Genomic DNA, 72,089 nt, shown 5'->3' on the forward strand with positions numbered 1-72,089 from the left:
AGCAACAAAGTCATCTTCTTTCAACTAACCCAAAAGAAGATAGCCACAGAAACATAATTCCACCTCTAAAAAAATAATAACAGGAAGAAATAAACACTATTCCTTAATAACTGTTAACACCAATGAGCTAAATTCTCCAATAAAAAGACAGATAAACAGACAGGATATATAAACAGGACCCAACATTTTGATATATACATGAATTTCACTTCAGTGACAAAGACAGACACTACCTCAGAGTAAAAGGCTGAACATCTCATGATCTGAACATCTATGTTCCAAATGCAAGGGCACCCACATTGATAAAGAAACTCTATTAAGCTCAAAGCACACATTGTACCACACACAATAATAGTGGGAGACTTCAGCACCCCACTCTCATCAATGGACAGATCATGGAAACAGAAACTGAACAGAGACACAGTGAAACTAATAGAAGTTATGAACCAAATAGACTTAACAGACATTATAATATTATATTGAAATATTCCCATGCATTCTATCAGATCACCACAGACTAAGGCTGGATTTCAATAACAACAAAAAGCTCACATACACATGGGAGCTAAAGAATGTTCTACTCAGTGCTAACTTGATCAAGACAGAAAAAAAAATGAAAAAAGAAATTAAAGACTTTAATTTTATTAAAGAATTCAATAAAAATGAAGGCACATAATTTATTAAATGTTATGGAATACAATAAAAGCAGTGCTAAGAGGAAAACTCATAGAACTGAGTGTCCCCCAAAAGAAACTAGAGAGAACATACATTCGCAGCTTGACAGCACACCTGAAAGCTCTAGGACAAAAAGAAGTAAACATATGCAAAAGGAGTAGATGGCAGGAAATAATCAAATTCATGATTGAAATCAACCAAGTAGAAACAAAAAGAACTATACAAAGAATCAATGAAACCAGGAACTGTTTTTTTGAGAAAATCAAAAAGGTAGATAAACCTTTAGCCAGACTAACCAGAGGGCACAGAAACAGTATTTAAATTAACAAGCTCAGAAATGAAAAGGGAGACATAACAACAGAAACTGAGGAAATTTAAATAAAAAATTAGATCCTATTACAAAAGCCTATACTTGACAAAACTGGAAAATCTGGATGAAATAAAAAATTTTCTAGACAGATACCAGGTACCAAAGTTAAATCCAGTTCAGATAAACCATCTAAACAGTCTCAGGACCCCTGAAAAAAATAGAAGCAGTCATTAAAAGTCTCCTAACCTAAAAAAGCCCAGGACCAGATGGGTTTAGTGCAGAATTCTATCAGACCTCAAAGAAGACCTAATTTCAATACTCTTCAAACTATTCCACAAAATAAAAATAGAAGAAACACTTCCCAATTCATTCTTTCAAGCCGCAATTACGCTTGTATCTAAACCACACAAAGACCCAACAAAGATAGAGAACTTCAGACCAATTTTCCTTATGAATATTGATGCAAAAGTACTCAGTAAAATTCTCTCAAACCGAATCCATGAACACATCAAAATTATTTTCCATCATGATAAAGTATGATTCATTTCAGGGATGCAGGGATGATTCAACATATGAAAATATATCAATATAATCTACCACATAAACAAACTCAAAGAAAAAAACTGCATGATGATCTCATTAGATCATGAGAAAGAATTTGACATAATTCAACACACCTTCATGATAAAAGTCTTGGAAAGATCAGGAATTTAAATCAAATACCTAAACACAGGAAAAAGCAGTACACAGCAAACCATTAGTTAACATCGAACTAAATGGAAAGAAACTTGAAGCAATCCCACTAAAATTAGGAACTAGGCAAGGTTGTCTGTCCATTCTCTATCTATTCAATATAATACTGGAAGTTCTAACGATAACAATTAGACAACAAAAGAAGGTAAAAGAGATACAAATTGGAACAGAAGTCAAAATATTACTGCTTACTGGTGCTCTGATAGTATACTTAAGAAACTCCAAAATTTTCACCAGAGAACTCTTAAACCTGATAAACAACTTCAGCAAAGTGGCTGGATATAAAATTAACTCAAACAAACCAGTAGCTTCCCTCTACTCAAAGGACTAATGGGTTGAGAAAGAAATTAAAGAAGTGACACTCTTCACAATAGTCAAAAATAATATAAAATATCTTGGTGTGACTCTAACCAAGCAAGCGAAAGATCTATAAAATAAGAACTTCAAGTGTCTGAAGAAAAAAAAATTGAAGAATATCTAAGAAGATAGAAAGATCTCCCATGCTCATGGATTGGAAGTGTCAACATAGTAAAAATGGCCATCTTACCAAAAGCAATCTACAAATTCAGTGCAATCCCCATCAACATTCAAACTCAATTTTTCATAAAATTAGAAAGAGCAATTTGCAAATTCATTTGGAATAACAAAAACCCAAGATAGCAAAAAATATTCTCAACAATAAAAGAATATCTGGGGGAATGGTGATTCCTGACCTCAAGCTGTACTACGGAGCTATAGTGATAAAATCTGATAAACATGTATATCAGTGGAATAGCATTGAAAAACCAGAAATGAAGCAATTAACTATACTCACTTGATTTTTGACAAAGAATCTAAAACCATCCAGTGGAAAAAAAAAGATATTTTCCACAAATGGTGCTGGTTCATTTGTTGGTCAGCATGTAGAAGAATACAAATTGATCCACTCTAATCTTTCTGTACAAAGCTCAAGTCCAAGTGGATTTATGACCTCTACAGAAAACCAGATTGACTGAATCTAATAGAAGAGAAAGTGGGGGAAAGACTCAAATACATGGGCACAGGGGGAAATTTCCAATGGTATATGTTCTAAGATCAACAATCGACAAATGGGACCTCATAAAATTGCAAAGCTTTTGTAAGGCAAAGGACAGAGTCAATAGGACAAAATGGCAACCAACAGATTGGGAAAAGATTTTACCAATTTTACATTTTATAGAGGGCTGTTTTAGTCAGTGTTTCTATTCCCGCACAAAATATGACCAAAAAGCAATTTGGGGAGGAAAGGGTTTATTCAGAGTATACCGTCCAAATTGCTGTTCATCACCAACAGAAGTCAGGACTAGAACTCAAGCAGGTCAGGAAGCAGGAGCTGATGCAGAGGCCATGGAAGGATGTCACTTACTGGCTTGCATCCCCTGGCTTGCTCAGCCTGCTTTCTTATAGAACCCAGATCTACCAGCCCAGGGATGGCACCACCCACAATGGGCTGGGCCCTCCCTTCTTGATCACTAGTTGAGAAAATGCCTTACAGCTGGATCTCATGGTGGCATTTTCTCAACTGAGGCTCCTTTCTCTGACACAAAACCAGCCAGTATAAGGACTAATATTCAGTATATATAAAGAACTCAAGAAATTAGTCTCCAGAGAATCACATAATCCTATTTAAAACTGGGGGACAGAGCTAAACAGAGAATTCTCAACTGAGGAAAGTTGAATGTCTGAGAAGCATCTAAAGAAATGTTCAACATCCTTAGTCATCAGGGAAATGGAAATTAAACAACCCTGAGATTCCACCTCACACCAGTCAGAATAATTAAGAACAAAAACTGCGGTGACAGCAGATGCTGGCAAGGATGTGGAGAAAGAGGAACACTCCAGCATCACTGGAGGGATTGCAAGCTGGTATAACACCTCTGGAGACAACTCATGGACCACATTAAGTTTAATAGGGAGAAAGACCAAGGGGTGAGTGCTTCATTCCTGTTAGAAGGGGGGACAAAATAATCAAGGGAAATAGAGGATTGGAGGGACTTGTGATGAATAGAGAAAGGAGGGGAAAAAGAGGGGTAGAATCAGGTATGGTAGGAGATGGAGGAGATGTGCAAGAGGGTCTGGAAATTGAACAGAGGTGTATAGCAATGGGGGATGGGAAACTGTGGATAGTAACCAGAAAGTCCCTGATGCCAGGAGAGCCTTTGAGGACCGCATGGGATGACGTTAGCTGAAATACCCAACAAAGTAAAGGGTGAACCTGTTAAGACCTTATCTAGAGGTTAGGCATGCCCCCCAATACCCCCATCCCCACCGCCAGTTGAGAAATCGGACCATCCACCCAAACTTTTAACCCAGAATTGCTCCTGTCTAAAGGAAATACAGGGACAAAGAATGGAGCAGAGACTGAAGGAAAGTCCATCCAAAGACTGCCCCACCCAGGGATCCATCCCACATGCAGACACCAGACTCAGACACTATTGCTGATGCCAAGAAGTACGTGCTAATACTTATCTGATACAGCTCTCCTGAGAGGCTCTGTCAGATCCTGACCAATATAGATGCAGATGCTTGCAGCCAACCATTGGATTGATTACAGGGACCCCAATAGAGAATTTAAGACTGAAGGAGCTGAAGAGGCCTTATCTAGCATCTGGTATGGGAGGCCCTTGGTCCTTTGAAGGCTTGATGCCCCAGTGTAGAGGAATGCTAGGTCAGTGAGGTGGAAATGGGTGGGTGGGTTAAGGAGCACCCTCATAGAAGCAGGGTAGAGGATGGGATAGGGGGTTTGCAGAGGGGAAACCGGGAAAGGGGATAACATTTGAAATGTAAATAAATAAAATATCCAATATTTTTAAGAAATGTATCTACTTCTAGTTTGGTAAAGATTTTAAGCCTAACCCTAACTCCACATGACCCCTCAGGAAGAACCCTGAAGGGCTCTGACAATGGAGGTAGACCCAGATTTCTCATTCTGTACCTTTTTCTTTCTTCTCTTCCCAATGCTCAACTTCAGGCCCTTTCAATTTACTTTGATGATGATGCTTCTCCCCTACCTTAGAAACAGAATGGAGATCATGTGGTAGAGAAAATCATCATATTTTATTAATTCTTGTGAACATTTTTTAGAGAACAGCATTGTTATCAATATTGAAACAAAAATGATTCATGATGATCATATTTTTAAGTGATAGTTTCTCAAATGTGTTTCTCTTTGAGCCATTTGATTTCATCTATTGATATTAAAAGTATACTAGTTTTGAAGAATTCTCTCACCCGTTGGGAGTGATCTAATATAAACAAATGGAATGCATTTTTAGATGAACTAAAAATAGATACAGTTGCAATCATTTAATTCACTTTTTAAAAATTTATATATAGCAAAATACTGGTGCTCTTTTAGAACTTGCAGCTTTGTCAAAATTCAGATAGCTATTCCAATATATTCTTAAGATCTTAAAAAACCACTTTTGTAAAGCTTTATCTTCCAGTATTTTTCAAATATTTTTTAAAAAGCATTCATTTGGGGGCAGAAGAAATGGCTCAGCAGTTAAGAGCACTGGCTGCTCTTCCAAATGACTTGAGTTCATTTTCCAGCACCCATCTGGCAGCTTGCCACTGTCTATAACATCTTCACATAGATGCATATGCAGCCAAAGCACCATGCACATAAAATAAAAAGTTTTTTAAAAGATTCAAAAAGAAATAAAGAAAGAGAGAGAGAAATGGGATGTTTTTTTTTAAAAATCATTTATTTAAAATTACCATCTTCAGACCATTTTATGATACAAAGCTTGATTTGTACATATTGATTGCTTCTTGCCACCTTACATGGTAGATTTTCTTGATAAATGCGAACAAAAATGATTATAGCACAGTACAAGTAGTGCTTACCAGTCATGTGGAAACTCAGGCCATTAATGATGCAAGAGAGACAAGGGGTTCAAAATTCAAGACTGGGCTCAGCTGCACAGCATGTTTGTGAGCAGCCTGGAGTACATGACACCCTGTCTCAAGTCCCCACTGCCCTGAACAAAATCAATTTAAGAAAGAATCAGTAGCTTTCCATTCTTAATGTGCATTAAAAGCTGAATGGGCACACTGGGCAGAAATAAGTTATAAAAACAGAATTTTTATGGCTTTGCTGATTGTCTCCAACCTCACTCTCACCCTGGGTCTGCAGCCTGTCAGGCAAGCACTCCAGTGGGAACCCCTAGCCCTGTATGGTTTTCTTTAGGACTTCTCTAGACTTAAGCTCTGTCTATACTCAAGATGCATTAATAATGGCGTGTGGATTTCTGTCTTGGCTGTGTCCATCTTGCAACTAATAGTCCAAATGTTTGGTAGGTCAAGGTCATGCTCAGAACCCGAGAGCATGCCACCAGCAAACTTCTTTGTTGTCCTGCTAAAGGCTAAACAAGTCAGACTCCCTACGGTAGGCTCAGATTCACAGGTTAGACCCTGCTTTAATATGTTATCTTTGGAATAAAGTTTAGTGATCAACAATCTAGAAGACATTTATCTAAAGATATTAGTCAAGTATTTGCAAAGGACTATTTAGATAAATTTAAATCTTTTTTCTTCATCGGAGCTTAGTTGGGTTAACACTACACAAAAGTTAAACATAGTGTGGTCTGCTCAACTTAGTCTGAAGATAGCAAGACCCCATTTATTTCTACATCTGGAGGGGATTAACCAGCTCAAGATGTTGAACGAGAAACAAAAACAGAAAGTAAAAACAAAACAAAACAAAGAAACAAAAAAACCCCAAAACCCTCTATTGAAGAAATTTCCATGTTCAATATTCATCATGAAATGGGTATTCAGGATGATCACTCCACCTGCCAAGACAACCGCGAAAGAAGGAGACAGTTTACTTTGTTATCAGCATCCTTATTTCTTGTTTCTAGTCCTTTTCCTTCATTCCCCCTTGTACTTCCTTCTCCTTTTCCCTTAAGTCAGGACCTTTCCATGATGATGCACATAGTAGGTAGGCATGGAAAAGTTGACTGTGGCTACATCATTCCATTCACAAAAAAAACTAGATGAGAAACTTCCTGCCTGTGCTTGCATTTGAAGTGTTACTGTTTGAAATAATGATGATGATGTATCTTGTACTGTTGTAATAATGACCATGTTGATGATGATGACCCTAATTTTTAAATATCAAAGGTGAGAGTATCTACAACAGTTTGTAGTGTGTGTATGTCTATCATGGAACATAGCCAACACAACTCTCTGCAGGTACTACAAAAATATAAAACAAACATGGCTCTCCAATGGCAGAGAAAATAACCTCAGAGAAGAGGCATAGCTTATTACCCTTCAAAGACACATTTTTTTCTTTAAATTAATGGGGTTTAATCTTCATATCACTTTGTTGATTTTCTACTTTTTTTAATGAGTCATTTCCCCCTAATATTGTTAAAATTGGTATTAGCATTTCAAATGTAAATCACAAAATATTTTAGTAAAAAAATCAATAAAATGATTCAGTCCACATTATTTCTTCATTTAATGATATTTTTCAGTAGAAATAACATATCTTCAAGAGCTATTGATTAACTATAGTTTAGTTTCCAGTAAGACATTATGTGTGCTTGTATTTTCTCATGTGTTCTGAGGCTGGGTGGTCTGTTTCAATGTCAAGCAGTGTTCTCCCTGGAAAACTCACATTTAGGAGTTGCTTTATTACAGTAATTCAGAAAATCAATACTAGTGCATCCAAAATACTTTCTGACTCATGAAAAGTAGTGAGATTAATTATATTCCAACTCTAAACAATTATCTTAATGGGTGCTGCCTAACTCATTGCTTAAAGAGAAGACCAAATAAAGTTACTGCCAACATGATTTGAGAAATCAAAAAAATAACAGGAAATGATGAAGAAAAATGTGTGCGCATACATATTTGGCTGTCTCCGTATAAGCCATACTAGTTTTAATTTAGAAGACCTGCAGTGTTTTGGGTGAACTAGACAACATTTATGCATGGTGTGGTAACGTCTCATAGAAAAGAGAGCTGATATACAGAGCTTGAAACTCTGAATCATTTTGTTTCAAGATTTTGTCATTATTTGTATGTATATAGGTGTTTTGCCTTCATGTATCTCTGTACCACATGCATGCCTAGTACCTGGTGAAGCCAGAAAAGGGTGTCAGAGTCCTGAGGGCTGAAGGTGCAGATGATTATTAGACACCACGTAGATGCTAAGAATTGAACTCAGGACCTCTGGAAGAGCAACCAATGCTCTTAGCCACTGAGACATCTCTCCAGCTCTATTTATTTATGTATTTATTTCTGAAAGAAGTGTCTTCAATATGTATTTCTGACTGGCTTGGAACTCACTGGGTAGAACAAGCTGGCCTTGAACTTACAGAGATCTACCTGCTTCTGCCTACTGAAGTCTGGAATTTAAGGTGTGTACCACCATGCTCAGTTTATTTATTTAGTTTTGTTTTGTGGTATTCTGTGTGTGTGAACATTTGCAGTAATTCCCTTGGAACTGGAGTTATTGGTGATTGTGATCACCAATAGAGGTGTTGGGAACTGAACCCAAGTCTTCTAAAGAGCATCAAGCACTCTTAACCACAAAGCTATCTTCTCAGCCCCAAAGCTCTGAACCTTACATGCAAGAAAGTATTTGACTTAAACTCTAGGTTCTTGGTTTACAACCTAGTCGTCTTTCTACTACTACACAAGCAGGCCTCTCTCAGAAGTTTTCAAAAAGGAATGAGCTCCAACTTGGGTATTACTTTGATTTTTACTTAGACATAAACAGTGTTATTTCAGAATTTGTGTTGTTGCTCTTGCAGGTATATCATGAAGGGTTAAGTCTTCTTGACTCCATGTCATGCCTTTACCTAAGTGGCAGATTCACTGGAACCTGTCTAATATTCAGAACATCCTGCTCTTTCCTCATCCTTGTGTTTCTATGGGCACCAGTGAGGGTGCACAGGGGTCTTATTGTTAACATATGACAAGCTCTGCCTGACTAGTGATCCTAGGACACTTACATGAGCAGCTCCACAAAGCGGACATTTTTATTCAAGGCTTCAATGTCCTTCATTTCTTCTTCAGTGAGAGAGAAATCAAAAATCTAAGTAGTGGAGATAAAAGACAGAACATTTGTGAGGATGAATCAAAGTGGAGGCAGTAAGGGAGAGCCTCAACTGAGGCTCTTCGTAAAAGAACTAACATCTCTGTGAGTGTCTGAGAGAACCAAGCTCCTGTATGTGTGCATGTGTTGTGCATCGAAGCGGAGGTTGGGGGACAGCTAGATCTTCTGCTCTGACCTGTGCCTCAAACGCAGTCTTGCTTGGAATAACTCAGACATACTAAAGGGTACACATTTAAGACATCTACTGCTCCACATGTGAAAAATTCTTGTGTGTATGTGTGTGTGTGTATAAGTGTGTGTGTATGTGTGTTGTATATGTTTGTCCTAGAAAGAAACACTGCTGGGAGGTGCAGTCTTGTTGAAGTAGGTATGACTTAGTGGGTGTGGGCTTTAATACCCTTGTCCTAGCTGCCTTCAGATGAAGATTTAGAACTCTCAGCAATTCCTGTACCATGCCTGCCTGGATGCTGCCAGGCTTCATACCATGATGATACTGGATTGAATCTCTGAACCTGTAAGCCAGCCCCAGTTAAATGTTGTCCTTTATAAGAATTGCCTTGGTCATGATGTCTGTTCACAGCAGTAAAACCTTAAGACAATATAAAACATTGGATTTTTAACATTCTAGACTATTACCTTATACAATGAAAAAAAAAGTATTCCCTAGCCTTTAAATCTTCTTATTTTTTCATTTGAATTTCCCTGATAGCTGAGAATGTTGAGCGTTTCTTTGTTTCTTGGCCATTTGGATTCCTCTGTTGATAATTGTCTGTTAAGCTTTGTACTTGTTTTTGTTGTTGTAGGTTTGTCTTAAGTTGGGTCATTTAGTTTGTTGATGTCTAGTTTCTTGAGTTCTTTATATATTTTGGATATTAGCCTTCTGTCAGATGTGGAGTTGATGAAGATGTTTGGCCATATTGGAATTTCATTTCACAGCTGTCTGAATGTCTAACATTAAAAAATGCAAGTGGAGCTCATGCTAGCAAGGCTGAGGACCAAAGGGAACACAATTCCAGTGCTGGTGGGAGGGCAAACTTGTACAGCCACTTTGGAAACATGGCAGTTTCTCAGAAAATTGGAAATTGATCTACCTCAAGACCCAGCTATCTTACTCCTGGACATAAACCCAAAGGCTGTTGTTGCATCCTATCTTAAGGATGCTTGTTTAACTATCTTCATAATAGTTATATATATAAAACACTCAGAAACTAGAAACAACTTAGATGTCTCTCAAATGAAGAATGGACAAAGAAAATGTACATTTACACAATGGAGTATTATTCTGCTGCTCCGAAACAAAAATTTGCAGGCAAATGGATGGTGTAGATTGTCCTAAAGCTGTTTGTATTTTAATGTTAATTCCACTTTCCCAAGAAGGGCTGGCTAGTCACTCCAACTGAATCTTCCCATTTTAATTAGTAAAATAAAGGAAAGACAGTGGCTGGGCAGGGCGAGGGAGATGGAGAGAGGGAGGTCTAAGAGGTCAAAGGAGAGGGGTCAGAGGTTGGAGAGATGAAGGAGGTGAGAGGACAGAGGGGGAAGGTCATCACAACATGGAGCTTCCCAAGGACCAGCTAGACACAGGTGGGATTTATTGGTGTTAAAAAGCTATGACCATTACTGGTTTCACAGGTCTAATATCTCATATAGAAGGGCAGTTCATATCTTTGTCTATTTGATGCAATCTTGTTGTGTAGATGATTTGTGGATTGAGAGTTGAATATATAAACCTGTATGAAAAGCTATCAGGCTGTAGAGTTGTGTTTGTGGGATTTTGGGGTACAGAAACACCCCAGGACAGAGGCAGAGAATAGGCGGTAGAAAACTGCCAGGGAAGGGAGTTGCACGGACAAGTTGGGCCGTGATGGTGGCTCAGACTGGACGCCAGAGGAGCACATGACTTCAAACTCAAACTGGGCTTGAGGAGTGAGACCTCAGGGCTGGTAAAGAGATAAACCCGTTCTATTTTTTTAATATTTACTGCAACAGATGGAACTAGAAAAAAAAATCATTGAGTGAAGTGACCCTGTCCCAGAAAGACAAACTTAGGTACTCACCTGTAAGTGGATATTACCTGTAAAGTAAACCATGACCATGCTAGTTCACAGACCCAGACAGGCTAAGTAACAAAGAGGATTTAAAGGTGGAGGGACACAAGAATCTCCCTGGGAAGGAGAAACAGAATAGATTTCTGGGAATTGACTAAGGAAAAGTGGGGTTAAGAATGAGAGGGATCAGAAGTGGGAAGGGAGAAAATACTGGGAGAAATGACTGTAATTGGGAGGCATTCCAGGGGTGAGGGGGATCTAGCACAATGAAAATTCTATGGGATCTATGGAGCCTGAACCAGACATCTCCTGTAAGCAGGCATCTCCTGTAAGCAGGCATCTCCTGTAAGCAGACATCTCCTGTAACCAGACATCTCCTGTAAGCAGACATCTCCTGTAACCAGACATCTCCTGTAAGCAGGCATCTCCTGTAAGCAGGCAAGACCTCACATTGAGAGATGGGGACATCAACCCAGCCACAAAAATCTTTGACCTACAGATTTTCCTGCCTGCAGAGTGTTCTGGGACTGGACCCTAAAAAAATTGCCCTCAAAAAGACCAGAGAGACTTCATCCCTGCAACTGATGGGAGCAGCTGCAGAGTCCCACAGCCAAATAGGTGGAGCTTCCTGAATCCTAAGGACAAAGGAGAGGGAGGATCCGAGGAACCAGAGGGATCAGGGGTGCACCAGGAGAACACAGGTCACACAGAATCAGCTGACTGGAACTCATGAGAACTTGAGGAGATCAGGGAGCCTGTATGAGTCTGACCTAGATCCTCTGCATGTGTTACGGGTGAAGAGCTTGGTGTTCTTATGGAAATCCTAACAGTGGGAGTGGGGCTGTCCCTTTCTCTTTTCCCTACTTATGGGGCCTTTTTCTCTCCCACGGGCTGCCTTGTCCAGCTTTGATGAGATGGTGTGTGCCTGGTCTTGTTGTTGCTTGTCAACAGTGTGTGGTTGATGTCACTGGGAGGCCTGCTCTTCTCTGAAGGGAGAACGGTTTGATGTGAGGGAGGTGGGAGGTATGGGGACAGGGGTTGCCTGAGAGGGAAGGCAAACTGGTCTTTACTCACAATCATCCTGTGTCAATCTCCTGGCATTACTGGTATGCACCACTATTTCATCTTCTTTCCTTATTTAAAACATCTTTCTGGGGCTTGTTACATTATTTTCTCTCCGTGTTTCTCTCATTTTCTTATTTCTTTAGTGTGTGTATGTGTATATGTTGGTATTCACAGGGAGGTCAGAGAATAGCTTGCAGAAATTGGTTCTCTCTTTCTGGCATGTGACTTCTCAGGATGGGACATTTGTTTGTTTTTGTTCTGAGGCAGGGTTTCTCTGTGTAACCCTGACTGTTCTGGAACTCACCTGGATGTCCTGGAACTTACCCTGTAGACCAGGTTGACTTCAGACACAGATATGCCTGTCTCTGCCTCCTGAGTACAGAGATCAAAAGTGTGGGCTACCATGTGTACCTCCTCTGCATTCCTTTAAGCAAGGAAAGTTGGCAACAAGTACTTGTAGTCGCTGGACCATCTTGCTATCCTGTTCTTATTTTTTCTTACCATTTATACTTTATGTTCTCATTTTATAATCAGTCTGTGTTAGCATTGAATGTCTCTATTTTTACTTAAAATCTCTACAGTTTATCTGTTTATGATTTATGGTTGTGTAAGCAGTCTGTAAATCTATGCTCTTTGTAAACTGGCACTACTATAGGACAATAGACACATCTGGAATGAAACGTGGGCGGTTCCTCTTTACTCACTTCCTGCTTTGTTCTCTTTACAGATACTAAACATGCTAGGAAGAAGTCCAGTGACCAGTTGTGGTATAACCATGTTCTTTTCCTTAAGTATTAGTGGGCCTCATGATCTGTTCTATGAAGATATAAAGGCAACCTTATTTTTTATTCATTTGCCTTTCATAGGATATATTAAATACACTTGCTTAATTGCTCCTCCATAGGTCATTTCTAACTGTTCTTTTTGACGAATTCTATTCTTTGGTTATTTATTATCTAGATATTGAAGTTTGAGTCCCAACACCCATGTGCTGGCTTAAGCCCCACCTTAACTCCAATTCTAAGAGATCTGACATCCTCTTTTGGCATCTGCAGGCATCTGGCATGCACACAGTGTACTTATGAGCATGCGGGCCAAACACTGACACATATAAAATAGACTAAAGCATCTAAAAGTTAAAAGAAATTTAATTATATAAACCCAGTGCCTAACAAACTAATGGTTCAAAAAGAATCTTTTCATGAATTTACTTTTTGTGCACTAGGCTAGTCTCTGCTTGGTGGCTCTACCGTGGATCCTAGTGAGAAACTGCAGCAGACCTTGTGAGATCAGATTTCATGAAATCAATAAAGAGAGGAGATTTGAAGGATTATTCTAATTATAGATACAATATTTCCCAAATAAGGACATGTCCAAGTTTAAAAGTTTACATTAGTAGGTATATCAATGTATCAATATACCTATAAATCTATAAATATCTTTCTCTATATCTAATTTGAAGAAAAGAACAGCCAAAATTAAAGTAACTTTTCAGATGAAAATTATTTTTTCTAGGATCATTCTACAAAAGACTATGAAGTACAGGCTTCTGTGCTAAAGCTTTCATGTACATAAGAGTCTTTTAAAAAACCAGCACTGATTCTGTTTCTTCTAGGAGTCGGTATGCATAAGTAACTGGAACCTAAATTTGCTGTGAATCAAATAAGTCCACTTATTTTTATAAATTTCGGTTTTTAACTTAAGACGAACTTCTAAATTCTCCCCTTTGGTGTTGTTTCTAATCATTGTTTTTCTGTAGTCTTTTTTTTTTTAATTTCATGGCACAAATTTTCTTACATGAGTGGAGATTTCATATTATAAAATTAAATTAACTGGCAGGTAAGCATGCCTGTAACCTCAGAACTTAGAAGGTGGAGAGAGAAGTTTCAAGAGTTCAAAGCCATCCTTGACTGCAGAGAAGGTTTGAGGCCAGTGTGGATTGCATCTGATTCCCTCAGAAACCGACACCAACCACCCAAGCTCTTGTTTTTCTTCTCTAAACCTTCATATCATCTAGTTTCCTGTCAGAGCAAATGTTCCAAGAGAGAGAACATGTCAACTGGACTAAATGTGGCTGGAAGCTGTGACCCCGCACTGACTGAGAATGAAGTCCCAGATCTGCTCACGCAGAAGTCCCTGGTAACCCCGAGGAAAGCTGCCCACATAGACCACCACGGTGAGAGTTCTGTTTTACTGGGTCTAAAAAACAGGAGAAGTGAACTGAGAGATTTCCTTTTTAAGAGGTTGCCTGTAAACAGAAGAGAGCGGTGGAAATGGCTAGAGAAAGTCTACGAAGGCTATAAGTCTACAAGTATGTCTGGATATGTCTGTTGGTGGGAATTTCACAGGCAGAGGAGTGTTGGACCTGTAGGACACAGAAGGGGTGTACATGAGATTGATGCTGTGCTAGATGAAGGTCATCACAATGTTCAAGATCATTCTCCCAAGGTGTCAGAGCAGATAGCACCGTCTTTCCGCACGTCTGAAGGTAGCTCTCTTACCTGAAAGTTTTCTTTGATCCTCTCAGGGGTAAAGCTTTTAGGAATGACAACCACTCCTCGCTGGATGTTGAAGCGTAACCCAATTTGAGCTTGTGTCTTATTGTACTTTTTTCCCAATGAAGTTAGGAGTTCATCCTTTAACAAGGGTGGACAAGATACGTTCACCCTTCAGGGTGGAGGTGGGGGGGGGGGAGAAAAGAAAATGCATGTCGTCATTAGATGAAAGACAAGAATCTGTCAGTAACCTGCTGGTTTTCTCATTCTCTGGTGACTGCCTGAACAATTAAGTCACCTCTAGACAATTTCTCTGAGCAAGACCAAGAGATGCAGGTGGGTGGGGCTGATAAAGAGGACACGTAATAGACATGTGTGTGTATGCACATGTACACACACACACACACACACACACACACACACACACACACACACACACAAGCTCTTTCTCTCTTCACATGTAGGGAGAATAATCATAGAGAGCTTGATCTGAAGTAGACATATAGGGAGGAAAAGGCAAAGAGATGAGAATAAAAGAACATAGCTCAACTCTTGCAATCATATCAGGGTAGACAATTTCCTATGGCTTCTTGGTTTCATCAGAAGCATTGCCACTGTGTACCAAATTCCACAACTTAAAAACTCCCAGAACGTGACTGCAGAAACTCTGTCCTGTAATACCTCAACGTCTACTGATTGTTTCTTACCTATCAGACAGCCATAGGAAATGCCATACATTGGGTGTAATCCACAAGTAAATCCCCAGTAAGGAAGGTATCATTCATTTTCCTCTGTTTACAGGGATCTTGACACGAACAGGCCATTTCTCGAGGATCCCACAGACAAAGAGAATCTCCCCCTTAGCTAATTCACACTGGCTTTGCACCCTATCCGCATAGAAAGAGACATTTCTCAGGGAGAATACAGCTTACTTACCAGGTTGGGTTGCGACAGGTCCCTAAGGGGCTATATGCGACAATGACAATGTCATGCTGCTGGCAGAATTTCAAGAGTTTTGTCTGGGTGAAATATGGGTGGCACTCCACCTGTGTGGTTACATTAGAGAAGAGAACAAAGCTGAGGCCTATCATCACAGTGTCACATAGCTTTGAAAGCGATATTCAGGTGCTGTAGAAAGGACACAGTGGGTACAATCACCTGCCACCAGGTCTTGTGACCTGAGTTCTAATCCCTGGGATACACATAGTAGAAAGATAGAACCAACTTCCAGAAGGTGCCCTCTGACCTACACACACACACACACACACACACACACACACACACACACGTAAAAACATAATGAAAAAAACTCAAAACCACAGATATAAATAGCTATCCAGAAAGGCTGAACAACAGGCATTCATTGATTCATGGACACTATGTGAATGTGAGTGTGAGTATGAATGTGAGTGTGACTGTAAGTGTGAGTGTGAATGTGAGTGTGACTGTGAGTATGAGTGTGAATGTGAGTGTGACTGTAAGTGTGAGTGTGAATGTGAATGAATTCAATCTTTTGCTTGGAAAAGCATTGTTAAAACACATGAAACAAAAGTTTGGGAGGTTGTTTTCTTTTTTTAAATAGGATTTGAGTTTTATTTTATGTGTGTTTTGCCTGCATGTATGTGTGGGTACCACATGTCTGCAGCAGTGCCTGCGGAGGCCAGGAAACAATGTTAAGCCCCCTAGGATTGGAGTTGCAAATGATTGTAAGCTTCTGTGTGGGTGCTGGGATCCGAATCTGAGTCCTCTGCAAGTCTGATATGAAATGTGTTACATGTAACAGAGCATCGTATTTAAATCAGCGTCTTAGTCAGGGTTTCTATTCCTACACAAAACAACATGACCAAGAAGCAAGTTGGGGAGGAAAGGGTTTATTCAGCTTACACTTCCACATTGCTGTTCATCACCAGAGGAAGTCAGGACTGGAACTCAAGCAGGTCAGGAAGCAGGAGCTGATGCAGAGGCCATGGAGGGATGTCACTTACTGGCTTGCATCCCCTGGCTTGCTCAGCCTGCTTTCTTCTAGAACCCAGGTCTACCAGTCCAGGGATGGCATCACACACAATGGGCTGGGCCCTCCCCCTTGATCACTACTTGAGAAAATGTCTTACAGCTGGATCTCATGGAGGCATTTCCTCAACTGAGGCTCCTTTCTCTGTGATAACTCCAGCTTGTGTCAAGTTGACACAAATCCAGCCAGTACAATCAGGCATTCTCTTACAGTGAGACAAACATTTTTCCTAAGTTTTCATACTCCTGGGAGCATTTTCCTGTGAATTCCTATGTGTTTATTTGGCTTATTTTCTGTTAATTCTTAGGGTCTCCTCCCACCAAGTATTTTGATTCATCTGTATTAGTTCTTTTAATTCATAAATATATGGTTTCTATTATATTAAAAAAAAAACCCATCACTTCCTTTTTTTGCTTGTTCTTTGGTTTTTTTCTCAGTTCTTGAGCCTTAACCCGGACCGTGTGCATGCTACATGAGCATGTCACCATCGGCTGCAGCCCAGTCCCCATTTCAGTACTTTTACATTGATCCACGTTTTCTTTATGACTTTTGTATGGTTTCCTTTTGTGTACATTACTCCAGCAAGCTGAGTTCTTCCATTGTATTTACAAATGATTTCTGCCTTTACCCTTGGCACGTGCTATGCAATAAAGTTCTTCTTGTTTCTGGAGAGTCAGCCATTTCCTTCAGGCTACTGAAAGATTCATGCTTTCCCACTGGTTTGTGTGGTTTCATGTTAGAGAGGTTTTAATTATACCTTTGCCAGCCTCTAAGTATTTTTTTCCTTAATTAATTTGTATCTTGGGTCACATACCACCTTTATATATTATTTATTTTTTGAGATAGCGTATTGGTATTGCGGGTCTCAAACTCCCAGCCTGAAGGAATATAACTTTCTTAATTTCCTGGGCCTTGCATTATTTTAAATCCTCTTTATTATGTCTTGATTTGGCAACTCTCATTTCCTTCCCATTACTTTCCTTCTTCAAAAACAAAACAAAACAAAACGTCTCTGGAGCTGGAGAGATGGCTCAGCAGTAAAGAGCACTGACTGTTCTTCCAGAGGTCCTGAGTTCAATTCCCAGCAACCACATGGTGGCTCACAACCATTTGTAATGCGATCTGATGCCCTCTTCTGGTGTTTTTGAAGAAAGTGACATTGTATTTACCTACATTAAATGAATATTTTTTTTAAACCTTGGTTACATTTGCCTGGATTTGAGCTTTTGAGATGGCTTAATTTGTTTTGTTTCTTTGATACAAACTCTAGCTCTGTAGCCCAGGCTGGCCTCAGGGCTCACCTTTCTCTGCTTCTCCAGATGGGCCCACCATTCCTGACTGGGTTTTTTCTGTTTTTGTTTGTTTGTTTTGAAACAGGGTCTCACTTGGTAGCATCAAGGCAGGGAGGCCTTGAACTATGACATAGCTGGACTGGCCTCTGACTTGCTCCATGACCTTGTATTGGGCCCCCTTTCTTAAGTTATATGAATGAAAGTAGTTAGAAGAGCTGTCTAGGGTCTTAGACTATGATTTCCATGGAGTACAAGGAAGACTTCGTGTAGCAAAGTCCAGGAGCCTTGTTATCATTTGAAAGTTCTACTGGCTGGAATTTCATGAAGCCATTGTTTGAAATAGCTGAGAAGTACTCCATTGTGTAAATGCACCACCTCTGTTAAGGGACATTGGGGACTCTAGCTTCTGGCTATTATAAATAAACATAGTGGATCATGTGTCCTTGTTATATATTGGAGCATCTTTGGGTATATGTCCAGAAATGTTACAGCTCGTTCATTCATGAGATTCAAAGGCAAATGGATGGAACTAGAAAATATCATTCCCAGTGAGGTAACCGAATCTCCCTCTCTCCCTTTCTCCCTTCTTCTCTCTCTCTCTCTCTCTCTCTCTCTCTCTCTCTCTCTCTCTCTTTCTCTCTCTCTCTCTCTCTCTCTCACACACACACACACACACAAACAAACAAACAAAAAACCCACCTCACACTGATAAATGAATATGAGGCAAAAAGCTCGGAATATCCACAATACAACTCACAGGTCATATGAAGCTCAAGAAGGAAGACCAAAGTGTGAATGCTTTAGTTCTACTTAGAAGGAGGAACAAAATTATCATAAGAGGTAGAGGAAGGGAGGGACTTGGGAGGGAAAGAGGGGGGTAGAGAAAAGGGGGACAGGACCAGGTGTGAGAGAAGATGGGGGAGATATACAGAGGGTCAGGAAATTGAACGTGTAGCAGTGGGGGATGGGGAACTGGTGGTAGCCGCCAGAAAGTCCCAGATGCCAGGAAAGCAAGAGGATTATAGAACCCAATAGGGATGACATTAGATGAAATACCCAACAAAGGGGAGAGAGAACCTATAGAGACCTTATACAGAGGTTAGACAAGGCCCCCAGTTGAGAGATGCGGCCACCCACCTATTTCAAAAATATTAACCCAGAATTGCTTCTATCTAAAGGAAATACAGGGTCAAAGAGTAGAGCAGAGACTAAAGGAAAGGCCATCCAGAGACTGCCCCACATGGGGATCCATCCAAACCCAGACACTATTGCTGATGCCGAGAAGTGCTTGCTAACAGGAGCCTGATACAGCTGTCTACCGAGAGGCTCTGTCAGAACCTGACCAATACAGATGTGGATGCTGGAAGACAACCACCAGACTAATCACAGGGACCCAAATAAAAGATTTAGGGGAAGGACTGAAGAAGCTAAAGGGATTTTCAGTCCCACAGGAAGAACAACATCAACCCACCAGAACCCCCAGAGCTCCCAGGGACTAAACCACCAACTAAAGAATACACATGGGGGGGATCCATGGCTCCAGTTGCATATGTAGCAGAGGATGGCCTTATCTGGCATCAATGAGAGAGGAGACCCTTGATCCTGTGAAGGTTTGATGCCCCAAGGGAAAAAAATGCTAGGACAGGGAGTCAGGAGTGGGTGAGTGGTGGAGCACCCTCACAGAAGCAAGGGGTGATGGGGTAGAGGTTTTCAGAGGGGAAACGGGGAAGGGGGATAACATTTGAAATGCAAATAAATAAAATAACAGGTAAGTTAAAAAAAATGTTCTATTGGATGCCTCTCCCTACTCAGCGAAAGCCACTCTGACTTACCTGGTTGACGACTGGCTTGTGCTTGAGTCCTGGCTTGTTCAAGATGAGCTCCAGCTGCCTGCGGTTAAAATTAGACACCCCAAGGGATTTCACCAAGCCAGCATCTTTGCAAGCTTCCAATGCCTGTAGGGTAAATGCTAACAGTCAACAAAGATGCTCTCAGGAAGCAGAAATGAATATTGCTGTACACACCCACTCCTCCCTCAAATAGATGCATATTATAAAAAGTAAAACAATAGAAAATGCATTTTGATAGATTGTAATACATGCACATACTAGTACGAACAGTGTACACTGTACATTTATAAACACCTTCCGTGGAGTGCAGATAAATATTTAATATCCAGCTCTCCAGAGCAGGGAAATAACCCAGTTTATGGCATTTGTCATTTCCTGTGGTGTCACCTTATCACTAGGCTATTCAAGTCAGCCGAGTGGTGTCTTTGACCAGGCAGCTGGAAAGAGATTTGCAGAGTTGGGTTTTGCAAGCTGCTGGGAGCTTGTTTCAACACACGGTTGAAAAGACAATTGCTCCCCACTCACCTGGCCCTTCAGCTAAAATCTTGACGTCACAGTCTGTGGATCCTTTTCAGCACTTCCTACACTGTTCCACCAACTCCGGTTTGTGTCAGCTGCACAGTTTCTGGAACCATGTAGCAACTCTTAAATTTATTGTAACTCCTTTAACTTCTGTTTTAATTAATATTTTGAAGTTTTATTTTTGAGGGTTTAGGAGAGATGGCTCCTAAAGGACCCAAGTTCACTGCTCAGCACCGATGTCACGGAGCTAACAGCTGCTTGTCCCTCCAGCCCTCTGGATTCCACGGGCTTCCACACATGGCATGTGCTCATGCAAAAACAAATAAAAATCATTAAAAATGATTCTTTGGAATTTTCATCCATGCATACAGTGCTCCCTTACCATGATTCCTCCTCCTCCTCCTTCTTTTTTTCCCCTAAGTTCTTCGGGGATATTGCAAATAATTCCATATAAATTTTAACTTTAGTTTTTTTTTCTTATTTCTTATAAAATGAGTGATTTTAGTTCTTACTAGGATTTATTGAGTCTTTGGGCAAGTTTGGTGAGAATTAACATCATACCATATTGAATATTAAGAGATGCTGTGTATTTCTCCACTCATTGAATTTTTTTTTTTATTTCTTTTACTTGTAAAGCATAGCTTTTTAATGTTGAAAGCTTATGCATATTTTATCAATTTCCTATGTAAATATTTAATATTGCTTTTTTAAAGATTCAATTTCTAATTGTGTGAGGTTATCATATAGATTGCATGTAGTTGGTTTTACTTTCTTTTTGTCTTATCAATTATTTATATGTGTTTATCTGTTTCTAAATATTTGATGTTTTCTCAGATACCTTTTTGTTCTTGGTTTCAGATGTAATTTCAGCTTAGTAAGACAGCATGCTTTTGGTAACCGGAATACTTATTCAGGTATTTTGTGGATAAGAAAACATTGTGTCACGTTTTTCCAAGGGTACTAAAAAACTGGCGTTCTGGGTTTTTGTTTGTTTGCTTTTTAGACTTGCTCAGTTTTATTTATGAGTATGGGCAAATTGCCTTCATGTCTTGACCATCACATGTGTGCAGTGCCCTCAGTGGCCAGAAGAGGGCATCAGATCCTTTAGAATTGGAGTTATAGACTGTTGTTAAGTGCTATGCGGTTGTTGGAAACCAAACCTGGGTCCTCCACAACAGGAGCAAGTGCTGTTAGCCAGTGAGCCATGTTTCTGGCCCTCTGCTGCATTTTGGTGAGAGTTCTATGAGAGTAACTTATGTTAAAAGGTTGATCATGACTCTCATAAACCCCACAGATTCAATGCGTAGTTATCTTTTTTTTAATTGAACACTTTATTTTAAAAAACAAAGATAAATGTACAGATTTTAAGCATTTTTACATAAAAGTATACGAACACATTTTTGTCAATACTTGTTTGTTTTTTTTTTAAAGGTTTGCTACTGTGCATTAAGATACTAGTTACAATGAGCATAAAGTACATGTAAAACAAGATGTAGCCTGGAATTAGTCAGAGTTTTCTTGGTGTGTAAAGATTAAGCATAATGGTTTTTCTTTTTTTTCTTGAACTTCATATAGTCTGTAAATTGTTTCTGGGGTGTTCAGAGCTTTCTGGGGTTAGTATCCAATTATCAGTGACTACATATTATGTCTGTTCTTTTGTGACTGGGTTATCTCACTCAGGATGATATTCTCTAGATGCATCCATTTTCGTGTAGTTATTATCTTAATTAGTAAGAGGCTGTGAAATCTTTAATCACAAACATAGATTGCTCATTTTCTCCTTTTTGTTGTTTTAGTGTAGGCTTCATGCATAAGCTAGAAGCTGAAATAGTCAACCTGATTTTTCTGCATTAAGGTTAACCTAAATATATTTTTTCTTTATGGTTTTTTCCTATTAACATGCATTTGTCTTTTCATTTAAAATCGTTTCACACACACACACACACACACACACACACACACACACACATTGTGGGACTTGTTTTTTTGCATTTTGGCACACTACCTTTTCAGTAAGGTGCTTGCAGTACACGTATTCTATGATTATTGACCTAACTATGTCTTCCAGATGGGTATTTATTTTCTGATTTATATCATTCATTTCCCTTCTCTCTGTGACTACTTTTTCAGTCAATTACTTTTTATTAGGCTACTTTATTGATGTACTTACTATATTCTGAGAGTTTTAATTTTTTCCACCTAGTATTTCTCCTTGATATTCATTCTGAAACTACATTATAACCGTTGTGAGGAATGTGAAAGAAATGTATTGTCTTTTCTATCAAAGGGGTAAACAAGACAAGAAAAACACAAATTTAAATGACAACTCTAAAAATAACAGCAAAAAATTTCTTCTCAGGTCAGTGTTTTCCTGAGATCAAAATATATGTTCAAGTTTGACTTCTGTGTAAGGCTGGTTCCTGCTTATCAACTTCTTACTAACTTTTAAGTCAGCCAATCACATAAGAATGTGAGGCTGGGCCTGACCACACCCATCAGATGAGGCACAGGACCCTTTGAGCTAGGAATGAAGCTGGACTGATTGCTTACTTGGGTTAGTACCTACACACCTTTCTGCAGAAGTAAAAAGTTCTGCATTGTGGAAATACCTCACAGTATGTGGTCATTTTCTTGAGACCCCAGGCCCATTCCCAGCACCAGGTAGGCATGGGTTTCTTTCCTCTTCTCTCTGTCCATAGTATCTTTCCTTCTTCAAATACTGCTATTTCCTTCCTTCTGTCCTCTTACCTGGGAATTCTAATTTTATCCTTCCTGTTGCTGAGCTTGACCTTTCATACTGAAGTGGTGGTTGTTGTCATCGTTTTGTTTTCTATTGTTCATACTAAGGATTTTCCTCCTTCTGATCCTTAAATTCTACATGTTTCTCACTAATATGCATTCCCATGTGTTTTGAAATGTTTCCTTCTTAGTATTTTTTCTTGTTTGCTTAAGTGGTTTTTGTTTGTTTGTTTGTTATTTGTTTTGTAGATTTTTCTTTTTAATGCCTTTTAAGACAAAAAGCTTCTTGGTCCTTTGTTCTGTTTACATTGGGATATATACCTGAGAGAACTTTTCTTCCGAAGCAAATGTGCTATTACTTTGGGTCATGAACTGGGTTTCCCTTCCAGGAAGCCCCTTAGAAGGGAGGACCACACCCCGAAGTTCATTACAACAATAAAATTAGTGTATGGCCTCTTGGATATAGGCCATGGTTATCAGATAATCTTCCAGACAGCTCTGTGGTTCACACCCTCAGCCTTACCCCCAGAAAGAAGTAAGACAGAGATCCTTACTCATCCTCATTTTCCTGGCTTTGGATTGGCAGATGGAGCTGGGGGTAGAGTCAGGGAGAAATAAATTGCTGTGTTAGGGTAAACCTTCTGCAGGAATCCAGCCCCAAACCAGCCTAGAACACCCCTTCCTTGCCTACACTCAGAACAATTTTCTTCCTGAACCTTCCCACTCATATACTTCCAGGGAAAAGAGCCACTAGATGCTCCACAAATGGAACTAGAATCATTTTTGGCTTTTCATAGGCTGTCTTTAATTTCTCTTAGACATCACATTAATTTTTAAAAACTCAGTTTTAAACTAGTGAGTTATCTCATTAATGTTTTAAAGTACTATTTTAGTAGAACATATTCTCTGTATTTCTTTTCCATTCCTGGTAATTACTGTCTTCAGTAAGAATTTAGAGTTTTTTTTTTACCACCAAGGCTAGTGGATATGGATAAGTGGATAAACTAGTGGATATGGATAAGTGAATAAAGCTCCTTTCTGCCCAGCCTGATGGACCTGAGTTCAATCTCTAGGACGTACATGGTCCCACAAGATATATCTTGACCTACATAGCATAAGCACGCACGCACACACACACACACACACACACACACACACACACACACACACACACTCACACACACACACACACACACACACACACACACTCACACACACACACACAATTTCAAGATTAAAGCAAAGATGTATTGAGCAACTACAAGGAGAGGTTTCATAGGTCTGCACGTGTGGCTAGAAATTCTGTTACTTGTTATTGAATATAATGGTTTTAGCTGTTAGGTCTTGGGCAGGAATAATAGGAGCCTTAGGTAAAAATGTAGGCGTTTTACAACAGCTACCCACATTTTACAATAGATGCCCACTTGAACTCACCTCCCACGTGGCACACAGATTTGATTTGTAGTATAACCAATGGCCATTTTCATCTTTAGGATAAAATCCCTTTCCAGGCTGTAAAACACAGAACACTTATTTATGCTTAGGAATTAAAAATAGATAATTTGAGTTGTCAACAGGCCAATATACTATTACCTTGCCAGTCAAGTTTACCAATTTATATACTTTTATAGTAAATATTCTATGTACATGTAATACTGTGATATCACATAAAACATATATTTCATAAAATTATATATCGTATTATACATCACTGCATCTCTTAAATAGAATATGATATGTAATTATACAGAATCTGAAACTGTATAGTTGTGGGGTCCCTGCAAGTGTCACAGTTGGCAGGAAAATGATCTAGGTGATGTAAGAATGGAACTTGACTCAGCCCAACTTAGCTGGTGTTGGGCTGGACTTCTTGAAGTCTGACACCAGTTGGCTTATTTTAGTCATAATTAAACACCAAAATTTTGGAAAAAAAGTTTTCTGATAACAACTCAGTCCTAGGTTACAACAAACTTAAGATATATTTACGTGAAAACTCTTTACAAGACACATATGGCTTCTTCTAGAAAGATGGGTTCTGTTGGCTCTGAAGGAATGCTCAAGATACAATGGGGAAAAGTCTGAGACTAACACAACACACATTCTAGGGGGTATATATCAAAAAGTCAGCAGGTCATAAACTACACTTTCCCAGCATTCCATGAGGAAGGCAGGTAAGAAAAAAAAGAAAACTTTTTTTCCTTTGAAGAGACAAGCCTGTGTGTTTAACTCTCCTGGGGTCTCCAGTGCTTATCTGTGTGAACAGGGACCTCTTGTCCTCAACATTTCTCATTTCTAAGCTTTTAAAGAAAAAAAATATGGCCATAGTTGAGGACATGTTTGAATGCATTACCTCTACGACTAGTCCAATTATACAGGGATGCATAGGAGAATGATAAGGATAGCTATCAGAGGGCCCAGGAAAGGGAAAAGCCATATTCACCATGATGGGCATTCAAAGGACACTTGAGAGACTTTTTCTATCTCTTTGTACAAGTTGTGAAGTTTTGGTAATCATAAGTAAAAAAGGAATCTGGTTTGTATCCCTGCTCTCACTGACTGAAAGGCGTAAAATGGAAAAGTCTTCATTCTTTATGGAAAAGGAAAGATATATTTTTCGTATTTTGCTGCTACCCCAAGTGCACCATTGATGAATGTGTATAATCTGAGGAGGCAATAGCAGGAAAAGCTTCCGTACTCTCAGTTACAGACAACTCACTGCACCAGCCCTTTGGAGCAGCCACTTGCCAGCAACCTGAGTCAGAACTGCTTCTGGCTTTCCCATCCACGGGCTCTTTCTGCTTGCATTCTCTAGAGACAGAGGGGCCAGCAATTTGTTATCACTATCATGGTCCAATAGTATTTCTTGAAACTTCCCTATTGCAAAGAAAATCCCTTTAAATAAAGAAGTAGTAAAATCTTATATTAGAACCTGTTTTGTGTGTTATTGCTTTAGCATGAAGCCTGTCAACAAGGTAAACTGTCTGTAAACAAACATTATTATTATTATTATTATTATTATTATTATTATTATTATTATTATATTATTGCTTTAGGCTTAACCTTGAAAACATATGGACTCATAGATTGCCCCCAGATTGCAGAGCACACAAATGAGCCTCAGGATCTCTCTTTCACCTGAGCCCACAGAAACTCTTGGGGCACAGGTAGTATGGGTTTGTCTGGGAACAGACTGTCTGGCACTCATCTGTGCCCAGAGTTAGAGCCAGTCCACCTCTACTGGAACTCACAACCTACCCACAGAAAGCTGAACACCCAGGAACACTCTCCCTCCTGAGTCCACAGGCCCACAGACCCACAGGAAACACAAGCTCCAGCCAGAGACAACAAGATCACCTGGCACCACAGATAACAAGATGGTAAGAGGCAAGCACAAGAACCTAAGTAATGGAAACCGAGACCACCTGTCTACATCAGAACCCAGTTCTCCCACCACAGCAAGAAGTGGATATCCCAACACACCAGAAAAACAAGATTTGGAGTTAAAATCATATTTCATGATGATGATGGAGGTCCTGGAGAAGCACACGAATAACTCCCTTAAAGAATTACAGGAGAACCAGGCAAACACATGAAAACAAGTAGAAGTCTTTAAAAAGGAAACACAAAAATTAAAGAGCTACAGGAAAACACAATCAAATAGGTGAAAAAATTAAAAATGAAAATAGGAACAATAAAGAAATCACGAAAGGAGACAACCCTGGAGATAGAAAACCTAGGAAAGAGATCAGGAGTCATAGATGCAAGCATCACCAACAGAATACAAGAGATAGAAGAGAGAATCTCAGGGGCAGAAGATACCTTAGAAAACATTGACATATCAGTCAGAGAAAATACAAAACTCAAAAAGCTTCTAACCCAAACCATTCAGGAAATCCAGGACACAATGAGAAGACCAAACCTAAGGATAATAGATATAGAAGAGAGCAAAGACTCCCAATTAAAAGGTCCACTAAATATCTTCAACAAAACTATAAAAGAAAATGTCCCTAAGCTAAAGAAAGAGATTACCATGAACATACACGAAACCTACAGAGCTCTAAATAGATTAGACCAGAAAAGAAATTCCTTTCGACACATAGTAGTCAAAACAACAAATATCCAAAACAAAAAACAAGCAGTAAGGGGAAAAGGACAAGTAACATATAAAGGCAGACAAATCAGAATTTCACCAGTGTTCTCAACAGGGACTATGAAAGCTGTCATACAGATTCCAAGAGAACACAAATGCCAACTCAGGTTATTACATCCAGCAAAACTCTCAATTAACATGGAGAAGCCAAGATATTCCAGAACAAAAACAAATTTACACAATATCTGTCCACAAACTCAGCCATATGAAGGATAATAGATGAAAAACTCCAACACAAGGAGGGAAACCACACCCTAGGAAAAGTAAGAAAATAATCTTCTTGCAACAAACCCAAAGAAGACCACATAAACATAATTCTACCTCTAACAACAAAAATAACAGGAACCAACAATCACTATTTCTTAATATATCTTAACATCAATGGACTCAATTCCTCAATAAAAAGACATAGACTATCAGATTGAACATGTAAACAGATCCAGTATTTTGCTGCATACAGGAAACTCATTTCAACAAAAAAGACAGACCTTTTTACCTCAGAGTAAAAGGCTGGGAAAAAACTTTCCAAGCCTATGGTCCCAAGAAACAACCTGCAGTAGCCATTCTAATATCGAATAAAATAGATTTTCAACCAAAAGTTATCAAAAAGATAAGGAAGGACACTTCATACTTATCAAAAGAAAAATCTATCAAGATGAACTTTTAATCCTGAACATTTATGTGCCAAATACAAGGGCACCCACATTCATAAAAGAAATTCTACTAAAACTACAAGTGCACATTTACCTCATAATAATAGTGGGAGACTTCAACACCCCACCCTAATGAATAGACAGATCATGAAGGCAGAAAATAAACAGAGACATGGTGAAGCTAACAGGAGTTATGAACCAAATAGATTTAATAGACATCTACAAAATATTTCATCCTAAAAGAATATAGCTTCTTCTCAGCACCTCCCGGCACCTTCTCCAAAACCGACCATATAGTCGGTCACAAAACAAGCCTCAACAGATGCAAGAATATCAAATAATGCCATGCATTCTATCAGACTGCCATGGACTAAGGCTGGTCTTCAATAACAAGAAAAACAGACAAAAAGCCCATATACACATAGAAGCTAAACAATGCTCTCTACTCAATGATAACTTGGTCAAGGAAGAAATAAAGTATTTTTTTTAGAATTTAATGAAAATAAAGGCACAGTATATCAAAACTTATGGGATGCAATGAAGGCAGTACTAAGGAAAACTCATAGTTCTGAGCATCTCCAAAAAGAACCTGGAGATAGAACACTTGAAAACCCTAGAACAATAAGAACTAGATTCACCCAAAAGGAGTATTTAGCAAAAAAATAATCAAACCAAGAGCTGAAATTAACAAAGTAGAAACAAACAAACTATACAGAGAATCAAAAAACCAGGAGCTGGTTCTTTTAGAAAATCAACAAGACTGATAAACCCTTAGCCAGACTAACTAGAGGGCACAGAGAGAGTATCCAAATTAACAAAATCAGCAATGAAAGGGGAGACATAACAACAGAAACAAAGGAAATTGAAAAAAATCATTAGATTCCACTACAAAAGTCTATACTCAACAAAACTTGAAAATCTAGAGGAAATGGACATTTTAAAAGACAGATACCATGTGCCAAAATTAAATCAGGATCAGATAAACCACCTAAACAATCTCATAACCCCTAAAGAAATAGAAGCAGACATCAAAAGTCTCCTAACCAAAAACAAAAACAAACAAACAAACAAAAAAAACCTAGAACCAGATGGAATTCTATTAGACTTTCATAGAAGACCAATACTCTCCAAACTATTTCACAAAATAGAAACAGAAGAAACACTACTCAACTCATTTTTCAAAGTCACAATTACGCTCATACCTAAACCACACAAAGACCTTACAAAGAAAGAGAACTTCAGTCTAATTTACCTGAAGAACATCAATGCAAACATACTCAAAATTTTTACAAACCAAATTTGAGAACGCATAAAAACTATCATTCACCATGATAAAGTAGGCTTCATCCCAGGGATGCAAGAATGGCTCAATATATGGAAATCTATCAATGTATCCACTATATAAACAAACTTAAAGAAAAAGCCACATGATCATCTCATTAGATGCTTAGAAAGCATTTGAAAATATTCAACACCCTTTCATGTGAAAACTCTTGGAAAGATCAGAAATTCAAGGTCCATTCCTAAACATAGTAAAAGCAACATACAGTACACCAATAGCCAACATCACATCAAACTAAACAGCAAGAAACTTGAAACAATTCCACTAAGATCAGGGACTAGACAACACACTTACATATTCAATATACTACTGGAAGTCCTATCCAGAGCAATTAGACAGGAAAAGCAATTCAAAAGGATACAAATTGGAAAGGAAGAAATCAAAATATAACTATTTACAGATGATATGATAGCATTCTTAGGTGACCCCCAAAATTCCACCAGAGAACTAAAGCTGATAAACAACTTCAGAAAAGTGGCTGGATATAAAATTAACTCAAACAAATCAGTAGCCTTCCTCTATTCAAAGAACAAACAGACTGAGAAAGAAATTAGAGAATCAACACCCTTAACAATAGTAACAAAGAAAGTAAAATACCTTGGTGTGACTCTAACTAAGCAAGTGAAGGACCTGTATGACAAGAACTTCAAATCTCTGAAGAAGGAAACTGAAGATTTCAGAAGATGAAAAGATCTCTCATGCTCATGGATTGGAAGGATCAACATAGTAAAAATGGCCATCTTACCAAAAGCATTCTACAGATTCAATGCAATCCCCATCAAAATTTCAGCAATTTTTTATAGAGTTAGAAAGAGCAATTTGCAAATTCATTTGGAATAACAAAAAAACCTAGGATAGTGAAAACTATTTTCAACAATAAAAGAACTTCCAGAGGAAATCACCATCCCCACCCTCACGTTGTATTACAGATCAATCAAGATAAAAACCACATGGTATTGGTACAGAGGCAGGCAAGTAGATCAATGGAACAAAACTGAAGACCCAGAAATGAACCCACACACCCATGGTCTATTGATTTTTGACAAAGGAGCTAAAAGCATTCAATAGAAAAAGAACAGCATCATTAACAAATGGTACTGGTTCAACTGGCAGTCAGCATGCAGAAGAATGCAAATCGATTCATTCTTATCTCCTACAAATCCCAAGTGCAAGTGGATCAAAGACCTCCACATAAATCCAAGTACATGGAAACTAACAGAAGAGAAAGTGGGGACGAGCTTACAACACATAGGCACAGGGGAAATTTTCTGAACAGAACACCAATGATTTACACTCTAAGATCAAGAATCCACAAATGGGACCTCATAAAATTGCAAAGTTTCTGTAAGGCCAAGGACAATTTCAAGAGGACAAAACGACAACCAACAGATTTGGAAAGGATCTTTACCAACCCTACATCTGATAGAAGGCTAATATCCAATATATACAAAGATCTCAAGAAGTTAGACTCCACAAAATGAAATAATCCTATTTAAAAATGTGGTACAGAGTTAAACAAAGAATTCTCAACTGAGGAATACCAAATGGCCAAGAAGCACCTAAAGAAGTGCTCAACTTCCCTAGTCATCAGGGAACTGAAAATCAAAACAACCCTGAGATTCTACCTCATACCAGTCAGAATGGCTAAGAACAAAAACTCAGATGCAAGCAGATGCTGTCAAGGATGTGGAGAAGGAGGAACACCCCTTCATTGTTGGTGGGATTGCAAGCTGGTACAAGCACTCTGGAAATTAGTCTGATGGTTCCTCAGAAAATTGGACATAGTACTACCTGAAGACCCAGCTATACAGCTCCTGGGCATATACCCCAGAAATGCTCCATCATATAACAAGGACACATTCTCCACCACATTCATAGAAGCCTTATTTATAATAGCCAGAAGCTGGAAAGAACCCAGATGTCCTTCAACAAAGGAATCGATACAGAAATTGTGGCACATTTACACAATTGACTACTACTTAGCTATTAGAAGCAATAACTTTATGAAATTCCTCCGCAAATGGATGGAATTAGGAGCAATCATCCTGAGTGTAATAACACAGTCACAAAAGAACACACATGGTTTGCACTCACTGACAAGGGGATACCTGCCCCCAAAAGCTCTGAATACCCAAGAAAGAATTCACAGAGTTTATGAAGCTCAAAAAGAAGGAAGGCCAGAATGTGGATTCCTTGGTTCTTCTTAGAAGGGAGAACAAAACACTCACGGGAGAAAATAAAGGAACAAATAGAGGAACAGGGATTGAAAAGATCATTCATAGACTGTCTCACCTGGGGATCTACCCCATATGCAGCCACCAAACCCACACACTATTGCTGATGCAAAAAAAGTGTTTACTGGCAGGACCCTGACATGGATGCCTCCTCAGAGGCTCTGCCACACCCATACAGATACAGTTGAGGATGCTTGCAGCTAAGCATGGGACTGAACACAGGGACTTCAATGAAAGAGCTAGAGAAGGCCTGAAGGAGTTGAAAGGGTTTGCAACCCCATGGGAAGAACAACATTATTAACCAACCAAACCCTCCAGAGCTCCCAGAAATTAAAATACCAACCAATGAGCATACATGGAGAGACCCATGGCTGCAGTTGCATATGTAGCAGTAGATAACATTGTCTGACTTCAGTGAAAAAAGACGCCTTTGGTCCAGTGAAGGCTTGGTTTCCCAGTGTAGGGGAACGCCAAGGCAATGAGGTGGGAAAGTCTAGTTGGGAGAGGGAGCACCTTCATGAAGGCAAGAGAGGAAGGTGGGTAACATTTGAAATATAAAAACACAGACTATCCAATAATAATAATTAAAAAAAAGAAAACATATATAGGAGGCTAAATAAAGCTTGCCCCTGTATAATGAATCACATTTGTACTTAGTATGACTACAAGTACAGTTTTGAACACATTGCAAAAATGATAACTTTTAAGTGCCAGAAAATTAACTTGCATTTCTTAATTATCTTTAACAGCTTTAAAGTTTGTATTTTTGCAAATATTTGGATTTTTGTATTTTTATCCCTGTTGAGTTTGAACCTTAATAATGTTTTTAAGATTTAATTGAAAATCCTTTAGCATCAGAAAACAAAAAAAAATTTAGGCAATCAATACAGTCTATAGAGTAACTAGGAACTTTATTTTTGATTTGTTCATAGTGCACCATTACAGAGTATCAGGTTATTTTTAAATGACCCAGTTTATCCAAACAGGTAAAGCTTAAATTAGCCATGTTGCAAAGACAAAGAGGCTAGACATTTAAGTCAGTTTCTGCTAGCCTGTCTATTTCTTAGGAAGTTATACACCTTATTTATCAGATATAACTTAATTATCAAACACCTGAAGTTTCTCATTTACAATTTCCTTGAAGTTTAATGTTGAGCAGTTAGTTGGCAAGGACCAAAGTAGTTAAATATACATCTCTAAGCCAGGCTTTGTTAACCTGAGAAGACCTTTATAACCTTAGGAATTTATTATTATATTAAACTCCATCCTAATTCAAAGTATTTTGCAGGCCTGTTGTTGCTCCCTTAGTCTAAACAGAAGATAAAGAGATAGGCAGGTGGCTCTGTAGGATTGATACGATGTATAGGTACTGCCTATGGTTACATTTTTTAAACCATTAACCATTTGTTATAAGTTTTTTTTAACCTTTAAAAAAAGATTTTATTTATTTATTTTATATATATGATGAGTACACTGTAGCTTTCTTCAGACACACCAGAAGGGGGCATCAGAACCCACCACAGATGGTTGTGAGGCACCATATGGTTGCTGGGAATTGAACTCAGGATTTCTGGAAGAACAGTCACTGCTCTTAAACACTGAGCAATCTCTCCAGCCCTATTTGCTATAGGTTTTAAGCTAGTTTTTGTAACAAAGGTTACAGATTTTATGTCTAATTAACCTACACATCCTAAGATACAAAGTTTGAAGTTAAAAGATTTTTAAGAATGGAATGTAGAAAAGGCTTAGAGATGTTTCATCCATTATTTTCACACTTATAATCTTTTTTGTAACACTTCTTTCAAGTTACGCCAGTTTACATTGTTGGTGTATCTGTATCTTTTATGTGCAAACTTATACAAGATGTGGATTAAAATACTTAATGGCTGAGAAATGTCTAATAATGAAAGTTGATTGAATACATTGAGTTTAGATTATGTACAATCTTTTGTGTGGAGCACGTGGAATTGTATATAAAAGATGTGCGCCTTGTCCTTTTGAACAGCTGCGTGGAAAAGCATTAGAAGGACTGTATAGGAATTTTAGATATAATCTTAGGTAACATCCAAGGGGTATCTTCAAAAGAATGTGGGTTTTTTTTTTTTTTTTTTTTGGAATTTGGAAACCAAATTCTTAGTAGTGACAGATAGGTAAGAATGCATCCAATTTGATAGGGACCCAAATCCTTTGTAAGTAATTGGGAGTACATTGTTTGGAAAGTTTTAAGCTGAGACGCTGGTGGAAACATTGTTGTAGAGAAATAATGCATCCTAAATATTATAAGATGGTTGCTTTTGCACTTTATTCAAAGCTGTGTTTAATTTTTTTTTTTTTTAGTTTATTTACCATGAAAGTTAAACACTCGTTTAAGTATTGTTAGACCATCAGGAGAGGAGAATGCCCACCCCCCTTTACACTGAACAACCATTACCTTAGGAAGCTGAAACAGCACTGGCTACTTATACCTAAGTTACAATTGTTGCTGTATTAAAAGTTGGGCCTGCTTTAATTTTTTGCTGTGAAGGAACCATTGATCAATCTGTACTGAGTTATTTTCACTCTGAGGGAAAACAAACAATACACACAGAAACAGACAAGTAAAATAAAACTAACCCTGGGGCAGCAGAGTCATAGCTCACACTGGGATTAGTAGAAGAGCTCCTCCCACCACTCTGGAATTTGCTCTGCACTACCAGGACCTGGCTGTGGAAAGGGCTATGTGGAAGGCAATGTGGACTTTGAGCTCTAGCCAGATTGCTCAAGGGGTGAGCCCTGAGGTTACTCTGTGACCATTAGGAAGCCTGACTCTGCCTGCCCAGCCAATAACGGTCAATAACTGTACTAGCAGAATATTTTCTGTCTATCTCTGTCTCTGTCTCTCTACCCCCCTTCTCTTTCTCTCTCCTGGGAGGGTTTAAGCGAGACATTACTCCAGCTTATAAAATAATTACCAAGGATTTTAATCTCTCTTTATATGGATTCTCTTATGAGTATAAAGTTGCATGGATGTTGTTCTGTGTAATTTGCTCCTCTGGATGTTAACAAATATCTCAATGATTGTACAAAATGCCATGTTTCAAAAGACTGAAGAAAGCTCATGTTAATATGCATTCTCTCACTTATATGGTCATGATGCTTGGGCGAAGGGCCCAAGTTTCCTAAACCCTGGATCTCTATTTAAAGAAAAATGTTCTTACCTTCTCCAAGGGTTGTATGCCCGGCATTCGGTGGCAGCTGTGAGGGTCTCTGTAAGCATCACAGTTAGCAGAGAAATGATCCAGGAGAGGCAAGAATGAAACTCGGTTCAGGCTGACTCAGTCAGTGCTGAGCCAAACTTCTTGGAGTCTAACACCAAGTTGGTTTATTTTAGCCATATTTAACCACACCATAATTTTGGGGAAAAGTTTGGTGGGATAATAATTACCACTGATAATAATTAATTCAGTCCCAACTGTAAAAGAAACTTAAGACATGTTTGCGTTGAGACTGTTTACAAAATATACTTGGGGCTTCTTCCTTAAAGATAGGTTCTGTTGAGCCAGAAACAGTGCTTCAGATTTAGGGCCTCAGGAGAATGACTAAGGTAAATACAGTGCCTGTAGGTGTCAGGGTTGGCCTGGCCTATGGTATCGTAGAAGTCACTTAGGGTCCTGTAAAGTACGAGTAACGTGACGTCTCTCTTAAGGATGGGCTTGATGGACTTAGAAACAATATTCAAGACTTAAAGGGAAAGAGTCTGGGATAAACAAAGTATAACACAGGGTGGGGGTAGAGCGGAAGTCTGGCTCTACAGGTAGCAAACTACAGTCTGTCTCAGCATTCTGGGGGGAAGATGGTAGACATCCTTTTCCTTTGATGTTTAATTTCTTCTGGCTTCTCCAGTGCTTATCTGGGTGCACAAGAGCTTCTTGCTCGCCCCCTCTTTATATACAGATAATTTTAAATATAGTTATTATATATAGTTATACAATTTTTCCTTTGCTGGAGTCTCCAGGTAGCTCCGTTTGTCCAATGCACTTGGCACATTACTTCCATTATCTTGCCAGAATTTCCCAGTCTTTACCAGTGGCTATGTGTGCCTTCTTAAGAAAAGCATGTCACAAAAGGACACATATGGTATGCACTCACTGGTAAGTGTATATTTGCCCAAAAGCTCAGAATACCCCAAGATATAACCCACAGCACACATGAAGCTCAAGAAAAAAGAAGAGCTAAGTGTAGCTGCTTCAGTCCTTCTTAGAAGGGGAACAAAATATTCAAGGGTGGAAATATGGAGAAAACGTGTGGAGCAGAGACTGAAGGAAAGCCAGAGACTGCCCAACATGGGAATTCATCCCATAGACAGTTACCCCGACAATATTGTTGATGCCAAGAAGTACATGCTGACAGGAGCCTGATATAGCTGTCTCCTGAGAGGCTCGGCTAGAACCTGAGAAGTACAGAGGCAGATGCTCACAGCCAACCATTGGACTAAGAATGGGGTCCCCAGTGGAGGAGTTAGAAAAAGGACTGAAGGAGCTGAAGGGGTTTGCAACCCCACAGAAAGAACACCAAAACATCAACCAACCAGAACCCCCAGAGCTTCCAGAGACTAAACCACCAACCAAAGAGTAGACATGGAGGGACCCATGGCTCCAGACGCATATGTAACAGAGGATGGCCTTATCAGGCATCAGTGGAAGGAGAGGCCCTTGGCCCTGTGAAGGCTTGATGCTCCAGTGTAGGCGAATGCCAGGGAGATGAGGTGGGAGGGAGTGGGTAGGTGGGTGGGAGAACACTCTTATTGAGACAGGGAGTGTGGGCTAGGGGGATTCTGGAGGGGAAACTGGGAAAGGAGATAGATAATATTTTAAATGTAAGTAAAAAAAAATGTCCAATTTTAACAAAGAAAAAGAGAGAAAGGCATGGAGGCTGAGAATGAGGACTTTCAGGGTCTGTGTTCTGGCAATCTCTCCGGTCTGCAGTTTCAGGAAGCAAAGTTCTTACTCTCAAAGCAAAATCAGGGAGGAGAGAGGAGAAATCTTGTGGTGAAGAAAAGTATGGTCCTCTGTACAAGATCTGCCAAGAGCACACCATTCGACATGCTCACATGGATGAAGGAAAAGTTCATCAGGCCTAACAAGTAAATGAAGAACTATAGACAGTCATTGGCAACAGGGAGTGGGAGGAAGAACCAGCATTTTTTTTTTTTTTTTTTTTTTTTACTGACAAGAACCCAATCTCAAGTGGTTATTCCAAAGCTCATGAAAATAAAGCCAATAATAATTGAAGTCAGAAGGTTTCTTTCTCTCTCTCTCTCTCTCTCTCTCTCTCTCTCTCTCTCTCTCTCACACACACACACACACACACACACACACACACACACACAGAGAGAGAGAGAGAGAGAGAGAGAGAGAGAGAGAGAGAGAGGGAGAGAGAGAGAGAGACAGACAGACAGACAGACAGACAGACACAATACACACACAGAAAGAAACAGACACACACACATATACAAAGAGAGACACGCACATATGTATACACACACACAGACACAAAGAGAGAGGGATACACAAATATATATATATATATATATATATATATATACATATGAATGATGAGGTCATAAAATTGAGAACAGGTAGACTGGAGACACGGAAGAAGCTGAGGGGTAGAGATAAATTTATATTGTCTTGTCTGTTAAATCCTCATCCAACTAAAAGCCTATGATTGTTAATGCTATTGTAAAGACACCAAGCCCATACCTCCATTCAATGCTATTGTAAAGACACACCAAGCCCACACCTCCATTTACTGCTATTGTAAGGACACCGAGCCCACACCTCCATTCAAAAGGGAAACTTGCTCCAAGTCCCTCTCTAGCTTTTGCCTCGGAGGCAGAACCTGGTCAGTGTGATTGATTGTTGAACCGACTTTAGCCACCGTGACACAATGTTCTTTGGAGCTGGGCTATGTTAGTCACTCTGTGGACAAATAACTAGTTTTGCTTCTGTGTTTTAAAGGACTTGCTTGTGCCCACTGCACACCTTTAGTTTCCACATTTCAGGGGTGCATCTCTGAACTTGAGGCCAGAGTGGTCTACAGTGTGAGTTCCAGGACAGACAGGGCTACACAGAGTAACTCTATCTTGAAAAATCAAAACTTACAAAAGAAAAGATTTGTTTTACTTTCATGTGTGTGTCTCTATACTCATGAGGCCAAAGGGGGCTCCAGGTGCCCTGGAAATGGAGTCACATTGTAGCTTGTAAGCTGCTGAACACAGTGCTGCCAATTGAACTCAGGTCCTTTGACAGAGCAACAAGCGTGTTTAGTCACTGACCTGTCACTTTTGCCCCCAGCTCTGACCTAGGATTTTTTTTTTACCTTTTTTTTTTGATTCTTTATGAATTTCATATAATTCACCCAATTCATTCATCTTCCCATCCCTTCGTGTCCACCACCACCCTAGCAACCTCCCCATAAAAGAAAACACAAACAAAAAGAAATATCTCTCTGCGGAGGCTGGGGTATGTTCCACAGGATATTCTTTTTCCCAAACAGCTATATGTGTAAATGTTCATTGCAATGAGTCACTGGTCTGGACTGAGGCCTCTGGCTTCTGCTATCGATACTGGATGCTCACTGGTGCTCCTCTCAGTTACCTTGCTGCTGCTGCGCTATGTCATGGAATCCTGCAGCTTTGGATATGTAGGACAGGTCCCTTGACTAGCTGCAGCAGGTCATAGACAAGGTGGGTGCTGGGGTGTGCCAACTCAAAGTCCTGAATCTGGGCCTGGGTGGTAGCTGAGTTGGTTCACCCAGCCTTTCTCCTGTGCTTCTGCCAGCAGGGTCATATCTTCCCCACACATACCACCAGGGCCAGGTCTACTGCGCTGCCTGGCCAGGGTCTGGGTTCACTCTCCAGTTCTCTCAATGCTGCTGAAGAGAAAGGCCAGCTCACCTGCCTGCCTCAGTGTGTGTGTGTGTGTGTGTGTGTGTGTGTGTGTGTGTGTGTGTGTGTGTGTGTGTGTGTGTGTGTTAGACATCTTTACCTCACTCATACCAATGCACAGCAGATGAAGGACTGGGCCAGCTCTCTCATGTTCACATACATTGGACTGCCTCACCCACTTCCCTTCTAACCAGGACCAGTTCTACCGTGTTGCCCAAGCAAGGTGAAGGGTCCACTCTCCCAAATCAAGTTGTTTCTTGATTTCTCTTCATTAAAGTTTAAAGCATTTCCTACTGAGCAACTGCACATATCAGGGAGTTAAGTACAGGGCATGTCTATCGATGGAGAAAGTTCCTAAAGGACTGTACTTGAATTCCAGGAATAAATGTCATCCTGATACTCTGACTTGGTTTTGGCTTCACAAATCTGATCATTCTTTTTAGTTGTCTTCTGTTGAGGGGGGACAGAAAGCGAGAAATACTTTTTTTTAATTATATTATAGTACTTTGCTCTGTGGTATGTAGAGACATGTGTGTGGCTGAGGGGTTAGAAAATGGATATGTGTAGATACTGGTCAACTAAGATGTGTGGCACAGTGTTATTTTGATGAAAAACAACTACAGCTGTTAAAACATGTATCATAGAAATTGCACTGAGTTAAGAAACCCAGGCCCACATTTTGTATCTCAGTTTCTTACCTTAAACCACACCACCAACTCTGTCTCAAATGAATCTAGATGATTCAAAGATGAATACTTAAAAGAAAAGCACTTGGCCCACTGACCAGGCCTAAATTGTGGTCCAGGTCCAGGCTTCTAAATTTTACTCAAACAAAAAGACCATGCTATTTTGTACTATACTAGAATTTCTTACTGCCATGACAGGATAAAAAAACAAAACAAAACAAAAAGTGGGAGATACTTTAATTTCTTCCCTAAATCATTCTATTCTACTTGAATTTGTGTTAATATATTATGTAGTATATGTTTTCATGGTCATATCTTGCAATGTAGTTCAGAGTTTGTTACCTTTGGTACCTGAGTTGACATCTCATATGTAAGTTTTTACTCTTTGTTGACTAGTGGATGAAACTAGAGATGTGACATGTTGGACAGTATTTACTCTAGGTGGTGGATGATGTGAGACTGAAGAATGAATGGAGTGCTCTCCTTTAGATCACTTTGCTTATAATACTACACTGATATTCCTTTGTGTTTCTGGCACACACCAACAAAGGGACTCTCCATCTTCTGCCTCATGGACCATAAGGTTGAAAAATTGTGATCCTCATGGCTATGTTTTACGTGGACAAAATGCCATGTTATTTTATACTTTGCTGGAGTTCCTCACTGTAATGCTGCAAAACAATAAAACAATAAAAAATTAAACAAAAAAAGAAAGAAACCCAGGCCCAAACCTGTAAGCATTATTTGTTGAATTTTTTGGGGGGCAAAATCAGTACCCTTGAATCTATGGTAGCAAACATTATAGCATTCTGTGCTACTAAAGAATGATCAATGTTGATTCGCCACCAGGAACAGCTGAGCTCTAGGGAAACAGGCCTGGTGAGAAGATGTTCCGAGTAGGCGGGGAGCGGAGAAATCTCTGCGGAGCACGCAGAAAGTGCACTGCCCCTGCTTGGTTTAGGGAACCAGGAACCCGGCATTGGGTTGTCTATTCCCAGACAGCGGCCTTTGGGGGCAGAACAGGTGCTCAGACCATCCACCACCAGGAACAGCTGAGATCCAGGAACACAGGCCTGGTGAAAAGGCATTCCGAATAGCCGGGGAGCAGAAAGATCTCTGTCAAGCATGCAGAAAGTGTGCTCCCCCTGCTTGGTTTAGGGAACCAGGAACCAGGCATTGGGCTGTTTGTTTCCAGTCTGTGGATTTTGGGTACAGAACCGGCGCTCAGGCCATCTGCCACCAGGAACAACAGAGATCCAGGGACACAGACCAGGTAAAAGGGAAAGGTGAGAACCAATCACTGACAACAAGATGGCAAGAGGAAAGCAAAAGAATGTACCCCAGGGAAACCAAGACAACCTGGCAACACCAGAACCCGGCTTTCTCATCACAGCAAACAGCAAAATGCCAAACACTCCAGAAAAAGAAGACTCAGACCCAAAATCATACCTCAAGATGATGATAGAGATCCTTAAACAAGAACGGGAGGAAAAGCATAAAGAATTAAAAGCTTTTAAAGAGGAAACAAGAAAAACACTCAAAGAACTCAAAGAACAAGAGGAAAACAGAACCAAAGAAATGAAAGAATGGAAGAAGGAATTTAAAACAGAAATGGACACAATAAAGAAACCACTAAAAGAGACAACCCTAGAGGTAGAAAACCTAAAAAAGAAATGAGGAGTCACAATGCAAGCATTTCCAACAGACTACAAGAGATGGAAGAGAGAATCTCAGGGGCCAAAGACAACATTGAAAACACAGACAAAACAGTCAGAAAAGATGCAAAAACCACAAAGCTCCTAACCCAAAATGTCCAGGAGATACAGGACACAATGAGAAGACCAAACCTAAGGATAATAGGAATAGAAGAAGGGGAAGAATATCAACTAAGAGGCACAGTAAATACCTTCAACAAAATTGTAGAAGAAAACTTCCCTACCCTTAAGAATGAGATGACCACGAGCATAAAAGAAGCCTTCAGAACTCCAAATAGGTTGCACTATTTAAAAAGTTTGTCCTGAGACATAATAGTCAAAATGTCAAGTGCCCAAAGCAAAGAAAGAATACTACAAACATTAAAGGGAAAAAGTCATGTAACATTTAAAGGCAGGCCAATCAGAATCACACCCGATTTCTCAACAGAGACTATGAAAGCTAGAAGAGCCTGGACAGACATCATGCAGACTCTAAGAGAGCACAAGTGTCAGTCCAAGCTGCTATACCCAGCAAAACTCTCAATCACCATAGATGGAGAGACCAAGATATACCAAGACAAAACTAAATTTACACAATATCTGACCACAAACCCAGCACTACAACGAATTATAGGTGGAAAACCCAATACAATGAGGGGAACTACATCCTAGTAAAAACAAGAAAACTTCTAAGCAAGAAAACAAGAAGAAGAAAGAGACACAGACACAACTCAATCTACAAAAGCAATAATAGCTAAAAACAGCAACCACTATTCCTTGATATCTATTAACATAAATGGACTCAATTGCCCAATAAAGAGAAATAGGCTATCAGACTGGATACATAAACAAAACCCAGCATTTTGATGCATACAGGAAACTCATCTCAGAGACAAAGACAGACACTATCTCAGAATAAAAGGTTGGGGAAAAAAACCTTCAAGAAAATGGCCCCAAGAAGCAAGCTGGAGTGGCCTTTCTAATATCAAATAAAGTAGATTTTCAACCAAAGGTTATAAAAAAAGATAGGAAGGACACTTTTTACTCATTACAGGCAAAATTTGTCAGAAATAACACTCAATCCTTAACATATATGCTCCAAATACAGAAGCATACATATTCATAAAAGAAATCCTACTAAAACTCAAAAAATACATTGCACCCCACACAATAATAGTGGGAGACCTCAATACCCCACTTTCACCAATGGACAGATCATGGAAACAGAAAGTGAACAAGTACACTGTAAAACTAGCAGAGGTTATGAACCAACTGGAATTAATAGATATCTACAGAACATATCATCCTAAAGCAAAAGAATAAACCTTCTTCTCTGCACCTCACGGACCTCCTCTTAAATTGACCATATAATCAGTCACAAAACGAGCCTCAATAGATATAAGAAGATTGAAATACTCCCATGCATCCTCTCAGATCACATGGTCCAAGGGTGGTCTTTAACAACAACAAAAAGCCCACATACACATGGAAACTAAACAACGCTCTGTTAAACAATAGCAGGGTCAAAAATGAAATAAAGAAAGAAATTAAAGATTTTCTAGAATTCAATGAAAACGAAAACACAACATACCCAAACCTATGGGATGCAATGAAAGCAGTACTGAGAGGAAAACTCATAGCTCTGAGTGCTTCCAAAAAGAAACTGGAGAGAGCATACATCAGCAACTTGACAGCACAGCTGAAAGCTCTAGAACAAAAGGAAGCAGATGCACCCACGAGGAGTAGACAGCAAGAAATAATCAAACTTAGGGCAGAAATAGACCAAATAGAAACAAAAAGAACTATTGAAAGAATTAACAATACCAAGAACTGGTTCTTTGAGAAAATCAACAAGATTGATAAACCCTTAGCCAGACTAACTAGAGGGCAAAGAGAGAGTATCCAAATTAACAAAATCAGAAATGAATGTGGAGACATAATAACTGAAATGGAGGAAATTCAAGAAATCATCACATCCTACTATAAAATCCTGTACTCAACAAAGCTGGAAAATCTGGAGGAAATGGATGAATTCCTAGACAGATACGAGATACTAAAGCTAAACCTGGACCACGTAACCCATCTAAGTAATCCCATAACACCTAAAAAAATAGAATCAGTCATCAAAAGCCTCCCAACCAAAAAAAGCCCAGGGCCACATGGGATAAGTGCAGAATTTTGTCAGACATTTATTGACGACCTAATACCAATACTCTCCAAACTATTCCACAAAATAGAATCAGATGGAACACTACCTAACTCATTTTTGAGGCTACAATAACCCTTGTTCCTAAACCACACAAAGATCCTACAAGGAAAGAGAACTTCAGATCAATCTCACTTATAAACATTGATGCAAAAATAATCAACAAAATCCTTACAAACCAAATTCATGAACACATCAAAATGATCATTCACCATGATCAAGTAGGCTTCATCTCTGGGATGCAGGGATGGTTTAATATATGGAAATCTATCAACGTAATGCACCTTATTAACAATCTCAAAAAAAAAAAAAAAAAACCACATGATCATCTCACTAAATGCTGAGAAAGCATTTGACAAAATTCAACACCCCTTCATGTTAAAAGTCTTGGAAAGAACAGGAATCCAAGGCCCATACCTAAACATAATAAAAGCAATATGCAGCAAACCAATAGCCAACATCAAACTTAATGGTGGAAAACTTGAAGCAATCCCACTAAAATCAGAGACTTGACAAGGCTGCCCACTCTCCCCCTACCTATTCAACATAATGCTAGAAGGCCTGGTCGAAGCAATTAGACAAAAAAAAAAAAAAAAAAAAAAAAAAAAAAAAAAAAAAAAAAAGAAAATCAAAGGGATACAAATTGGAAAGGAAAAAGTAAAGACATCACTATTTGCAGATGACATGATAGTGTACTTAAGTGACCCCACAAATTATACCAGAGAACTCCTACAGCTGATAAACAAGTTCAGCAGAGTAGCTGGATACAAAATTAACTCAAACAAATCAGTACCCTTTCTCTACTCAAAGGACAAACATGTGGAGAATGAAATTAGGGAAAAGATACAATTCACAATAGTCACAAAAAATATGAAATACCTTGGTGTGACTCTAACTATGCAAGTGAAGGACCTTTATGACAAAAATTTCAAACCTCTAAAGAAGGAAATTGAGGAAAATCTCCGAAAATGGAAATATCTCCCATGCTCATGGATTAGAAGGATCAACATTGTAAAAATGGCCATCTTACCAAAAGCAATCTACAGATTCAATGCAATCCCCATTAAAATACCAAACCAATTCTTCATTGAGTTTGAAAGAGCAATGTGCAATTTCATCTGGAATAACAAAGGCCTAGAATAGCGAAATCCAGCCTCAACACAAGAAAACATCTGTGGGAATAACTATCTCTGACCTCGAACTATATTACAAGTCAATTGTACTAAAAGTTGCATGGTACAGATACAGAAACAGGCTCATGGATCAATGGAATATAATAGAAGATCCAGAAATGAGCCCCCATATATATGGTCACCTGATTTTTGACAAAGGAGCTGTAAACATTCAATGGAAAAAGGACAGCCTTTTCAACAAATGGTGTTGGTCCACTCAGCATGCAGAAAAATGAAAATAGACCCTTTCTTATATCCTTGTACAAAGCTCAAGTGTAAGTGGATCAAAGATCTCTACATTAAACCAGGTACACTGAAATTATTAGATGAGAAAGTAGGAAAAACCTTAAAACACATAGGCACAGGAGAAAATTTTCTGAACAGAACACCAATAGCTCAAGCTGTAAGGTCAAAGATTAACGAATGGGACTTAATGAGATTGCAAAGTTTCTGTAAGGCTAAGGACATCGTCAAGAAAACAAAACGGCAGCCAACAGAAAGGGAAAAGATCTTTACCAATCCACATCAGATAGAGGCCTAATATCCAAGTTATACAAAGAACTCAAAAGACACCAAAGAATCAAACAACCCTATTAAAAATTGGGGTACAGAGCTAAACAAAAAGTTCTCAATTGAGGAATAGCGAATGGCTGAGAAGCATCTAAGGAAGTGCTCGACATCCTTAGCCATCAGGGAAATGCAAATCAAAACAACCCTGAGATTCCACTTCACACCAGTCAGTTTGGCCAAGATCAAAAATTCAGATGACAGCAGATGCTGGCCAGGATGTGGAGAAAGAGAAACACTTCTCCACTGTTGGTGGGGTTGTAAACTGGTACAACCACTCTGGAAATCAGTCTGGCGATTCCTCAAAAATTAGACATAGTACTACATGAAGACTCAGTTATTCCATTTCTGGGCATATACCCCAGAGACACTCCAATACACAACAAAAACACATGCACCACAATATTCATAGCAGCTCTATTTATAATATCCAGAAGCTGGAAAGAACCCAGATATCCTTCAGTAGATGAATGGATACAAAAATTGTGGTACATTTACACAATGGAGTACTATTCGGCTCCCAGAAACAATGACTTTATCAAATTCTTAAGAAAATGAATGTATCTAGAGAATATCATCCTGAGTGAGATAATCCAGTCACAAAAGAACAGACATAATATGCAGTCACTGATAATGGAATACTAACCCCAGAAAGCTCTGAACACCCCAGAAACAACTCACAGACTGTGTGAAGTTCAAGAAGAGAAAAACAAAAGAAAGAAAGAAAAATTAAACCCTTATGCTTAATCCTTGCACACCAAGAAAACTTTGACTAACTCTAGGTTACATCCTGTTTTACATGTACTTTATTCTCATTGTAACTAGTAAGATCTTAATGCACACTATCAAACCTTAAAAAAAAAAAAAAAAAGCCAAGCACTGACAAAAATGTATTCTATACTTTTACGCAAAAATGCTTAAAATTTGTACATTTATCTTTGTTTTTTATAATAAAGTTGTTCAATTAAAAAAATGATCAATGTGCAATAGAGCTCTAAACTTTAGGTACTTGAGCTTACCTTTAAGGCCATGGGTATCTCAATGATATAGAGGTCTATGTAATTTAGCTTGAGGGTATTTAGTGTCCTTTCCAGGGCTGGGCGGACCAACTCTGGGACATGCTCTGTACCCCATAGCTGAAAAGGAAATCAAGAATAGTGAAATACTATCCACTAGTTCTACCTTCATGTTGTAAGCCGTATACACATGTCACCTGCTCCCTTTACACCACAAAAGCATGTTTACACTCGAGGGTAGGAAGATTCGATGAAAATCCACGGCTCCACAGTCTCACTTGGTCTCACGGCCCAGGGCATTTTGGCAATCCTTTCTAAGGCTTTACTGTGAGTTCAAAATTTTGGATGGGATGAGTAAGGTCAAGTCTTCATGCCAATGTGAAAAACAGAGAGGCAATCAGATAAATTAGTACATCTTGTAACACATATTTTGCTCCAAAGCTTTTTGTGCATGTTGTGGGGGGTTGGCCTTATATAGTTATCACATGATATAAAATTGGAAAATTAGGCTCTCCCAGTTTTATTCTTGTCTTAAAAGCAAAGAAAAACAAAAAACAGACATAGTGTTGCAGGATATTTGATCACACTGTGAATCCCAAGATTGTGTTATTTACTGAAAAACCTTGCTTCTAGTTGTGGTGTGGCTCAGCCTCACATACACTTCTAATCCCTCTGGCTGGAATACAGACACACTTTTAATCCCAAACAATGAAGGTAAAGTTAGTTTGAAGAAGGAAGTAGCCATGTTTGAAAGTGATGTTTAATTGAGGGGCAGACAAAGTGATGAGCCAAAGAAAGATTTGAAAGAGTATGACCAACTCTCACAAGAAGAGAGGAAAGGGGAGTTACTTAAGAGAGCAATGCAGAGACAAAGGACAAAGTAGTTTTACCAGGAAAGTTTTACAAAGACAGGCTGCAAAGAGAGAACAAGCTAGACCAGGTAGAGAGACAGATAGACCCAGAGAATGAGAAGGATCCAGATTAGAACAAATGGCCAGTTATTATGAGGCTAAGCAAAGCAATTCAGAAGCTGAGAGATGCCATAATGAATTAGCCAGCTTGGAGAAAAATTTGAACCTAAACAGCTGGGTTCAATCAGCCATCCAGAGCTCAGAAATAACTAGAAAGAGTGAGCTTATTCAGTGGTAAGTCTCAGAGACTGGAAACAATTTCGGTCTATATAAGTCTATAAGGAGGCTATAATCTTCCAGGACTAGACCTAGGTCAGCAGATTGAGGCAAGAAGCCTCAAAGCCTTGACATTTAAACAGGGCAATAAAAGACACATTTACAACACAGTGATATATCAGTGATACATCTGTAATATTAGCTAGTTGGTAGGCTGTGGCAGAAGGGTGGGACATTCAAGGTCAACCTGGACTATAGAGTTCTAGGCTAGATTAGGCAGCTTGGCAAGACTCTGTCTCAAACTATAGTTAAAAAGAGGATTAATTAGTGTAAGGAGCATTGGAGGAAGAGTCTGGTGAGGTAGTTCAGTAAAGGGCTTGGCATCTAAGTATGAGGACCTGGGTCTAATCTCCTGATCCGGTGAAAAGGAGCCCGGCTTGGTAGCATATGCACAATTACAGTGCTGGAGAAGAGACAGATAATCCCTAGTCTTGCTGGATAGCTAGCCTAACCTGACCAGAGCCTCCAAGTTTCCAGTGAAAGATTATGTCTCTAAAGCACAAGGCAGACAGGAAAGGACAGCTGAGGTTGGCTTCTGGCCATATGCACGCACACACGCATTCACGTACCTGCATATACATGAACATGCTCATATACACAACAACACATAGCATTAAAAAGTGTGGAATGTATCTTAGTGAGCCAGCGCTTGCCAGCATGTGCAAGGGCCTGGATTCAAATCCTAGAAATGTGGAGAGGGAGCACAGGATAGAAAAAAGGTAAAGGAGAGAAAGAAGAGAAAAATATGCTTCCATTATCACCGTGGACTCTATTGGCATCACCACTACCAATCCATTCAAGTAAAAAATATGTTTTTCACCTTTATTTACTTTTGCTTTTTTCCCTGTGATGCCAGGGGTTGACCCTGGGGCTTAATCGTGCCAGGTAAAGTCTCTACCACTAAGCTACAGCCCAGTTCCTTTCTAACATTGGAGATCAAGTCTTGTTAAGTTACTTAGGCTGTCTTAACTCCAGCTCTAAACCAAGCAGACTCTGAGCTGTGATCCCTCTGCCTTAGCCTCCTTCTCATCCAAACCACCACAGAAACCTACCACAAAGCTTGTGCACTTGCCATCTTCCTCATACTGCCCTTGGTTGTTAGTAAAATTTCAGTGTAGGCAGACTTTCATGCACCAAAGCCACTAGCCCTTTCATGAACGCAGTTATACATGGCCTTCTGTTTACTTGCAGTTGTATTTCAATGTGTGTGCTTTATTATGGTTTCTTGACATGCATGTATACACAGGCATACTGTTTTCAGCAAATTAAGGGATTCCAAAAGATAATTGTTCACTCCCTTCCCCCACCTTTCTCCTTTATTGTTTGTTGGTGTTTGATTAAGATTGTATCTGGGGCCTTGTGCACACTAGGTGAGTATCTTACTGAGCTCTAACCTTGTCCTATACCCCTTCACTGTATCTACATAGTAGGACATCCCTTACCTTCCCACAGTAGAAAATCTCTTCCCTCTTCACCTTCCCCTCTGCTATCTGTTCTCTGATCGCCTCACCAACTTCATGTTCATTGTGGTAGATGTAGGCCCCATCAATGTGCCGGTATCCCTCTTCAATGGCTGCCTTCACTGCCACATAGGTATTCCTGGGGACCTTATGAGACAGGGGAGGATAAATATGGGGAGGAGAGAAATGGGTTTTAAAAGGGTATCTCATGATAAATTGATTTATAGCTCACAGAACAGTTCCCAGCACCATACTTTTATGATTGGAAGACCACAGAGGCAAGAGAAACTGTAGCTAATTGTCCCATTCAGTATTCTATCTGTGTGGTGCACTCCAGGTTGTCCTTGGCACTGGAGGCTCAGAAATGTGATTTCACAGGTATTTCCAAAGCAGTGTGCGGAGCCCACGGTCTGGACATGAGTAATATGAGTTCACATTTCAGCCCCGGACCTTGGCAGTTTAACCTGGAGTGTTGTGTTCTCCCTTTCCCTATCTGTCAGTTGACTTAACTAGTATTGATTTTGTAATGTGGGAATTATGTTAGAAAGTGCACAAGGACAAAGCATGTACAGAGTTCCAGGCACATAGTTAAATGTTTAGAAAACTTTTAGCTATCATTTTTAAACATGTATTTATATTGCCATACTGTCTGATGTACACACTCCTCATGAACTTTTCCATTACATTAGTAAGTACTATTTGAACATGCATCATACACAAGACATTGTCATGAGATTCTAGAGTTAAACAAGCAATTGTCTTTTCTAATAAACTTCTCAGGCCACATCTGAACAAAGGTGACTATCAATGCATCTCTCCATAAACTCTCGGACTTTAAATGTTGTGACTCTATTTTCAATCTTTTAAAAGCATTTACTGTGTGGATAAGGACATCATGTCACAATTGAAAAGATTTGAATTAGACATGCCTATGTGGCAGGTATTCATTAAACACTTGTTAAACTAAACTAAAAGTTCTTAAATAAAACATTAGAAAGTAATTTATAAATCATAAACTCCAAAGTCCCTTGCTTCACTCTGGCTGTTGGTCTTTGGTTGGCTTTCAAGAAGAAAGAAAAAGAAACAGCATTCTGAAGCTATAAAGGCTTAAAGTGTGACCAAATGGAATTCAACCTTTGATTTAAAATTCATTTAGGCACTAACCCATCTCTGACACATATGCATACCCATACATGTGTGCGCATGCAAACACACACACACACACACACACACACACACACACACACACACACACACACACACATACATACCGGTCTAGGATCCGAGTAGGTTCCAAGCCCAATGATTGGGATGCTGTTCCCATCGTTTAGGGGGATTTGGTGGTTTGCAATGCTGAGGTTCATTGTAGAGAAGGGATCTGAAGCTTCAAGGAGTGATTCTGAACAGGACAGAGGCACATTATTTGAATAGGTATCCCAAGGACTATTACATAAACAGACTGAGCACTAGGAGGAGGAGCAGGGTGGGGAAAGATAATAAGCAAACAGATTTCTCAATCTCCCTGAAAATTCTAGCCAGTGTTTTTTTTTTTTTTTTTTTTTTTGTTTTTTTTTTTTTTTTTGTTTTTTTTTTTTTTTGTTTTGTTTTGTTTTGTTTGTTTTTTAACATCCCCAGGGGCTTGAACGTAGTAAACCTATTGATGGGTTATGTTTAGTATTCTGCAAAGAAAAACAGGGTTTTTTTTTTTTTTTTTTTTGATTTTTGTTTTTTAAGGAAAGAAACTTATCTGTTTTCTGTTAGCAAATAACATATTTATTCTAAAATTCCTTAGATGATAAAGAAATTAACTCATATTGGGTGTGAGGTGCCAAGGTTGGATCTCTCTAGTGGTAAGAATCAAGAATCTCATGTCTTCATTGAACCTAAATACTTTTTCCAAATGCCATCTCCAAATATTGTAGACCATTTATCTCTGAGAGACCCATTTCCAACGTTCACGATAGACATCTGAAACTGCACAGAGGTTACTGTTTCCTATACACACTTACATCACTCCTGCCTTTTCACGTAAAGCAAACACTGTCAACTTTCTTTTTTGCATTTGAATGACCCGAATCACTGATATCTTGCTTTGAAGTCAAGATCAATAAGATCTATTTGAACTTGAGCACTTCAGTATTACAAAAGTCCCACTTGAAGTATGCATGCTTTTAATCCCAAGCATTTGGAAGACAGAAGCAGACAGATCTCTAAGTTCGAGGCCAGTCTGTTTTATAGAGCAAGTTCCAGGACAGCCAGGGCTACACAGAGAAAGCAGAAGGAAAATTAAAAAAAAAAAAAAAAAAAGAATAAGAAGAAGAAGAAGAAGGGGAAAAGAAAAGAAAGGAAAGGAAAGGACAGGACAGGAAAGGAAGGAAAGGAAAGGACAGGACAGGAAAGGAAGGAAAGGAAAGGAAAGGAAAGGAAAGGAAAGGAAAGGAAAGGAAAATCAACATGACATCAGTTAATCAGATGCCTGGGGTGGCTATGAAGTAACTAAGAGACCTGTGTGATCAGCCCTTTCCATCCTATAACCAAATATCAGAGATGAATCAACCGTTAAGGAAGAAAGCATTGTTTGTCTCAGTGAGTGGTTTAGCAGTCTTGAGCTCTGGTCACAGACCCATTACTTTGGGCCTGTGGCAGCATAGTTTATCATGGTGGAAGCATGTAACATACTCCTGCAAGGTGGTCAAGCTACAAAGACCAGACTTACTTAGACTAGACTCCACCTCCAAAAAGTTTCAGGCCAGAATCTACACTCCCATCCCAAGAGAGAAGAAATAGGCCTGTCCTAAGGTGGCCAAAGCAGCAGTCGGCTGCAGCAAAGCACACACCCAGTCTTGTAGCTTTGTGTCTGTTGTGCGGTGTGGTAAGGGAGCTTTGACGGATGTACCACTATGGCCTCACTGGTTCCAGAGAACTGACTACGTACAGCTTTCCTCCTCATTCAATGTCCTTGCCATTCCTAAGTCCCCACAGTCTCCCTGGCAGCTTCAGCTTCACTCTGGCAAGTTTATTTACAGGCTCAGGGACTCCCTGAAGTGACTCCGACCCTGGCCCCTGCTGTTTCTCAGATCATTTTTTAAAAAGCTAAGCGGAAGTGTTGCTGCCTCTGAAACTCTTGCATTTGACATATCCGTTGTTCCCACAAGCCATCCCTCGTGCAGGGAGCTCCCGTCTTCTTGCATCTAAGTCCTCGAAACAAATTTCTCTATCTTCTAAGTCTGCTGTGGCTTTGGACCTGTGGAAGGAATCCCAGGATGCCCACAAAGCGCCCCTTCCCTTCTAGTGCCAGGCTCTTTAGCAACCGCACTGTTTGGCAGCAAGATTAATTGCCCTCTCTTTCTGGCCAAAATTGCAAGTTTTCTCCTCCTACAGGTTCTCACTATAAACCCGGCTGGAAGCAACCAGAGATGGCTTGGCTGCAGCCTAAGTTTTCCTACGCTGGACAAACCAGGCGCACAGATCCTGAGTGAGGCACAGTTAGCCTCCCATCTGATCCCAACAGAAACAGTGACTTTATTGGACACGAGATGAGAGCCCACCTTTTCTGGGGAAAACGGACTTGCTTTTACAGACTGTCCCCTGTGTGATGTCACTTCCCTCTCTGGGTTCTTACAATCTGTGCTGTGTCTCAGATCTCTTTGTGCTGATCCTTCCTGGAATATTTTTTTTTTTGGGGGGGGTGCTTCTTGATGTGTGAAGTCATTGCTAGTTATCTTTATTTATTTTACCCTCCTCTGTCTTTTCTCCAGGGGCTTCTATAATGTATGCTTGACACTGTCCACCTTTGTTGGTTTTATCCATTTTTTTCTTCAGTGAGTTCTTGTTTTAATTTCTATGTATAGGTGATTTGTCTGCATGTATTTTGTTCACACAGTATCTGAGGAAGCCAGGAGAGTGCACTGGGTTTCCTGGAACTGGAGTTGTGTGCCATCCTGAACCACTGTGTGGGCACTGGAAATGTAGCTCAGCTCCTCTGGAAGAGCAGCCAGCACTGTTAACCACTGAGCTATCTCTTCAGCATCTACAGTGAGTTATTTATTTATTTATTTATTTATTTATTTATTTATTTATAGCTCAGTTGGTCACATGCTTAACTGTGTGTACTGGATGGTTTGGTGTCAACTTAACACAAGCTGGAGTTGTCACAGAGAAAGGAGCCTCAGTTGAGGAAATGCCTCCATGAGATCCAGCTGTAACACATTTTCTCAACTAGTGATCAAGTGCGGAGGGCCCAGCCCATTGTGGGTGGAGCCATCCCTGGGTTGGTAGACCTGGGTTCTATAAGAAGCAGCTTGAGCAAGCCAGTAAGTAACATCCCTCCGTGGCCTCTGCATCAGTTCCTGATTCCTGACCTGCGTGGGTTCCAGTCCTGACTTCCTTTGGTGATGAACAGCGATATTGAAGTGTAAGCTGAATAAACCCTTTCCTCTCCAACTTGCTTATTGGTCATGATGTTTTGTGCAGGAATAGAAACCCTGGGTAAGACACTGCAAGCATGAAAGACTGAAGTTTGATCTTAGTTAAAAAAGAAAAGAAAAGAAAAAAAGAAAAAGAAAGAAAGATGTGGGTGTAGTGGTGTGCATTTTTTATGTCAGAACAGGGGGTGCCGAGGCAGCAATAGGATCCCTGGGGCATAGCCCAGTCATTAAAACCAGGTAGAAGTTAAAAACTTTGCCTCAGAAGCAAAGGTAGACAGCTGCTTCTGAAGGACATCTGAGGTAAGGAGAGAGAGCACTCCTCCATTGCTGGTGGGAGTGCAAACCTGTACCACCACTATGAATATCAATATGGCGGTTCTTCAGAAAACAGAATTTATGTACCTCAAGACCCAGCCACACTATTCTCACCAGCATCAGCTGTCACTTGTGTTATTGATGTTAGCCATTCTGGCAAGTGTAAGATGGAATCTCAAAGTAGTGCTGTTGGTTTGCATTTCCATGATAGCTAAGGATGTCGAACATTTCTTTCTGTCAGTCATTTGGTTTCCTCTGTTGAAAATTCTTTGTTTAGATCTGTACCCCGTCTCATCCTTAAAATTATTTATTCACTTTACATCCTAATATAGCTCTCCCCTGCCAGTCCCCTGACACACAGATCTTCCACCCATCCCATCCTCCCATTCTCCTTTGGGAAGGGGTATCCCCCTCCTAGGTATCACTCCTCTACTACCCGTGTCCCCCACAGCACATCAAGTCCATGCAGAATGAGGCCTATCCTCTCCCACTGAGGCCAGACAAGGGAGCCCAGTTAGGGAAGCAGTATCCACAGGCAGGCAGCAGATTCAGGGTCAGCTCACCTCCTGTTGATGGGGGACCCACATGAAGACCAGGTTGCTCATCTGCAACATATGTGCAGAAGGCCTAAGTCCAAACCCTGTTCTCTCTTAGGCTGCTGATTCAGTCTCTGGGAGTCCCGAGGGTCCAGGTCAGTTGATTCTGTTGGTCTTGCTGTGAAGCTCCTGCTCTTTTGGGGTCCCTAAATTCTTTCCCCAACTCTTCCATAACAGTCACTGAATTCCATCTTATGTTTGGCTGTGAGTCTCTGCATCTCTTTCCACTGGGGCTTCTGGATGGAGACTCTCAGAGGTCAGGTTCGCTAAGTTCTCGTTTGCAAACATAACAGAGTGTTTTTAAGTGTCAGAGACTGGTTCTTGCCCATGGGATCAGTCTTGTTGGGCCAGTCATCTGTCTCTGCTCTATCTCTGACCCTGCACATCTTATAGGCAGGATTGGGGTTGAAGGATTTGTGGGTGGGCTGCTGTTTTTATCCCTCCACTGAGAGTCCTACCTGGCTATAAGAAGTAGCCACTTCAAGATCTGTATCCCTCACTTCTAGGAGTCTCAGCTAGAGTCACCCTACAGACCATCTGGAGCCTCCCCCGTCCCTGGTTTCTGGCATGTCCTAGAGACTTCCCCACTCTCCCTTCCCACCATTTTTTCCTCTCTTCCATCTCAGCCCACTGACCCTCAATCCCTTTCCTAAATTCTCTCCCATCCAGTCACTTCCCTCCATCCAACTCTAGTATCTATTTTATTATATCTATTTAATATATATTTTATTATATTAATATATTTTTATTAGTATCTAGTATCTATCTATTTATTTATTTTTAATAAAGCTTTTTTAACAACTTTATTTTACAAAACAAAGATAAATGTACAGATTTTAAGCATTTTTTGCATAAATATACAATACATTTTTGTCAGTACTTTTTTTCAGATTTTAAAATAATTTTTACACAAAACTGTATGAATATATTTTTTAGTCAGTACTTGATTTTTTTAAAGGTTTGATAGTATGCATTGAAAACTTAATAGTTACAATGAGCATAAGGTACATGTAAAACAAAATGTAACATGGAAATAGTCAAAGTTTTCTTGTTGTATAAAGATTTTTTTGTTTTGTTTTTTTTTTTTTTTTTTTTTTTGGTTGTTAAACAGTTTAAATTTTATTGATCTCCCAGTTTTTAAAAAGAGTTAAAGGTCACCGCTCTAAGTTGATCACTATGTACAGATGGTGCAGAGTATGAAGAGATACAAAGTATCATGTCAGAAAGACTGACTAGAGCAGTGTCATCTACATAAAGTTCTCAGGAAGACAGAGGACTGCAGGTTTTATTCAAGGCACAAAATACACACCTGTGAATATACATATTCTACACTTTGTGCCTGATACAGCCCAAAGATTTGGCTTCATGACTATTATAGAACTAAATATACTGAATGACACTGTTTCTTGGGTGAAAAAGCCAGACCTATAAACATCAAGTAGATAATTACTCCAAAATATGGAGAATACAAATACAAGCACTTTATTTTAAAACGCAAACACAAAAGATCATGTAAATCCAAAAGTGTTAACTGTTCCAAGCTTCCATTTTGGATCATTTAGTATCTACACGAGTTTGTTCCCAGCTTATCCATTACTAGTCTCTACTAAGGAAAATGATTCTAAAAACTTAACATGGTTTTTCAGTATTTAAAATCTCACTATATAAAAGCCTAGAGAGACCAATAATATCCAATAGCTTCAAAAGATAACTAAAGACTCTTAGGTGTGACTAACTTTACCACCATCTGTCCAGGTCTGTTTAATATTTACAAGGAAAATATACTCACTATATTTTTTTATAAAATAGCAAGTACAGAGTAGACGTAGGAGATGTAGAAGGAGAAAGAGAATTCAGAAAGTCTTTCTCTTCTGTAACTTTTACTTCAGAATCATCAAAGAGCAACCATTTCCCCTCGTACTCCTTTAAGCTTTGCACTACATAGGAAATCTTGTTCTCAAGTCCACTCATGTTAATGCCTGTTTGGTCGCTGGATTCCTTGTTCCTGTCAGATGCCTGGGCCCCACTGGTCTCATTAGTTTCAGAACTTCTGTTGTCAGTGAGTGGTGTCCCGACCAACTTCTCAGGGTTAGATGCTTTGTTGTACAGTTCATAATCTGCTTTGCTCTTCTGTCCTCCAAGAAGTCCAATGCCTTCTACAGTTTTTTTGTTCAAAACTTTACTTGGTTGGGCATTTCCACCAACTCTAATTGATACTTCATCATCATAATTTTCAGCCGTCCCCCGTGCTTCCTCCTCATTCAGTGGCTCTGGCTTACCTATTTCACACATCTGGTCAATCACAAAATTCCCCTTATCTAGTTCTAGACTGTTAAGGTCAGTGACTTTAACAGATGTAGTATAGTGCCCACTACTAATAGTAATGCCGCTGTGCATAACAACAGCAAATAATCCATAGCTGTCATTGGTCGGCTTTGTGCTCCATTCTTCTAGTGACAGTTTAAGAGGTGTCAGTAAAAGTGTGTTGATCTTGGAAAGTCCACCACCATAACAATCAAACTCCAAGCCACTAGCAGCAAAGCACTTCAGATGAATAGTGATAACTTCATTTTATCAAACAAGAGACTTCGCTCTGCTTCCGTATAATGATGGCAATTTTCACAGAAATATTTATCCTCTCCTAAAATTCTCTCCACGGAAGCAAACTGTGAAATTGCCCATCTCAAGGTCTTCATTTCTGTTTTTGGCTCTGGAGAAACTTCAGAGCTCTCCTCGACCTTGGAAAGCTCGTCCTCTTGCGCTGGAACACTAATGTCCTGGAAATCTCTTCTTTCCGTTAAGCTCTCACATTCCAAACAACGAGTCCTTAATACTAGCTGACCTTGAAACAGTTTCTCTACTAGCTCAAAACCAATCTTCTCTGCACCTTTGTTTACAGACTTAGCTTCACTACTATCCACGGGTGTGACACTATTTCCTGGAGATGCGGGTCCACCACCGTTAACTATGTTGTCACTTCCGTCCTTCTCCAAGTCCTCTTCAAGATCAACCTAGTTTTCCTTAGGTTGTCCTTTGGAGCGCTGGTTGGTTGTGATTTTGCCAAGACTACAGAACTTGGAAAGAATGCTGGGTTGCTTAGTGGCTGGCTTTAACCAATTTATTTTAACTTTTGATTTCTTCTGTGAGGGCTTTGCACTCTCGTTTTCAGAAACACACTTGGGCATGATTTTAGGAGAAACCTCCAGTGTGTCTCCAGTAGCTTTTCTTTTTGATCTGGTTTGTCTCTGGTTTTCTTCCAATGGCTGGGGTTCCCTGGACAGTTTAACCTTTTTCTTCATGTTACCCGATTCACCATCACTTTTCCTTTTCCAGTTCCCTTTGGGGAGTTGTTCTTTGAAGTCCTCTGGACTCCTCAGACTGTCTGTCTCTGTGCTGCTACGTCTACTTGTTTCCTCTTTCTGAAGAGATGTTTCTTCAACCTTGCTGGATAATTCAGCCAAGTTTTTTATTTCTTCTTTTTTTAGGATTTGGCATGTTTCTTGAATGTTTCCCAGAATACATTGCAGCACTTCCTGTGCATCATGCTGTAGATACCCTTCATACATAGGGTTGAGTTCCCTGAGTGTGTTAAGCAGTCGCCTTGGCTGTGTAGCAAGTTCATCTGTATATTTCTCTGGATTTAAGAGAAAACTAGCCTGAAGCTGTTCAACTGAAATTATTAAGGACTGTAAACTGCATATAAGCTCATAACTTGCCAAAGGATCTTCTTTGCAGCTTCCCTTATCCTTCTGATTAGAGTCATCCTTCAGAGCTTCTTTCTTCCTTGAAATAATATTAAATAAGTGCTTCACTCCAGTCTTAAAGCCAGGACAAAAGTATAACACATCTCAGATCCTCTAGATTCACAAGTTTTCTCTTCATTTTCTTGAGAATCAGTGAAGTCTAAGGCTCTTTTAGTTTCCTTTTTCTGAAAAAACTTCAAAGACAGTCTGTTCTTCTTGGATGGACTGCCTCTTGAAAGCCCATTACTTTCACTAGGTATGACGCCAGGCATTTTCTTTCAAAATTGCAAGGAGTTGACGAGAATTAACTTATTGAAGGAAGCTGTAATCACCAATTAAATCCCGTCATGGCCCTGAGCAAGTCGAGTCCCCGGCGCCACCTCCAGGGAGACCAGCCAGGCAGGCTGCAGGCGTGACAGGTGAGCCCCGCCTCTGTCCCGGGTGAGGGATCGCTGGTGGGCGCCTCCCTCGGGGGAGTGACCATTTGTCTGCGGAGCGGGAGCCAGGCCTCCGCTAGGTCCTGCCCGCTGCAGCCCCACTACATCCCCGGCGCAGCCCTGCCAGGAAGGCTACTGGAGCGCAGCTGCCACAGGCTGTTTTCTTTTTTTTAAACGACTTTATTTTACAAAACAAAGATAAATGTACAGATTTTAAACATTTTTTTGCTTAAAATTATACATTTTTGTCACTACTGTTTTTTCAGATATTAAAATAAATTTTACATAAAACTATGTGAATATATTTTTTTAGTCAGTACTTGATTTTTTCAAGGGCTTGACAGTATGCATTGAAAACCTAATAGTTTCCATGAGCATAAAGTACATGCAAAACAAAACGCAACATGGAAATACTCAAAGTCTTCTTGTTTTGTAAATATATATTTTTTTGTTTTCTTTATTTCTTGGACTTCATACAGTCTGTGAGTTGTTTCTGGGGAAGTACAAGCCTCTGGGGTTAGCATCCCAATATCAGTGACTGCATATTATGTCTGTTCTTTTGTGACTGGGTTATCTCACTCAGGATGATATTCTCTAGATGCAGCCATTTTCTTAAGAATTTGGTTAAGTCATTGTTTCTGGTGGCTGAGTAGTATTCCATTGTGTAAATGTACCACAATTTTTGTATCCATTCATCTTCTGAAGGACATCTGGGTTCATTCCAGCTTCTGGCTATTATAAATAGAGCCGCTATGAACATTGTGGTGCATATAGCTTTGTTGTGTATTAAAGTGTCTCTGGGGTATATGCCCAGAAGTGGAATAGCTGGGTCTTCAGGTAGTACTATATCTAATTTTCTGAGGTATCGCCAGACTGATTTCCAGAGTGGTTGTATTAGTTTGCAACCCCACCAATAGTAGAGAAGTGTTCCTCTTTCTCTGCAGCCTCTCCAGCATCTGCTGTCATCTGATTTTTGGATCTTGGCCAATCTGACTGGTGTGAGGTGGAATCTCAGGGTTGTTTTGATTTGAATTACCCTGATGGCTAAGGATGTCGAGCACTTTCTCAGATGTTTCACGGCCATTCGGTGTTCCTCAACTGAGAATGTTTTGTTTGCTCTGTACCCCATTTTTTAATAGGGTTGTTTGATTCTCTGGTGTCTAGCTTTTTGAGTTCCTTGTATACCTTAGATATTAGGCCTCTATCTGATGTGGTATTGGTAAAGATCTTTTCCCATTCTGTTGGTTGCCATTTGGTTTTCTTGACAATGTCCTTAGCCTTACAGAAACTTTGCAATCTCATTAAGTCCCATTTGTTAATCTTTGACCTTAGAGCTTGAGCCATTGGTGTTTTGTTCAGGAAATTTTCTCCTGTGCCTATGTGTTCTAAGGTTTTCTCTACTTTCTCATCTAATAGCTTCAATGTATCTGGTTTAATGTGGAGATCTTTGATCCACTTACACTTGAGCTTTGTACAAGGAGATAAGAAAGGGTCTATTTTCATTCTTTTGCATGCTGAGTGCCAGTTGGACCAGCACCATTTGTTGAATAGGCTGTCCTTTTTCCGTTGAATGTTAACAGCTCCTTTGTCAAATATCAGGTGACCATATACATGAGGGCTCATTTCTGGATCTTCTATTCTATTCCATTGATCAACATGCCTATTTCTGTACCAGTACCATGCAGTTTTCAGCACAATTACCTTGTAATATAGCTTGAGGTCAGGGATAGTGATTCCCACAGATGTTTTCTTCTTGTTGAGGATGGATTTAGCTATTCTAGGTCTTTTGTTATTCCATATGAAATTGTACATTGATCTTTCCAGTTCCATAAAAACTGGGTTGGAATTTTGATGGGGATTGCATTTAATCTGTAGATTGCTTTTGGTAGGATGGCCATTTTTAAGATGTTGATCTTCCCAATCCATGAGCATGGGAGATCTTTCCATTTTATGAGGTCCTCCTTAATTTCTTACTTTAGAGGTTTGAAGTTCTTGTCGTACAGGTCCTTCACTTGCTTAGTTAGAGTCACACCAAGGTATTTCATAGTTTTGTGACAATTGTGAAGGGTACCTTTTCCCTAATTTCTTTCTCCACATGTTTGTCCTTTGAGTATAGGAAGGCTACTGACTTGTTTGAGTTAATTTTGTATCCAGCCACTTTGCTGAACTTGTTTATCAGCTGTAGGAGTTCTCTGGTGGAATTTTTGGGGTCACTCAAGTACACTATCATGTCATTGGCAAAGAGTGATGTTTTTATCTCTTCCTTTTCGATTTGTATCCCCTTGATCTCCTTTTGCTGTCTAATTGCTCCAGCCAGGACTTCCAGTACTATGTTGAATAGGTAGGGGAGAGTGGGCAGCCTTGTCGAGTCCCTGATTTTAGTGGGATTGCTTCAAGTTTCTCGCCATTAATTTGATGTTGGCTGTTTGTTTGCTGTATGTTGCTTTTATTATGTTTAGGTATGGACCTTGGATTCCTCTTCCTTCCAGGACTTTTAACATGAAGGGGTGTTGCATTTTGTCAAATGCTTTCTCAACATCTAGTGAGATGACCATGTGATTTTGATCTTTGAGTTTGTTTATATGGTGGATTACATTGATGGATTTCCTTATATTAAACCATCCCTGCATCCCAGGGATGAAGCCTACTTGGTCATGATGAATGATCGTTTTGATGTGTTCTTGGATTCGGTTTGCAAGGATTTTGTTGAGTATTTTTGCATCAATGTTCATAAGTGAGATTGGTCTGAAGTTCTCTTTTCTTGTAGGGTCTTTGTGTGGTTTAAAATGAGGGTTATTGTAGCCTCAAAAAATGAGTTAGGTAGTATTCTATCTTATTCTATCTTTTGGAATAGTTTGGAGAGTATTGGTGTTATATCCCCAATAAATGTCTGATAAAATTCTGCCCTGAACCCATCTGGACCTGGGCTTTTTTTTGGTTGAGATACATTTTATGACTTCTTCTATTTCTTTAGGTATTATAGGGTTAGTTAGATGGTTTACTTGGTTCTGGTTTAACTTTGAAATCTTGTATCTGTGTAGGAATTCGTCAATTTCCTCCAGATTTTCCAATTTTGTGAAGTATAAGTTTTTGTAGTAGGATATGATGATTTCTTGAATTTCCTCAGTTTCAGTTGTTATGTCCCCACTTTCCTTTCTGATGTTGTTAATTTGTATACTCTCTTTTTGCCCTCTAGTTAGTCTGACTAGGAGTTTATCAATCTTGTTGATTTTCTCAAAGAACCAACTCTTGGTGTTGTTGATTTTTTCAATAGTTCTTTTTGATTCTTTTTGGTCTATTTCTGCCATAATTTTGATTATTTCTTGCCGTCCACTCTTTTGGGGTATATCTGCTTCCTTCTGTTCTAGGGCTTTTAGCTGTGCTGTCAGGTTGCTGATGTAAGCTCTATCCAGTTTCTTTTTGGAAGCACTCAGGGCTATGAGTTTTTCTCTCAGTACTGCTTTCATTGCATCCCATAGGTTTGGGTATGTTGTGTTTTCGTTTTCATTGAATTCTAGAAAGTCCTTAATTTCTTTCTTTATTTCTTCTTTGACCCTGCTATTGTTTAATAAAGCGTTTTTAAGTTTCCATGTGTATGTGGGCTTTTTGTTGTCTTTGTTGTTGTTAAAAACCAGCCTTAGACCATGGTGATCTGAGAGGATGCTTGGGAGTATTTCAATCTTCTTATATTGATTGAGGCTCCTTCTGTGTCCAATTATGTGCTCAATTTTCGAGAAGGTGCTATGGGGTGCTGAGAAGAAAGTGTATTCTTTTGCTTTAGGATGATATGTTCTGTATATATCTATTAATTCTAGTTGGTTCAAGTCTCTGCTAGTTTTGCAGTGTCCTTGTTTATTTTCTGTTTCTATGATCTGTCCATTGGTGAGAGTGGGGTATTAAAGTCTCCCACTATTATTGTGTAAGGTGAAATATATTTTTTAAGCTTAAGTAGTATTTCTTTTATGAGTGAGGGTGCTTTTTTATTTGGAGCATATATGTTAAGGATTGAGAGTTTCTCCTGACCTGTTTCCCCGGTAATGAGTAAAAAGTGTCCATCCTTAGGTTTTGATAACTTTTGGTTGGAAATTTACTTTATTCGATATTAGAATAGCCACTCCAGCTTGCTTCTTGGAGCTGTTTTCTTGGAAGTTTTTTTCCCATTCTTTAACTCTGAGATAGTGTCTGTCTTTGTCTCTGAGATGAGTTTCCTGTATGCAGCAAAAGGCTGGATTTTGTTTATGTATCCAGTCTGATAGCCTATGTCTCTTTATTGGGGAGTTGAGTCCATTTATGTTAATAGATATCAAGGAATAGTTGTTTCTGTTTTCTGCCATTATTGCTTTTGTGGGTTGAGTTGTGTCTTTTTCTTCTTTTAGTTTTCTTGTTTACGAGTTTTCTTGTTTTTACTAGGCTGTATTTTTCCTCATTGTATTGGGTTTTCCACCTATAATTTGTTGTAGTGCTGGGTTTGTGGTCAGATATTGTGTAAATTTTGATTTGTCTTGAAATATCTTCATCTCTCCATCGATGGTGATTGATAGTTTTGCTGGGTATAGCAGCTTGGGCTGGCACTTGTGTTCTCTTAGGGTGTGTGTGATGTCTGTCCAGGCTCTTCTAGCTTTCATAGTCTCTGTTGAGAAATCGGGTGTGAGTCTGATTGGCCTGCCTTTATATGTTACCTGACCTTTTTCCCTTACTGCTTTTAGTATTCCTTCTTTTCTTTGGGCACTTGATGTTTTTACTATTATGTGTCTGGAGGTATTTCTTTTCTGGTCCAACCTATTTGGAGTTCTGAAGGCTTCTTTTATGCTCGTGGTCATCTCATTCTTGAGGGTAGGGAAGTTTTCTTCTACGATTTTGTTGAAGATATTTACTGTGCCTCTTAGTTGATACTCTTCTCTCTCTTCTATTCCTATTATCCTTAGGTTCGGTCTTCTCATTGTGTCCTGGATTTCCTGGACATTTTGAGTTAGGAGCTTTTTGTTTTTTGCATCTTCTCTGGCTGTTTGTCTATGTTTACAATGTTGTCATCTGCCCCCGAGATTCTCTCTTCCATCTCTTGTAATCTATTGAAAATGCTTGCTTCTGTGATTCCTGATTTCTTTTTTAGGTGTTCTACCTCTAGGGTTATCTCTTTTTGTGTTTTCTTTATTGTGTCAATTTCCGTTTAAAATTCCCTCTTCCATTCCTTCATCTCTTTGAGTCTTTTTTCCTCTAGTTCTTTGAGTTCTTTGAGTGTTTTTCTTGTTTCCTCTTTAAAAGCTTCTGAATCTTTTTGCTTTTCCTCCCGTTCTTGTTTAAGTATCCCTATCAGCATCTTGAGGTATGATTTCAGGTCTGTTTCTTCCTTTTCTGGAGTGTTTGGAATTCCGATGTTTTCTGTTATGGGAGAGCTGGTTTCTGGTGTTGCCAGGTTGTCTTGGTTTCCTTGGGATATACTCTTTCGCTTTCCTCTTGCCATTTTGTTGTCAGTAATGTGTTCTTGCCTTTCCCTTGTATCTGGTCTGTGTCCATGGATCTCCACTGGTCCAGGTGGTAGATTGTTCTAGCCCTGTTCTATGCCTCAGAGTCGCCGGGTGGGAACAGAAGTTCCAAATTTCTATTCCTGGTCACTGGATCAGACAGGGCGGGGCAGGGCAAGGCAATGAATACACTTTACATGTGCACTCCGCAGAGATCCCTCCGCTCCCCAGCAGCCTAGGTCTCCCACTCACCAGTTGTTCAGCCTTTACGAGCTGCCATTCTGGGTGGCAGATGGGCTCTGCTCTGCGTCCTGAAGTCGCCACCAGGTGGAAACAGAAGTTCGAAATTTCTGTACCTGGTCGCTGGATCGGTCAGGGCAGGGGAGGCCAAGGGAGGGGGTGCACTTTCCGTGTGCACACTACAGAGATCTCTCTGCTCCCTGGCAGCCCAGGTCTCCCACCCATCAGTTGCTCAGCCTCTATGAGCCGCCTTTCCGGGTTTTAAATGGGCCAGGCTCTGCTTGTTTTGTTTTCTTTATTTCTTGGACTTTATACAGTCTGAATTGTTTCTGGGGCAGAGCAAGCCTGTGGGGTTAGCATCCCACTATAAGTGACTTCATATTATGTCTATTCTTTTGTGACTGGGTTATTTCACTCAGAATGATATTCTCTAGATGCAGCCATTTTCTTAAGAATTTGGTCAAGTCATTGTTTCTGGTGGCTGAGTAGTATTCCATTGTGTAAATGTACCACAATTTTTGTAACCATTTATCTTTTGAAGGACATCTGGTTTCATTCCAGCTTCTGGCTATTATAAATAGAGCTGCTATGAACATTGTGGTGCATATATCTTTGTTATGTACTAAAGTGTCTCTGGGGTATATGCCCAGAAGTGGAATAGCTGGGTCTTCAGGTAGTATTATGTCAATTATCTGAGGTATCGCCAGACTGATTTCCAAAGTGGTTGTATTAGCTTGCAACCCCACCAACAGTGGAGAAGGGTTCCTCTTTCTCCACAACCTCGCCAGCATATGTTGTCATCTGAGATTTGGATCTTGGCCAATCTGACTGGTGTAAGGTGGAATCTCAGGGTAGTTTTGATTTGCATTTCCCTGATTGCTAAGGATGTGGAGCACTTCCTCAGATATTTCTCAGCCATTCGATATTCCTCAACTGAGAACATTTTGTTAAGCTCTGTACCCCATTTTTTAATAGGGTTGTTTGGTTCTCTGGTGTCTAGCTTATGAGTTCTTTGTATACCTTAGATATTAGGCCTCTATCTGATGTGGAGTTGGTAAAAATCTTTTCCCATTCTGTTGACTGCCATTTTATTTTCTTGACAATGTCCTTAGCCTTACAGAAACTTTGTAATCTCATTAAGTCCCATTTGTTAATCTTTGACCTTAGAGCTTGAGCCATTGGTGTTTTGTTCAGAAAATTTTCTCCTGTGCCTATGTGTTCTAAGGTTTTTTCTAATTTCTCATCTATTAGTTTCAGTGTATCTGGTTTAATGTGGAGATCTTTGATCCACTTACACTTGAGCTTTGTACAAGGAGATAAGAAAGGGTCTATTTTCATTCTTTTGCATGCTGTGTGCCAGTTGGACCAGCACCATTTGTTGAAAAGGCTGTCCTTTTTCCATTGAATGTTTACGGCTCCTTTGTCAAAAATCAGGTGACCATATATGTGAGGGCTCATTTCTGGATCTTCTATTCTATTTCATTGATCCACATGCCTATTTCTGTAACAGTACCATGAATTTTTCAGTAAAATTGCCTTGTAATATAGCTTGAGGTCAGGGATAGTGATTCCCACAGATGTTTTCTTATTGTTGAGGATGGATTTAGCTATTCTAGGACTTTTGTTGTTCCATATGAAATTGCACATTGGTCTTTCCAGTTCCATGAAGAACTGTGTTGGAATTTTGAAAGGGATTGCTTTGAATCTGTAGATTGCTTTTGGTAGTATGGCCATTTTTAAAATGTTGATCTTTCTAATCCACGAGCATGGGAGATCTTTCCATTTTCTGAGATTCTCCTCAATTTCCTTCTTTAGAGGTTTGAAGTTCTTTTCCTACAGGTCCTTCACTTGCTTAGTTAGAGTCACACCAAGGTATTTCATAGATTTTGTGATGATTGTGAAGGGTACCTTTTCCCTAATTTCTTTCTCCACATTCTTGTCCTTTGAGTATACGAAGGCTACTGATTTGTTTGAGTTGCTTTTGTATCCAGCCACTGTGCTGAACTTGTTTATCATCTGTAGGAGTTCTCTGGTGGAATTTTTGGGGTCACTTAAGTACACTATCATGTCATCGGCAAAGAGTGATGTTTTTATCTCTTCCTTTCCTAATTGTATCCCCTTAATCCTCTTTTTGCTGTGTAATTGCTCCAGCCAGGACTTCCAGTACTCTGTTGAATAGGTAGGTGCAGAGTGGGCAGCCTTGTCTAGTCTAGTCCCTAATTTTAGTGGGATTGCTTCAAGTTTCCCACCATTAAGTTTGATGTTGGCTGTTGGTTTGCTGTATATTGCTTTTATTATGTGTAAGTATGGACCTTGGATTCCTGTTCTTTTCAAAAATTTTAACATGAAGGGGTGTTGAATTTTGTCAAATGCTTTCTCAACATCTAGTGAGATGACCATGTGATTTTGTTCTTTGAGTTTGTTCATATGGTAGATTACGTTGATGGATTTCCTTATATTAAACCATCCTTGCATCCCAGGGATGAAGCCTACTTGGTCATGATGAATGATCCTTTTGATGTGTTCTTGGATTCAGTTTGCAAGGACTTTGTTGAGTATTTTTGCATCAATGTTCATAAGTGAGATTGGTCTCAAGTTCTCTTTCCTTGTAGGGTCTTTGTGTGGTTTAGGTACGAGGGTTATTGTAGCCTCAAAAAAATGAGTTAGGTAGTATTCTATCTTATTCTATCTTTTGGAATAGTTTGGAAAGTACTGGTATTATATCCGCAATAAATGTCTGATAAAATTCTCCACTGAACCTGTCTGGACCTGGGCTTTTTTTGGTTGGGAGGCTTTTGATAACTTCTTCTATTTCTTTATGTGTTATAGGGTTATTTAGATGGTTTACTTCGTCCTGGTTTAACTTTGGGATCTTGTATCTGTGTAGGAATTCGGCCATTTCCTCCAGATTTTCCAATTTTGTGAAGTATAAGTTTTTGTAGTAGGATCTGATGATTTCTTGAACTTACTCAGTTTCAGTTGTTATGTCTCCACTTTCCTTTTTTATTTTGTTATTTTGTATACTCTTTCTTTGCCCTCTAGGTAGTCTGGCTAGGGGTTTATCAATCTTGTTGGTTTTCTCAAAGAACCAACTCTAGGTTTTGTTGATTTTTTCAATGGTTTTTTTTGTTTCTATTTGGTCTCTTTCTGCCATAATTTTGATTATTTCTTGCTGTCTTCTCTTCTTGGGTATATCTGCTTCCTTTTGTTCTAGGGCTTTTAGCAGTGCTGTCAGGTTGCTGATATAAGCTCTCTCCAATTTCTTTTTGGAAGCACTTAGGGCTATGAGTTTTCCTCTCAGTACTGCTTTCATTGCATTCCATAGTTTTGGGTATGTTGTGTTTTTGTTTTCGTTGAATTCTAGAAAGTTCTTAATTTCTTTCTTTATTTCTTCTTTGACCCTGCTATCATTTAACAGAGCATTGTCTAGTGTCCATGTGTATGTGGGCTTTTTGTTGTCTTTGTTGTTTTTAAAGACCAGTCGTAGACCATGGTGATCTGAGAGGATGCACGGGAGTATTTCAATCTTCTTATATCGATTGAGGCTCGTTCTGTGTCCAATTATGTGGTCAATTTTTGAGAAGGTGCCATGGGGTGCTGAGAAGAAAGTGTATTCTTTTACTTTAGGATGATATGTTCTGTATATATCTATTAATTCTAGTTGGTTCAAGTCTCTGCTAGTTTTGCAGTGTCCTTGTTCAGTTTCTGTTTCCATGATCTGTCCATTGGTGAGAGTGAGGTATTAAAGTCTCCCACTATTAATGTGTGGGGTGAAATGTATTTTTTGATCTTTAGTAGGCTTTCTTTTATGAATGTGGGTGCTTTTTTATTTGAAGCATATATGTTAAGGATTGAGAGTTCCTCCTTACAGATTTCCCCGGTAATGAGTAAAAAGTGTCCTTCCTTATCTTTCTTGATAGCTTTTGGTTGGAAATTTACTTTATTCGATATTAGTATAGCCACTCCAGCTTGCTTCTTGGGGCTGTTTGCTTGAAAGTTTTTTTTTCCTCTCTTTTACTCTGAGATAGTGTCTGTCTTTGTCTCTGAGATGAGTTCCTGTATGCAGCAAAAGGCTGGATTTTGTTTATGTATCCAGTCTGATAGCCTATGTCTCTTTATTGGGGAGTTGAGTCCATTTATGTTAACAGATATCAAGGAATAGTTGTTTCTGTTTCCTGCTATTTTTGCTTTTAACGGTTTAATTGTGCCTGTATGTCTTTCTTCTTTTGATTTTCTTGCTTAGGAGTTTTCTTGTTTTTACTAGGATGTAGTTCCCCTCATTGTATTGGGTTTTCCACCTATAATTTGTTTTAGTGCTGGGTTTGTGGTCAGATATTGTGTAAAATTTGATTTGTCTTGAAATATCTTCATCTCTCCATCTATTGATAGTTGTGCTGGGTATAGCATCTTGGGCTGGCACTTTTGCTCTCTTAGGGTGTGTGTGATGTCTGTCCAGGATCTTCTAGCTTTCATAGTCTCTGTTGAGAAATCGGTTGTGATTCTGATTGGCCTGCCTTTTTATGTTACCTGACCTTTTTCCCTTACTGCTTTTAGTATTCTTTCTTTGCTTTGCGCACTTAGTGTTTTGACTATTATGTGTCGGGAGGTATTTCTTTTCTTGTCCAATCTATTTGGAGTTCTGAAGGCTTCTTTTATGATCGTGGTCCTCTCATTCTTGAGGGTAGCAAAGTTTTCTTCTATGATTTTGTTGAAGATATTTACTGTGCCTCTTAGTTGATACTCTTCTCTCTCTTCCATTCCTATTATCCTTAGGTTAGGTCTTCTCATTGTGTTTTCTATTTCCTGGATATTTTGGGTTAGGAGCGTTTTGTTTTTTGCATCTTCTCTGGCTGTTTTGTCTATGTTTACAATGTTGTCATTTGCCCCCGAGATTCTCTCTTCCATCTCTTGTAATCTATTGGAAATGCTTGCTTCTGTGACTTCTGATTTCTTTTTTAGGTGTTCTCCCTCTAGGCTTATCTCTTTTAGTGTTTTCTTTATTGTGTCAATTTCCTATTTATTTATAATCTTTCTGAGAAAGATTTAGCATCTTCCCTCGTTATTTGGCTTCTTTGGGTTTGTTGATTATAATGTGAATATTCTGTACTTTATAGCTAATACCTACATTGCATGCAATTTTTGGTCTGGATTACTTCACTCAGGATGGTATTTTCTAGTTCTATCCATTTGTCTGGAAAAAAAAATGTCTTTGGTTTTAATTCTGGATGGTATTGTCATGTAAAAGTACATTTTCCTTATCAATTCTTCAGGTGAGGTATATGTGGGTTGTTTCCAGTTTCTGGCTATTACAAATATAGCTGCTATGAATATAGTTTTGCAGGTGTCCTGGTAGGATGATGGAGTATCTTTTGGGTATATTCGGAGGAGTGCAATAGCTGGGTCTTCAGGTAGAACTATTCCAAGTGTTTTGAGAAACTGCCAAATGGGTTTTGAGAGTGGTTATACAAGCTTAGACTCTCACCAACAATGGTGAAGTATCCCCTACTCCACATCCTTGACAACATGTGCTGTCCTTGAGTTTTTTCTCTTAGCCTATTTCTGTACAAGTACCATGAAGTTTTTAGCACAATTGCCTTGTAATATAGCTTGAGGTCAGGGATAGTGATTCCTGCAGATGTTTCCTGGTGGTTGAGGATGAATTTCATTATTCTAGGTGTTTTGTTATTCCAGATGAAATTGCACATTGATCTTTCCAACTCAATGAAGAACTGGGTTGGAATTTTGATGGGGATTGCATTGAATCTGTAGACTGCTTTTGGTAAGATAGCTGTTTTTAAAATGCTGATCCTTCTAATCCATGAGCATGGGAGATTTTTTCATTTTCTGAGCTCTTCCTCAATTTCCTTCTTTAGAGGTTTGAAGCTCTTGTCATACAGGTCTTCACTTTCTTAGTTAGAGGCACACCAATGTATTTCATAGTTTTTGTGACCATTGTGAAGGGTATCATTTCCCTAATTTCTTTCTCCACATGTTTTTTTTTTTTTTTTTTTTTTTGAGTAGAAGAAGGCTACTGATTTATTTGGGATAATTTAATATCCGGCCACTTTGCTGAACTTGTTTATCAGTTGTAGGAGTTCTCTGGTGGAATTTGTGGGGTCGCTTAAGTACACTATCATGTCGTCTACAAATAGTCATGTTTTTACTTCTTCCTTTCCAATTTATATCTCTTTGATATATATATATATATTTGCCATCTAATTGCTCCGGCCAGTCCTTCCAATACCATGTTGAATAGGTAGGGGCAGAGTGGGCAGCCTTTTTGAGTCCCTGATTTTAGTGGGACTGCTTCATGTTTCCCACCATTAAGTTCGATGTTTTCTGTTGGTTTGCTTTATATTGCTTTTATTATGTTTGGCTATGGGCCTTGGATTTCTGTTCTTTCCAAGTCTTTTAACACGAAGGAGTGCTGAATTTTGTCAAATACTTTCTCAGCATCTACTGAGATTACCATGTGGTTTTTTTTTCTTTTAGTTTGTTTATGTGGTGGATTACATTGATTAATTTCCATGTATCAAACCATCCCTGCATCCCAGGGATGAAGCCTATTTGATCATGGTGAATGATAGTTTTGATGTTTTCGTGGATTCAGTTTGCAAGAATTTAGTTGAGTATTTTTGCATCAGTGTTCATAAGTGAGACTGGTCTTAAGTCCTCTTTTTTTGTAGGGTCTTTGTGTGGTTTAGGAACAAGGGTTATTTTAGCCTCAAAAAATGAGTTAGGTAGTGTTCCATCGTATTCTATTTTGTGGAATAGTTTGGAGAGTATTGGTATTATGTCTGATAAAATTCTGCACTGAACCCATCTGACCCTGGGCTTTTTTGGTTGGGAAGCTTTTGATGACTGCTTCTATTACTTTAGGTGTTATGGAATTATTTAGATGGTTTGCCTGGTCCTGTTTAACTTGTTATCTCGTATCTGTCTAGGAATTCATCCATTTTCTCCAGATTTTCCAGCTTCGTTGAGTATAGGCTTTGTAGTAGGATCTGATGATTTCTTGAATTTCCTCAGGTTGAGTCATTATTTTTCTACTTTCCTTTCTGATCTTGTTAATTTGGATACTCTCTCTTTCCCCTCTAGATATTCTGGATAAGGGTTTATCAATCTTGTTAATTTTCTCAAAGAACCAGCTTTTGGTTTTTTTTGATCCTTTGAATGGTTCTTTTTGTTTATATTTTGGTAATTTCAGCTCTGAGTTTGATTATTTCTTGCCGTCTACTCCTCTTGGGTGTATCTACTTCTTTCTATTCTAGAGCTTCCAACTGTGCTGTCAAGCTGCTAGTGTATGCTCTCTCCAGTTTCTTTTTGGAGGCACTCAGAGGTATGAGTTTTCCTCTTAGTACTGCTTTCATTGTGTCCCATAGATTTGGGTATGTTGTGCTTTCATTTTCATTAAAGTCTAGAAAATCTTTAATTTCTTTCTTTATTTCATCTTTGACCATGCTATTGTTGAGTAGAGCATTGTTCAGCTTCCATGTGTATATGGGCTTTTTGTTGTCTTTGTTGTTATTAAAGACCAGCCTTATACCATAGTGATCTGAAATGGTGAATGGTAGTATTTCAAATGTTTTATATCGATTGAGGCTCATTGTGTGTCCTATTATGTTAGTTTTTGAGAAAGTACTATGAGGTTCTGAGAAGAAGATGTATTCTTTTGTTTTAGGATGATATGTTCTGTAGACATCTATTAATTGCAATTGTTTCATTGTCTCTGCTAGTTTTACAGTGTCCTTGTTCAATTTCTGTTCTCATGATATGTTCATTGGTGAGAGTGGGGTATTAAAGGCTTTCACTTATTTTGTGTGGGGTAAAATGTATTTTTTGAGCTATAGTAGGGTTTCTTTTATGAATATGGGTGCTTTTGTATATAAAGCATATATGTTAAGGATTGAAAGTTCCTCCGGATTTCCTTATATTAAACCAACCCTGCATCCCAGGGATGAAGCCTACTTGGTCATGATGAATAATCGTTTTGATGTGTTCTTGGATTCAGTTTGCAAAGATGTTGTTGAGTATTTTTGCATCAATGTTCATAAGTGAGATTGGTCTGAAGTTCTCTTTCCTTGTAGGGTCTTTGTGTGGTTTAGGTACGAGGGTTATTGTGGCCTCAAAAAATGAGTTAGGTAGTATTCCATCTGATTCTATCTTTTGGAATAGTTTGGAGAGTATTGGTGTTATATCTGCAATAAATGTCTGATAAAATTCTGCACTGAACCCGTCTGGACCTGGGCTTTTTTTGGTTGGGAGACCTTTGATGACTTCTTCTATTTCTTTAGGTGTTATAGGGTTATTTAGATGGTTTACTTGGTCCTGGTTTAACTTTAGGATCTTGTATCTGTCTAGGAATTCGTCCATTTCTTCCAGATTTTCCAATTTTGTGGAGTATAAGTTTTTGTAGTAGGATCTGATGATTTCTTGAATTTCCTCAGTTTCAGTTGTTATGTCTCCACTTTCCTTTCTGATTTTTTTTAATTTGTATACTCTCTCTTTGCCCTCTAGTTAGTCTGGCTAGGGGTTTATCAATCTTGTTGATTTTCTCAAAGAACCAACTCTTGGTTTTGTTGATTTTTTCAATGGTTCTTTTTGTTTCTATTTGGTCTATTCCTGCCCTAATTTTGATTATTTCTTGCTGTCTACCCTTCTTGGGTATATCTGCTTCCTTTTGTTCTAGGGCTTTTAGCTGTGCTGTCAGGTTGCTGATGT

The 72,089-nt window shown here is 39.2% G+C and overlaps 1 protein-coding gene and 1 pseudogene across 4 annotated transcripts; both read right to left on the bottom strand.

Annotated features, from left to right (window-relative positions):
* Nucleotides 1-6,509: 6,509 nt before the first annotated feature.
* On the bottom strand, nucleotides 6,510-49,512 carry AKR1D1 (aldo-keto reductase family 1 member D1; the record flags this gene model as incomplete). Of its 3 annotated transcripts, none has more annotated exons than XM_080932503.1 (9): nucleotides 6,510-6,552; nucleotides 8,728-8,810; nucleotides 14,446-14,611; nucleotides 15,376-15,485; nucleotides 19,575-19,697; nucleotides 24,288-24,365; nucleotides 45,505-45,621; nucleotides 48,131-48,295; nucleotides 49,420-49,512. In XM_080932503.1, 9 exons carry the CDS (start codon nucleotides 49,510-49,512, stop codon nucleotides 6,510-6,512), a joined length of 978 nt encoding a protein of 325 aa, XP_080788629.1. The 3 variants fall into 3 exon arrangements, with proteins under 3 accessions (XP_080788629.1, XP_080788628.1, XP_080788630.1); XM_080932502.1 differs by having other exon boundaries at nucleotides 48,131-48,270; nucleotides 49,392-49,512; XM_080932504.1 differs by lacking the exon at nucleotides 19,575-19,697 and having other exon boundaries at nucleotides 48,131-48,270; nucleotides 49,392-49,512.
* Nucleotides 49,513-55,274: 5,762 nt separating this feature from the next.
* LOC308432218 (ubiquitin carboxyl-terminal hydrolase 1-like) lies at nucleotides 55,275-57,501 on the bottom strand (annotated as a pseudogene). Its single transcript has one exon. The product of its transcript is annotated as a ubiquitin carboxyl-terminal hydrolase 1-like (transcript).
* Between the last annotated feature and the right edge of the window lie 14,588 nt (nucleotides 57,502-72,089).

This window comes from Micromys minutus (assembly GCF_963924665.1).
Source record: "Micromys minutus genome assembly, chromosome: 18".
Taxonomy (NCBI): domain Eukaryota; kingdom Metazoa; phylum Chordata; class Mammalia; order Rodentia; family Muridae; genus Micromys; species Micromys minutus.